The sequence below is a fragment of the Silene latifolia genome, chromosome 9, assembly GCF_048544455.1.
Source record: "Silene latifolia isolate original U9 population chromosome 9, ASM4854445v1, whole genome shotgun sequence".
NCBI classification, from domain to species: domain Eukaryota; kingdom Viridiplantae; phylum Streptophyta; class Magnoliopsida; order Caryophyllales; family Caryophyllaceae; genus Silene; species Silene latifolia.
The window spans coordinates 123,373,737-123,445,825 of NC_133534.1; the positions used below are offsets into that span (position 1 = coordinate 123,373,737).

General features: G+C 39.7%; 2 protein-coding genes across 5 annotated transcripts; one reads left to right on the plus strand and one right to left on the minus strand.

The window, feature by feature from the left end:
• The first annotated feature begins 11,931 nt into the window (after positions 1-11,931).
• LOC141601542 (uncharacterized) lies at positions 11,932-28,637 on the plus strand. The gene is made up of 6 exons (XM_074421836.1): positions 11,932-12,887; positions 12,978-13,033; positions 13,165-13,401; positions 13,461-14,139; positions 28,257-28,410; positions 28,500-28,637. The coding sequence occupies exons 1-6, from the start codon at positions 11,932-11,934 to the stop codon at positions 28,635-28,637; spliced, it is 2,220 nt and encodes a 739-aa protein (XP_074277937.1).
• Positions 28,638-29,126: 489 nt separating this feature from the next.
• LOC141600036 (protein FAR1-RELATED SEQUENCE 5-like) lies at positions 29,127-40,575 on the minus strand. Of its 4 annotated transcripts, XM_074420211.1 has the most exons (5): positions 32,856-40,575; positions 32,683-32,732; positions 32,228-32,581; positions 30,433-31,582; positions 29,127-30,119 (listed from the first exon to the last, which is right to left on the minus strand). In XM_074420211.1, the coding sequence occupies exons 3-4, from the start codon at positions 32,366-32,368 to the stop codon at positions 30,866-30,868; spliced, it is 858 nt and encodes a 285-aa protein (XP_074276312.1). In that variant the 5' UTR covers positions 32,369-32,581; positions 32,683-32,732; positions 32,856-40,575; the 3' UTR covers positions 29,127-30,119; positions 30,433-30,865. The 4 variants fall into 4 exon arrangements, with proteins under 4 accessions (XP_074276312.1, XP_074276311.1, XP_074276309.1 ...); XM_074420210.1 differs by lacking the exon at positions 32,683-32,732 and having other exon boundaries at positions 32,228-32,661; XM_074420208.1 differs by having other exon boundaries at positions 32,228-32,732.
• Between the last annotated feature and the right edge of the window lie 31,514 nt (positions 40,576-72,089).

Sequence of the window (72,089 nt, forward strand, 5' to 3'; positions counted from 1 at the left end):
AGCTGCGCAGGAGCCCAGCTTATTTATGCTTAGGAGAGATCCTTTTGGGCTTGGGTAATAGGAAAGCCAACCGCGACCTACCGTACTTGGGAAGTCCCGTTATTATGCAGGTAAAAGAACATTTTTCTCTTCTCTTTTTTCTTTTTCGTTTTTTTTACTCTTTTCGTTTTTTGCTTTTTCGTTTCGTTTCGCTTTTTTTTTTTTTTTTCTTTTTTTTTTTTATACCTAATGCCCGCTTTTGGTAGGTTTGGCTTATGGAGCGCCTTCGATTGATCGAGCCCCCCCGTTCATGTTCCTTCTTATCATGCTCGTTCGATTGCAATGAGGACTAGGCTGTACATGGTGGACTTTACCCGAGTCTGCAATTATTGGGAGAATAAACTGAAGAGTGATGATGGCCCCTTGATTAGGTGGATTGTACCATGGTGGCACCTCAAATCTGTCACTGGAGTATCATCCTTGGATCCTACTTGATCTGTGCGCATTCCTGGTTTGGAATTCATGGTATGCATCTTCCCGGAGAGGTTGATGAGGCAGGTTGGAATGAAGCAGATGATCTCGAAGCTTGACACCGTCCCGCAGACAGCCGTGGCGCTTACTACTGAGAGCCGAAGGGAATGGGCCATGAAATGGGCTCAAACAAATGTATGGTTCTTGAACTCTTCTGTTAGTGCCTTATGGGTGTCAGATTCCTATATGCGATGGAGGAAAGCTACTACTCCGGAAGAGCGTGAGAGATTGAGGAAGCGCGAACCTGTTGACTACAAGGTGCGCGAGGTGGAAAAGGAGAAGGAGAAGCATCTGACTGAGGGAGAGGAGGAAGCCGGGTTTCGAGTTGTTCATCCTTCGAAGAAACCGAAGACCTCTCCTGTCGTGGACAAAGTGGTTGACAAGAATGGAAAGGCTAGGCCTCGAGAAAGACCGTTGGTTATTAGGTCCGGAGTGGCGCAAGAGCGTCCGGCTCGAGGTCGTGACAAGAAATATGACAAGGGCAAAGGGAATATGGAGGAATAGCCCAAGTCTTTATTATTATTTATTATTATTATTATTATTGTAATAAGAAGGTGGGGTTTTTAGAATCCTAGCCTATTTTTATTTTTAATATGATTTTATTAGGTGACGTATTATTATTATTAGAAAATGAATGGAAATAAAAAAGGTTAATTAGTTATGAAACCGTTGTGATTTTCTTATTTATTATTCTTGTCGAATTCCAAATGCAATGCAGATGTCCTTCTATTTACATTTTAAAATTAATGAGTTGTATCCCGTGAAGGATTGCCTACGTATTCATTAAGAAAATGAAATCAAACCCTTGCGCGTAGTTCGAGTAAATGTAAAAGAATAATTGTTCTAAGCAAGAGCTTGTAATGAACTTTAGAAAATAAGCATGAGCTTTTTACTTACTCTTAAGGTGCAAATTTAGTTTATTTGATGATATGAGGATGACAAATTTGTAAAAATGCAAGAGCAGAGTGACATTAGCTTATTTTAGCTTGGCCAGGGGCCGTTTATTTAGTGCCACAAGAGCGACACGTGAGGTTACCCGAGGCGCGTTTTTGTTCCTATTCTAGGCATAATACCGCTTTAGTTGGTCGAGGTTTGTTGGGTTGGAAAATTCATTCCCATCTAGGTCTGTGATCCTAACTGCACCCCCTGGAAGTATGGCCTTGACTAGAAATGGCCCGGCCCAATTAGGTTTCAACTTTCCCCGTGGATCGACAGGTAAAAGAGCTCTAACCGATTTGAGTACTAAGTCTCCTTCCTTGATGTTCCTTGGCTTAACCCTTTTGTTGAAAGCTCGTTTGATACGTGCTTGATATATTTGGACATTGTGCAAGGCGCGTAGCCTACGTTCATCCAGGAGGATGAGTTCTTCATATCTATCCCTCTTCCAGTCGGCTTCCGGGATTTGACTTTCGAGTAAGATACGCAATGATGGTATTTCTAACTCGGCTGGTTGTACAACTTCCATGCCGTAAGTCAAATAGAAAGGGGTGGCCCTAGTGGGCATCCTAACTGATGTGCGATATCCCCACAAAGCAAAGGGTATCTTGCTTGGCCAATCTCGATAGTTGTCAATCATTTTCTTGAGAATTGTGACAACGTTTTTGTTTGCTGCCTCTACCGCACCATTAGTCTGTGGTCTATATGGCGAAGAGTGGTGATGCCTAATTTTGTACTTGGCTAGCAATTGCTCAGTCTCAACTTGGAAATGTGATCCATTATCACTAATGATCTCATGTGGGCAACCGTATCGACAGATGATGTTGTTCTGTATGAACTTTGCCACGTTTTTAGCCGTGAGACTAGTGTAGGAAGCCGCTTCTACCCATTTGGTGAAATGGTCGATTGCCACTAGGATGAAACAATGACCTCCTGTTCCGGCTGGGGTTATCTTCCCGATTATATCAATTCCCCAGGCAGAAAATGGCCAAGGAGATGTCATCGTATAGAGCAATGAAGGAGGGACATGTTGTACGTTTCCGAAGATTTGGCAGTTGTGGCAATGTCTTACATATTTGATGCAATCGGATTCCATTGTGGTCCAATAGTACCCCAAACGTGTGATTTTCTTTGCCATCATGGGCCCACTCATGTGAGGACCGCATTCTCCATCATGAACTTCTTCCATCACTTTCCGTGCCTGTGAATGATCAAGGCAACGAAGGATTACACCAAGAGGTGATCTTTTGTATAGCTCTCCTTGCATGAGAACGTATTGGGAAGCCAGTAGGCGTATAGCACGTTGTCCCCTTTTGTCCATATAGGGTGGATATGTACCATTGAGCTTGAAATTTAGGATTGCTTGGAACCAGGGTTCCTGTGTGATTTCCTCTTCATCGGTGATTTGATGGACATAAGCCGGTTCTGACCGTCGTTCGATACATAAAGGCATTTCCACCATGTCATCTGGCATATTAATCAAGGATGCAAGTTTTGCAAGAGCATCTGCAAATTGATTTTCTTCCCGAGGTAGGTGTAGATATGTCACATGATTAAAGAATTGGGCAACTTGGTCTATTCTGGCTCGATAAGGTGCTAAGCTTTCGCTTCGGATTTTCCAAGATCCCGTAACTTGATTGATGATAGGGATGAATCCCCATGTACTTGGAGGTTTTTAATGCCTAAGCTCACTGCCGCTTGTAGTCCAATGAGACAAGCTTCGTATTCTGCAGCATTGTTTGTCACCTCGAAGTCGAGTTTGACAGAGATTGGCGTATGCTCACCTTCAGGAGAAATGAGCAACACTCCTATTCCAAATCCTCTTAAGTTTGATGCTCCATCAAAGTAAAGGTCCCAGGAGTCTACGTCGGTTTGGAGTATATCCTCGTCTGGAAATGACCAAGTGTCTATTGTTTGTGCATCATTGATGGGATTTTCTGCGAAGAATTCGGCAACGGCGCGCCCTTTTATAACTTTCTGCGGCACGTATTTGAGGTCGAACTCAGAGAGCATCAAAGTCCATCTCGCTAGACGTCCGTTGAGGACGGGTTTTTCGAAGAGGTATTTGACTGGATCCATTTTGGAGTATATTTTGACGGAGTAGCTAAGCATGTAATGGCGTAGCTTCTTCGTCGCCCACACAAGAGAGAGGCATGTCTTTTCGAGTTGTGAGTATTTGCACTCGTACTCCAAGAATTTCTTACTAAGGTAGTAGATAGCCCTTTCTTCTCTTCCTATGGTTTGAGCTAGCATGGCACCCATGGCTGTTTCAGTCACTGTGAGATACAGACCAAGAGGTTGATCTCGTTGAGGTGGCATGAGCACTGGTGGTTTAGCCAATATCTCCTTGATTCGGTCAAATGCCTTCTGACAGTCATCGTCCCACATGGTGTGATCCGTTTTCTTGAGCTTCTTGAAGATAGGTTCACAAATCATGGTAAGCTTTGATATGAATCGACTTATGTATTGTACTTTACCCAGGAATCCTCTGACTTCTTTTTCTGTTTGAGGTTGTGGCATTTCGATCAAGGCTTTGATTTTGGAAGGGTCTATTTCTATACCTCGTTAGCTAACAACATATCCCAGGAGTTTGCCAGATGTTACTCGGAATGCCACTTCTGAGGATTGAGTCTCATGTTGTACTTTCGTAGCCTTGCGAAAAATTTGCGAAGGTTCGCAATATGCCCTTCTCTATCCTTGGACTTGACAATCATGTCGTCTACATATACCTCAACTTCTTTATGCATCATGTCATGTAAGAGTGTGGTCGCGGTGCGTTGATATGTAGCTCCGGCATTGATTAACCCAAACGGCATAACCGTATAGCAATAGGTTCCCCATTGAGTGACAAAGGCGGTCTTATGCATGTCTTCTATGGCCATCTTGATTTGGTTGTAACCCGCATACCCATCCATGAAGGATAGTAACGCGTGGTCTGCGGTATTGTCCACCAATATGTCGATATGTGGTAGAGGAAAGTCATCTTTAGGACTTGCTTTGTTTAAGTCCCTAAAATCAACACAAACACGGATTCTCCCATCCTTTTTGGGTACAGGTACTATGTTAGCTACCCAGTCAGAATACTCGGAAACTTTGATGAACCCGGCTTTGAATTGCTTATCGACTTCTTCCTTAATCTTGAGAGCCCATTCTGTTCTCATTCGACGAAGCTTCTGTTTCACAGGCTTGAAAGCTGGCTTAATTGGGATTCTATGTTCGGCGATATCCCTGTCGATCCCTGGCATGTCTTTGTAGGACCAAGCAAAGACGTCTTTGAACTCGTTTAGGAGGTCTATGAAATCGGCCCTTTCGGTAGAGCTCAAGATAGTCCCTATCCTAAGTTCTTGGGGTTCTAGTTCGGTTCCTACATTGATGGGTTCGGTATTCTCTATTACTGGTCCCCCTTCCCCTTCTTGTAGTATTTCTTTGGCTACGTAGGGAGGTATCTCAATTGAGTCTGGGTCTTGGTCATCCTCAGTATCATCGTAAACAGAATTGCACTCAAGATAACACAAAGAGTAATCAAAACCTGATTTATTCATATTAAAGTTTGAGAAAAGTTGAAACAAAGAAGCCATCTAATCTATGGTCAGTGGCGGTAAAGGGACAGTTGTTGGGACATTTCCCGAACTACTGTTACTATTTGAGGGTAAGCTAGGAGAAACAAAGGGAATGGGGATGATGACAGTAGGAGAGTCCTTAGTGACTTCTCTAGACTCCGACTCTGACTCCGACTCTGACTCTGACTCGAATTCATCGTCTTCTGGTTCTCCTTTGAACATCTCTCCTTTTCTAGTGGTAAGCTTGAAGAGTATTCCTTGATTGTTGGTCCACTTGATTGATTTTATCCATCCTTTCTGTTGATTCGCGTTTGTTTCTGTGATTAACGCGGTAGGGTTGAAGTGATCGTCTTGAAGTATCATGGTAATGATCTCATCCTGTGCGGCTCTAACAAATCGATCTTCCCTAAACAATAGACTAACAGCTTATTCGTCTAAGCAATGTGCTTGACGAGCTTTGATGGTAGGAACCGTTTATGGAGGAATAAAGTAGCAATCGTGAAAGATCTCGATTCCGGCTAGCTTCCTTTCGAGATAGTGCCAAGGTTCGGGAAATCCGTGAAAGAGTTCTAGACTTCCTTCCTTAACGAAGTATCCGTTTAGGGTAGGGAGGTAGGGTCTCATTTGGACTCCTACGTACTTACGGTTTTGAACTTGAGCAAGCATCTCGAGAACTTCCTCTTTAGTGGGTTTGTACCCTAGTCCAAGTGGTATTCTTTTTTAGTTGCCTTCCTTGTAGGGTGCGAAGGTGTTTCTTCGGATCGGGTTCAAAGGCATTCCAGGGAAGTATCCCTGGGATTTGAGTATGTGGTTGACCACCAAGTTGGAGTAGGGATCGTAGTATAAGGGTGCCAATTCACTTTCTATGACGCTTATGCCTTGGAAGCCCCCAAGCTCATATACTGGATCCGCAAGGACTTGATTGTTTGACTTCTTTTCGATTATTGCCTTGATGGGTGACGAAGTGATCGTCACCATTTTGCCATTTAGTGGGATCTTGATCTTTTGATGAGGGGTGGATGTCACCGCTTTGGAAGCGTGAATCCAAGGTCTTCCTAGAAGTATGTTGAAGGAAGCTTCAATGTCCACTATTTGGAAGTTAACCTTTCGTTCAATTGGCCCTGTGGCTATGGTTAGGTTAACGAGTCCTACTACCTTTCGTCGTGTACCATCATATTCGCGAACACCTTGATTGGTAGGAGTCCAATCCGACTCTTTCATGCCCAATTTGTATGCCGTTTTGAGGGGTATGACGTTGACCGCGGAGCCATCATCAACCAAGGTCATTGGCATATTCTTCTTTAGACAAATGACGGTGATGTAAAGAGCCAAGTTATCTTCGTTATCATCTTTAGACAAATGATTCTTGGAAGACCAAGTTGACTACATCGTCGGGTGTGGAGTTATGTGCTACACTTAGTTTGGCCAAAGCTTGCAGTAAAGCTTGGCGATGGGGGAATGAACTTGCTACTAGTTGCCAGACTGAAAGATCAGCCTTTGTCTTCTGTAATTGCTTGAGCAAATGATTAGTGGAGTCATCTTCGTTATCATTTGGTGTGACAACGTTTGTTGGACCGTTTTGAGTAGTATTTTGATATGGACGCCCCGAACGAGTTAGGTGATCCACATCTTGGTCTTTACCATTTTGGACTATTTATTTGACTAGGGAGTTTTCAATGAGATACTCGTCCTCGTCATCATCGGCCCATACTCCATTGATTGTAGCTAGTTCCCTCATTCTCATGATTTCGTCTTCTAGTTGTGTGATTTGGTCTACTAGTTTGTCAACCACGGCGACTATTTCTTGCATAGTGATATTTTGAGAAAAGACTAGCGGCGCATGTTCTTTGGGTGCCGCATTGGGGTCATGTAAAGTTGTCACTACATTTTCTAATTCCCAAACTTGCCTATCCACACTCCTTGCCCATGTGATGAAGTCGGCAATGGTAGGGGAAATGGTAGAGTAGGACCCTTCATTTTCGATCGCGCAGATCTCACCTTCAATTGGAGAAATGAGGTGTGAACAATCTAAGGTAGATTCTTCACTTGTGATCACTAGAATCCCAAGAGGGTTTTGAGTGTTGTTGGGTTTGCCTCCCGGCGGTATTGGTAGTCGACCATCCTCTACCATGTCTTGAAGCACATTTTTCAATTTGTAGCATTTTTCTGTGTCATGTCCCTTACCCCTATGGTATTCACAGTATGAGTTCTCGTCCCAGAACTTGGACTTCTTTTCAGGTTCGGGAGTAGGTCCTATGGGTTGGAGTTTGCCTTGCTTCATTAACCTCTTTGGAGCATTGAAGTAAGTGTCCCTAAGATTCGTGAATTTCCTTGGTGGGGTACTCTTCTTGGATGGCTCAAGAAGGTTAACTTCATCAGTCTTGCTAGTGGAGCCGTAAGAACGACTTGTTGAGCCTTGATGTCCTCGACCTACCGTTTTGGACAAGAGCCCTTTACGTATGTCATCTTCAATCCTTGTTCCTAGTACGGTTAAATCCTTGAAAGTTTTGATGTTTTGGTACCTTAAATGATTGGCATAGATAGGTTTGAGATTATCGACGAACTTCTCCACAAGGGTAGCCTCATCCGGACGTTCAACTAGTTTGGTACTAGTCTTCCTTCTCCTACTTAGGAAGTCGGTGAATCCTTCTTTGTCATTTTGGGTAAGAACCTCTAAAGTGCGCATGTTAACTTGGATCTCGGCATTATCCGCATATTGCTTAGAAAACTCGATTGCGGCATCTTCCCAAGTGGCGATCTTCTTGTGTTCTAAAGAGTAGAACCATTGCTTTGGGATGGTGTCAAGAGATGAAGGAAAGATCCTTAAGAACATCTCGGGTTTGATGCCTTTGATAGACATGTAATCCTTGAAGGCACGGATGTGGTTTAAAGGGTTCTCATGCCCCTTGAATTTAGGGATATCCGTCATGTTGAAGTTGGTTGGCAATTTAGAATTGACGGCCTCATATTTGCGATTATTCTCCCTATAAATGTCATTCCCTTTAAGGTACATCAATTGCTCCTCTAAGTATTGGAGTCTTTTCTCAGCTGCAGTCACACCCATGGGAGAGCTTTCTTCCCTGAAGTCATTCACGAAGTCATCAACAACTTCACTTTCCCGAGGAGGAATCCTCATTTCTACGGCGTAGATCCGGCCTTCGATGGTGTCAAGGCGATCATACACTTGGTCTTGGGTAACTTGGATTTGAGCTAGTGCGGTTAGGATTCGATCATTACCATCTTGAGGTTGATTGAAGTTCGCGTCACTTATTTCAGGCATCTTGGAAACTGAATAAGAGATCGACGACGAATCAAAACACGATCGACCATCCTAACACACTTACTAAAAGAAGAAATGTTTTGACTCGTGAAGTGGGTGTGTGCCACTTGTGTCGAGTGAGTTTTGAAGAAAAGACAAAGGTTTGAAAATGTGTATCCTAGTCAACTATAGTGTAGTTGTAGGAGTGGACTCGAAGTGAGGTTTTGAAATGGGCTTGGGCCCGAATTTTGACTCGACAAACAGACAGAGTTTCGACTCGGTTTTGCGCTAATCATGGGCCTCTTCGAAATTTTCATTTAAAAAGGGATTTTGATTTTTTTACAAAAATCGTCATGGTTTTGTTTTAAAATGGTGATCACGTAAGGTACAAACATTTATACAAGCATTATAACGGGATGCTGAGTGCATTTAAAATGGTTTTGGTTTAAAGGGTGGGTTGCCATACCGAACAATCAAACCCGAAGTCTGTGGAGAGGCTCGTACCTAATAAGAGTAAGGCCGATTCCTAGTCCATTTCCTCAAGTAGTGAAGGTCCTTGATACAAACAAGAGTAAGCATCATGGAATGGATGACGTCAATCGCTATCCATCCTTTGGCCCAAATAAGAATTAGGACCGTTTAGACGGGACGATTGGTCGAATGGGATGGGTTGGGCCTAGGAAGGCCGAATGAAATGATCTTGGAAGACCGAGTTATGAAAACCGACAATTGTCTTGTACAAACTATTCCCTAACCTTGTTCAAGTTTCACCCTTTTAGCTACACGTAAGTGTATTATTCCCCAGTGGAGTCGCCAAACTGTGGACAATGGGCCACGGGGGGCGCTTGGGAAACAAGCGTTTGCATTTGTGGAGTCACCACCAATTTTTATGGGAAATTGGAACCGTTCGAATACCTCGTGTCATGTCAAGACACAAAGTAGTGACATGAACACTAAGCAATCGTTACCCTTAGCATTCTATGTCTAGAATGACTCTCGTGGATGCCAATGAACACGGATGTTCACAGAGATCTGAAGTAAGGGGTGAGGGTACGTATTAGGAAGCTCTTTTGATCGAACACCTAATACCGCCCGCCTCGATAGCGGCCTCTACTAATGAGTAGGGAAATCGTCTATACTTGATATATCGGCGATTATATGCATGCAATGCAACATCCAAGTTTTAATCCTAGCATGTGAAGATTTAACTAAGTCGGTGAACAATTAATTAGCAAACAATTGGGTCGAAGTAGAAATTTATGTTCAATTACATGTGAAAACATACAAATGATACAAAATACAATGATAGATACAATAGGAAAATTACGATAATAAAAATTACAATAATTACAATGGATTTAGCGATTTATGTCGAAAATACCTTTAAAACGGATAAATTGAGAAAAAGAATAAAAGAATGAATAAGCGAACAGGAATTAGGCGATAATACGGTTAATAGTTAATTATACGTAAACTAATTAAACAGGTCAAGGCAGAACGGAAGTTCAGAGACAAAATTCAACCTGGAACAGGCGCAGCAGGACTGCGCCCTTTGGAAGAGGCGCAGCAGCTGCTGCGTCTGTTCCAAGGGTGAGTTCTGGCTGTGAAGCCGGAACTGCAAATCGTTAATATAAATTGGTGAATTTAATGGTTAATTACGATATTCAACTCGGATGAAAGTGATTTAATGGATTAATTACAAACAAATAAGTCATAAAAGTGATAAAACATGGATGAGACGGAATTAAGATGAATTATTTACATGAATGAAAGATTGATTAGTGACATAGGTGAATTAATTAGGTTAAACATGATGAATTAATGACGAACTAATGACGAATATGCGATGAATATGACGATAGACAGATGAAAATATATCAAAGGTCGAATTCCAGAAATTCAATATGAACGAATTGAATTCCTACAACCCGGATTGAGTTTAATGACGAAAACCCGCAAATATGAGATTATAAGGGATTTAAGTCGGATTTAACGATGAATTAAACACTAATGAACGATAAATAATATACATGTGAGACGATTATGTTATTGTATGTCAAAGAATTAGCAAAAACAAACGAAGCAAATAAAACAAACGAATTACAGAGGACAAAGGAAGAAGAAAGGAAGCAGGAACTGCAGCAGCCTCACGAAGAGGCGCAGCAGGCACTGCGCTCCTTCGAAGAGGCGCAGCAGTTGCTGCGTCCTTTCTCGACGGTTATGTTATGGTAATCCGAAAAAAGGGTTTTAAACGAGGTTTTATAAATCGGTTTTAAGAGATGTTTTGGACATAAACCTTACATTAATGATACAAAAAGTAAAGAACAATAATAAAAGAGAGATTATAAACCCTCAGACTTACATGTTTGACGAAACGAGATGAACTAAGTTATCGATTAGTGATGCTCGACTCAAATGTAACGAAAGTGCCTTCGTAGGAGGAAAACAATTAAGATTAATTAAGTTGATTGATGTGGAGTTGGTCAAATTGGTCGGTCATGCAAACGAGGCTGGTACTCAGAAGGATCCGAGCTTACGTGGTCGAATGTTCAAGCACGTAGACGCCAAAAAGTAAGAACGTGGACTAGAATGCAAAGGGAGAAGAGAAGGGCAGACACTCGCGTGAGAAATATGAGGAGCGAAGGCTCCTATTTATACTAATCACGTGAAGGAATAGGATTTTCGGAGAGAATTTGGAAGTGAATCTCGAAAAGATATGAAAAAAATACGAAAAATACGCAGAAAAGGACCTGGGAAGAGGCGCAGCAGTCACTGCGTCTCTTGGAAGAGGCGCAGCACCTGCTGCGTCTGTTCCCAAGTGGTTCCTCCTGCGGAAGAAAGATTTCCGTGTTTAAGTTATGGAATAACGGATTAATTTGGTTTTCCTTAAGAAGAATTGCTAGTTAGGTCAGTGGTCCTTGGGCTGTTGCTGGTGATTTTAATTGTGTGTTATCAGCTGCTGAGAGGGTAGGTGGCAACACACCTTCAGGTGAGATGGAGCTATTTAGGCAATGTGTGGCAGATTGTGGAGTTATTGATATAGATGCTACAGGTTCTCTCTTTACATGGAACAATAAACAAAAACCTGAGGAGAGGATTTATAGTAGGATTGATAGGTTCTTGATCAATAAGGACTGGTGTGATCACTTGCCTGATCTTTATGCCCACTTTTTGCCCGAGGGGTTAATGGATCACACTCCATGTATTATTAGTAGCTCTAAAAACTCCCAGAGGAAACGTTGCTTCAAGTATTTCAACATGTGGGGAGAGGCAAAGGAGTTCCTGCACACTGTTAGAAGTAATTGGGATAAGGGTTTGATGGGTACTAGCATGTTCAGGCTAGTTAAAAACCTGAAACACCTGAAACCAGCTTTGAAGAGTTTGAATAAAGAGGGGTACAATGATATTGATCATTCAACAAGCAGACTTCAGAAACAGGTTCATGATCTGCAGGAACAGCTTGGAAGGAATCCCACTGATACTCAGTTGCTTAATGCAGAATATGAGGCCTCTTAGGAATTAAAAAAATTAAGCACTGCTAGGGATAGCTTCTTGGCACAAAAGACAAAGCAGTTCTGGATGAAAGAGGGGGACACAAATAGTGCCTATTTCCATGGCATTCTCAAAAAAAGAAGGAATGGGAATAGGGTGATCTTGATAGAGGATATGAATGGAAAGTTGTGTGACAGTCCAGAGCAGGTTCAGACAGCATTCCTGGAATATTATATGTATCTTCTTGGGACTAAACAAGTTACCACTAAAATACACAGGAAAATCATTGATCAAGAACAAAGATGCAGAGAGGAGCACAGGTCTATCTTACTGAGACCTGTTACTGGGGAGGAGATTAGAGCAGCTGTGTTCAGTATCCCTGATAACAAATCACCAGGTCCTGATGGATACACAAGCAAGTTCTTTAAGGATGCTTGGAATGAGATAGGAGGGGAGGTGATTACTACTGTCCAATATTTTATCAGAACCAGGCAGTTGCTGAAGCAAGTGAATGCAACAAATGTGACTCTGATCCCTAAATGTTACAGGCCCCAAACTGTGTACCAATTTCAACCTATAGCCTGCTGCAATGTAGTATATAAGGTAATATCCAAGCTGCTATGTGCAAGACTAGCTGAAGTGTTGCCTCTTATCATTGATCCTAATCAAGGAGCATTTATACAAAATAAGAGCATTCAGGAGAATATCCTTATATGTCAAGATCTAATTAGATGCTATGAAAAGCCAAATGCATCTCCTAGATGCCTATTCAAAATAGATCTCCAAAAGGCATATGATACAGTGGAGTGGATCTTTGTTGAAAAACTCCTGGAAGAGCTAAGATTCCCTGTGGAGTTTTGGGAAATGGTGATGCAATGTATAACTACAGCATCCTTTTCTTTATCCCTCAATGGGGAAATGTTTGGATATTTCCAAGGCAGGAGAGGTCTCAGGCAGGGAGACCCACTCTCCCTTCTTGTTTTCACTTTATGTATGAAATACCTGACAAGAACTATTAAGTATGCTGCTGCTAAATTTAAGTTCAAGTACCATCCTATGTGCAAGCAGGTGCAATTGGCCAACTTGATGTTTGCAGATGATGTGCTCCTTTTCTGCCATGGGGATGCCAAGTCTATTATGCTGCTACTCTAGTCTTATTCTACTTTCTCTAAAGCATATGGTCTAAAAATAAGTGCTGCAAAATCTAATGCTTATTTCAGAGGGGTGCCTGATCATCTCAAGCATGACATCCTGAGTGTTTCTGGTTTTGTAGAGGGTAAGTTACCTTTTAAATATCTTGGCATGCCAATTCAAACTACTAGATTGCAAAAACAAGATTGTAAATGCTTAGTTGAGAAGATCTGTAGTAGAATTCATGGGTATGGAGCAAAAAATTCTCATATGCAGGGAGACTTGTGTTGGTGAAAGCAGTTTGGACTACTTTACATTCCTATTGGGCTTCCTTGTTTGTCCTACCAAAGAGAATTCTTGCAAAAGTGGAAGCTGCCTGCAGAAACTTCCTTTGGGATAGCTGTGCTGATTATCATAGGGTTCCACTGGTGGCTTGGGACACTGTGTGCATGCCTAAAGCAGAGGGTTTTTTAGGGATTAAAAACTTGGAAATGATGAATAAGGCTCTGATAGGTAAGCTGGTAAATTGGATTGCTGAGGATAAAGACACTATATGGGTCAAATGGGTGAAGGACAACCATCTGAAAGGGCAGAATTGGTGGGAGTATCAAAAAACACAAGCTGGGTGTGGAGGAGAGTTTGTAGGGTAAAGCAGGATCTGGCTGTTGCCTACACAAATGGGACATGGGATATACAAGGGGTAGGTTTCTCTACTGCCAGCTGTTATCAATGGCTCATGGGGGCTCGTCCTAAGGTTAGCTGGGATGGGGTGATATGGAATGAATGGGCGGTCCCAAAGCATCAATTCATGGGATGGCTTCTTGCTCATGGAGCTTTCAAAACCAAAGATAAGTTGATCAGATATGAGGTGGACATTGATGATAGCTGCTGGTTATGTGGACAGGCATCAGAAGACTTGGAACACCTCTTCTTTGGGTATGATTACAGCTTCAGGATAGTCCAACATCTGCAGCTGAAAACTGGCCTAAATCTACCTGTTGGCAATGTTCTGGACTGGTGTATTCAGGCTAGTGGCACTAAGATGCAGAGAGGAGTGCAGGCAGGACTGATCTTGGGAGCTATATATCATGTATGGCATCATAGAAATAAGTGCAGGATTGATGGTGTTCTTCTAAGGCCACAGAAGGTTGCTACAAACATTGTTGATGACATGAAGCTGAGAGCTCAAGGTAGGGACAGAAACAAACTTACTTTCTTAGAACTTGAATGGCTTAAGGGAGTTGGAATTATGTAATTGGCATTAGTTGATATGTACCCCATGAACTTTATTTTTTGATATATATATATATATATATATATATACATATACATACATCTCACATTTCACCAAAAAAAGAAATTGTTTACCAAAGATTAAAACATTGTGAAATATTTATAAAATATGGCATAGAAATATCCAGAACATTCCAGAACATTCTGACTCGGGATTTAGCGGTTATCAGAAAATGAAGACGGTTTTAGGCCCGGACTCCAAATATACTCTAATTACTGTCAAAACGACCGTATCGGCGCGTAGATGACAACTAAGAGGTAGACATCAGTGTTTGAGCGATCACTTGATGATAAACTTACGAACTGTCATAAATCGTTCCGCGTACCAAACACGCGGCCCAATCATCACCGGGTGGTTTGCGGGAGGTGCAAAAATGAGGTATCTACACCTGTTCACTCGATCGAGTAGAAAATCCACTCGATCGAGTACTTTCATCATCAAATCTACTCGATCGACCTCCAGAAACTAGTCGATCGAGCACTTTCTTAACCGTCAGCTCATTTCCTTCGACAGAACACTGTTCATCAGCTATTATTTCCTTCCTCGGGTCTGATTTCAACACTTCTGGTCCCTCATATGAACGACCGCTTTTCAAATTGATTCAATTTACCATCTCATGTGGATTTTTGTCAGTTTGTGATGGTAAATGACACGGTTTCCTTGTAGATTGGTTCGCGGCTAATTTGGCAACTTAAGTTTCAAGTGCCTTGATGGATGCATCTTTCTGTTAATCACTCAATTGCCACTGCTTTGTAAAAGATTGCAGCATAGTCTTTAGCTCACCAATCTCACTCACCCTTCCAGAAGATGATGCTCCGTGACTTGGAGGAGGGAAGGAAGGAGGCTTCTGAAAGACTTGTTGATTTTTATGTGGAGGAACATACGGCTGCTGCTGGTGCGGAGGAGGGGTAGGATTGAGCACATTTTGACTAGTCCACCTCAAATTAGGATAGACTGCTGTAACACTACGGATTTTCTTTGGTGACTACTCGACCGAGTAGAGCCTACTCGGCAGAGTAGTGCTGCTGTTGTGAGTTGTTTTGGTTCTGCCGATGAATACTCGGCCGAGTATAGTGAATACTCGACCGATTAGAGGATACTCGGCCGAGTATAACTTTACTCGACCGAGTATTCGGTCTGGCGAGTATTATTTTGACGGTTTGATTAGGGAGTGTTTAAAATTATTTTATATCGCGCGTCAGTTTTCAAAACATCATTTCAACTTCATCATTTCTACGTTAACCCTAATCTGTACCTAATCACTCCCTAATCATCCCATAGCCTTGTTGTTTGTGAAAGCTTCGGAGTCCTTGCGTATAATTCCTCATCCTACTGTTGGTAAGTTCTAATTATATGTTGTTTGTATTCGTTGGGGTTACTGTACAATTACGGAATTGGGAATATGGGGTTGTGCAATGTGTAATTGTGTGATATGATTATGGTATAGGAGAAGACTTCGTAGAGGAGCCTTTCTAATTGTTCGAGTTCATTCCACTGTTGATTGCTAAGGTAGGGTTTCCTTACTCAGTTTACTGTTCTTTATAAGACATGTTTGATGTGATTATTGTTATCTGTTGATCATCGGAGTATGGAGATTGTTGTGACGATGTTGGTGTGAGGGGATTGAGATGGATGTGATGTCATGTGATTGTGATTGTGGTGGAGTCACTTGCGGGAGTGGCTTCACACCCTAGTTCGCCCTCCGTGGAACCCGCCACGGGAGGGGATGTGCACATTAAGGGACATGGATTGTTTTCGCTCGTTGAGGAGCTGGACTAGGTGGGATCGGCTGCGGTCACCCACTGGCGGCGAGGGTTACCTGTTGCGATGGGTAACCTGGCAGGGCTACACACTTTGGTGTGTAGTCGGTTACTGTGGGAGATTGGATGATTGGGCATTGGTGATGATCAGTTGATTTCTCTGTTTGTTTGTCTTAATATTGAGTAATACTGACCCCGTTGTTGTTTGTGGAATCTGCGGTGATCCATTCGGGGATGGTGAGCAGGCTTGACAGGTATTGCTAGTGTGAGCTTGGGGACTGTCTTGGGAGATTTGCCATCACGAGTCATAGCATCACCGTCTGAGTCTTAGTTGGATTTCTTTTATTGTCAGACTATGATGTTGTATTTTGTTAAAACAGTATTTGAGTTTGGATGTTGTAAACTTTATACTTTACAGTACTTTAATAAACGTGCTCAGTTCAGACGCTTTTGATATGTACTAACCTCGGGCAACCGAGATGGTAACACACTTTCATGGTAGGGTGGTCCTGGTAAGGCACCTTGGTATGAGGGGGTGTTACAAAGTGGTATCAGAGCCAAAGATTCCGGCACCTAAACAAATGAATTTAATGAACCTAGGGAGTCTAAATAAAATGAACCCGGGGAGAGTTGTTTGGAGCTACCGCAAAGACTCGGGAGACGTCCCAGAGTCGCAAATTGGCCCTCACTAACTTGAGCCGGTAACATGGGGAAGTGTGATGAGAGTTAGGTTTTGTATGCATATGTATGTGAAGATGGATGTTGGTAATAGATGATAGTTGAAAGTGTGTGTTGAGAGAGTTGTAAATGTGGTGATGGAAAAAATGGAGGATGTGACGGGTGTATGAATGTTTGTCATGTTGGAGTTAGCATATGCATGATTTGTAGGCTCATATGATTATAACGTGGCATTAAAGTTCTTGATATTTGAATTGTAGGCTGATGTGATTTTTTTTAATTAGCATTAAAGTCCTTGATGTTATATGTTTGTTGCGGGAATAGTGAGCATGATAGAGAACTTTATACTGTATACCCGTCTACTCTGTGGCTCGGCCGAGCAGGGCAGGTACTCGACCGAGTAGGGAGCACTCGACCGAGTAACCAAGCACTCGACCGAGTATTGTTTGGCAGTGATTATCAGTAGCTACTGTATGTGATAACTCAACCGAGTAAGAAGTATACTCGACCGAGTAGTGGCTACTCGGCCGAGTGTTGTTTTACTCGACCGAGTGTTGTTTTTGAGTTTTTGACGTTCGCTTCTGGAGTCGAATACTCGACCGAGTATCTAGGATACTCGACCGAGTAGTCGTTACTCGACCGAGTATGGTTGTATACTCGGCCGAGTGTTCTTTTGGCGGAAAGTTATTACGATTTGAGTTGTAGGCTTTTGTGTTTACGTTTCCGTGTTTCTTGTCAGTTCAGTATGCCGCCCAAAAGAACTCCCGCGCAGATCCAAGCTTCGGAGATGACTCTTGATGAGGTTGCTCGTATGATTGAGCAACAAGAGGCTCTCCTTGAAGCGCTCACAAATGTGGGAAAGGGGAACGAGAACTCGATGGATGCAACTCAGCTCAGCATCATCATTGCTCGCTTCAACCCTCCCACATATGACGGGGTAGGTGAACCAAAGCTACTCGAGAAGTGGCACCGTGAGATTGAAGCTCTCATGGAAATGGTTAAGTGTCCCGAGGACATGATTGTTGAGCAGGTAGTGTACTACCTAAGAGGTGAGGCTGCAGTTTGGTGGCAAAATGTAAAGGAAGATGCTAGAGCTTATTACCAGGCGGAAGGAGCTATTCCTTGGTGCAGGTTGAAGAGTGCTATGAGAGAGCGGTTTGTCCGGAACATATCCGACACAAGATGAGATCGACTTTGATTCCTTCACCATGACCGAGGAGATGACGGTCCGACTACTATCATCGGGTTTTGGAGCTATCTCGTTATGTTGAAGACATGCAGCTAGGACAGAGAGGTTTGGCTCTCCGTTTTGAGAGGGGTTTATCTGCTAAGATAGTGAGTCGTATGCCAGTGGGATTGCTACGACCCCAAGGAAGTGTACCGAGAGCGGGTCAAGTGAGAGAATGGTAGATCTCTCAAGAGAGATCGATGAGAGGATCACATCGAAAAGAGGAAGGTGATGGTGGAAACAACGACCAGGTCGGCCAACAAGAAAGGGAACTTTAACCATGCTAAAGCTTTTTCGGAGGAGTGGTTTTTCGGGAGGATCTCGTGGTGGGGAAAGAATGGAGGTCGGAGTGTGTAGTGACAACTCTAACCTTACATGCTTCAATTTGTGGTGGGATAGGCCACAAAAGACGGGAATGCACGAGCTACAAGCCCTAAGACTTTGGTTCGGGGGCTCGGTCGGGGAATTTTTCCCGGGGCCGACTCGAGTTTTGCTAGTAACCGACCGGGAGGTTCATGGGGCAACAGAGGTGGACAGGGCAACCAGGGCGGTTACAACCGCGGTGGTGGTGGATCTTATCGGCGCGAGAACAATAGTACCACTCGGGATTCGGCGGCCAAGCCAAGTACCTCCAATGCTTGATTCGGTGGTGGAGGACAGAAAAACAAAGTGGAAAGCTTTTCATGATGGACAAGCGGGAAGCACAGGATGATGCTCATGTAGTTCTGGGGTACCTTTCTTGTTCATAATGTACCGTCCTTTATTTTGTTTGATTCCGGGGCTACACATTCTTTTGTGTCTAAGAGTCATCTTTGTGTCTATGGGTTTGGGGAAGTTTGAGGTTGTAAAAGATGATGTATTCATACCTTCAGGGGAGTCTGTGTCGTGTCTCAAGCTGTATAAGGGAGTATCCATGGTAGTTGGAGGGGTAGATTTACCAGTAGACCTGTTAGAGTTTCCTATGGATGCGAGGTGATTGTCGGGATGGATTGGCTGGGTAAGTATGATGCCAGGATAGATTGTCGGCAAAAGAGGGTGTCCTTAAAGGGTCCCAAGGGTGTTAGGGTGTCCTATAGAGGGTTTGTGGTAAAGCCTAAGTGTAGGTTCAAAGCTGTGATGACTTTAAAGTTGTGTTTGAGGAAGAAGTGTCCCTTGATTCTTTGTCATGTGAGAGATCACCGAGTAGAGCCACCGACAGCTTCGGAGATATCTGTGGTGAGAGAGTTTGAAGATGTTTTTCCTGAAGAGATACCGAGTTTGCCTCCCAAGAGGGATGTTGATTTCAGTGTGGAGCTTAAGCCGGGAACGGTCCTATATCTAAAGCACCATACCGTATGGCACCTAAAGAGTTGGCAGAGTTGAAAAAGCAGATACATGAGTTGCTAGGCAAAGGTTACATCAGGCCTAGTGTGTCACCGTGGGGAGCTCCAGTTCTTTTTGTAAAGAAGAAAGATGGGAGTATGCGACTGTGCATTGATTACAGAGAGCTCAATCGTGTCACAGTGAAGAACAAGTATCCGTTGCCGAGGATTGATGACTTGTTTGATCAGCTAAGTGGAGCAGGTGTGTATTCCAAGATTGATCTGAGGTCGGGATACCACCAGCTGAGGATAGCAGATGAGGATATTCCTAAAACAGCGTTTCGATCTCGATATGGTCATTACGAGTACGTGGTGATGCCTTTTGGGTTGACCAATGCGCCAGCAGCTTTTATGGATTTGATGAATCGGATCTTTACACCGTTTTTGGATAGGTTTGTGGTTGTTTTCATTGACGATATCTTAGTCTATTCTAAGACTAAGGAAGAGCGTGAGGAGCACTTGAGGATAGTCCTGCAAACCTTGAGAGAAAATCAGCTTTATGCCAAGCTATCCAAATGCGAGTTCTGGTTAGAGGAAGTGGCTTTTCTGGGCCATGTGATATCTAAGAAGGGGGTCTCTGTGGATCCTAGTAAGATTGAGGCCGTTACCAAGTGGGAATCGCCGAAGAATGTTGCTGAGATTCGGAGTTTCTTAGGCCTTGCCGGCTACTACAGGAGATTTGTGAAAGATTTCTCTACCATAGCGCGGCCTATGACATCCTTGATGAGGAAGGAAGTCAGATTTGTCTGGGATGATAGTTGTGAGACGGCGTTTCAGACCTTAAAGGAACGCTTGACCACAGCTCCTATCCTAGCTTTTCCAGAGGGTTGTGAGAACTTTGAGGTATATACCGACGCTTCAAAGAATGGTCTTGGTTGTGTTTTGATGCAGGGAGGGAAAGTCATAGCGTATGCTTCGAGACAGCTGAAGCAATATGAGGAGAACTACCCTACTCATGATCTGGAGCTGGGTGCAGTTGTGTTCGCTCTTAAGATTTGGAGACACTACCTCTATGGAGAAACTTTTAAGGTGTTCTCTGATCATAAGAGTCTAAAGTACATCTACACTCAGAAGGAGCTTAACATGCGACAGAGACGGTGGATGGAGCTGATTGGGGATTATGATATGGAGATCATCTATCACGAGGGTAAGGCTAATGTTGTTGCAGATGCACTAAGTAGGAAGAGCGTTCATTCGCTATGTACAGCTATGTCCTTGCTGAAGTTGAGGGATGAGATGTCTAGGTTGGGGATCTTTATGATTCGAGAGGGGGATACCGTCGGGGATTTGACGATCGAGCCAGAGTTGTATGCGAACATCAAGAGTAAGAAGGAGCTTGATCCTAAGATTCAGGAGTGGAAGTCAAGGGTAGAGAGTGGAACGGTTCCCAGGTTTTCTATCCATCCAGATGGGAGTGTTCGTTTTGATGGGAGATGGTGTGTTCCTGAGGATACAGAGTTGCGGAGAGTGATCTTGACGGAGGCTCATTGCACTCCCTATTTAGTTCACCCGGGTGGTGACAAGCTGTATAGAGACCTTAAGAAGACTTTTTGGTGGCCAAATATGAAGAGAGATATAGCTGAGTTTGTAGCCAGATGTTTGACCTGTCAAAAGGTCAAGGGTGAACAAAGGAGACCACAAGGTAAGATCCAGCCTTTGGATGTACCAGAGTGGAAGTGGGAGTCGATCTCCATGGACTTCATTGTGGGGTTACCTAGGTCACAACAAGGTAACAACATGATTTGGGTGATTGTTGATCGGTTAACCAAGTCAGCCCATTTCGTTCCCATGAAAGATACTTGGTCTAAGATGCAGCTGGCATTGGGTTACAGGAGGCATGTGGTTCGGTTACATGGTATACCTAAGGATATCATTTCTGATCGTGATGCGAGGTTCATATCCAAGTTTTGGCAAGAGCTGCAAGAGTTGATGGGTACAACTTTAAAGATGAGTACAGCCTTTAATCCGGCAACCGATGGTCAGACGGAACGGACCATCAAGACCTTAGAGGACATGTTGAGGGCATGTGTTATGGAGTTTGGGGGCAGTTGGGAAGACAGGCTTGATCTGATTGAGTTTTCATACAATAACAGTTATCATACAAGCGTGGGGATGGCACCATTTGAAGCTTTGTATGGCCGGAAATGCCGAAGCCCAGTTTGTTGGGATGATAGTTCCGAGGCGGTGGTTTTAGGGCCACAACTGGTTCAAGATATGGTTGAGCAAGTCCAATTAATTCGGCAAAAGATGAGAGCAGCTCAAGATCGTCAGAAGAGCTACGCCGACTTGCACCGCAAGGACATTGAGTTTACGGTAGGTGACAAGGTTCTTTTAAAAGTGTCACCTATGCGAGGTGTTATGAGGTTTGGGAAAAAGGGTAAGCTAAGCCAAAAGTTTATAGGTCCTTATGAGATTTTGGACCGTGTTGGCGAGGTAGCCTACAGGTTAGCGTTACCACCAGCTTTAGATAGAGTGCACAATGTTTTTCAAGTATCCCAACTTCAGAAGTATGTGAGCGACCCATCGCATATCCTTGAAATGGAGAACATCGAGCTTGATGAGTCCTTGTCCTACGCCGAGATTCCTAAGGAGATTCTTGATCGCAAGATTCGTAAGACCCAGAATGGTGAGACGTTCTTACTCAAGGTCCTTTGGTCTAATCATAATGTGGAGGAAGCCACATGGGAACCCGAGGAAGCTATGCGAAAACGTTTTCCTAACCTTTTTGATCAGGTATGTTTGGTTACGGAGACGTAACCGTTGTCTTTTTAGGGGGGTAGGAGATGGTCGCGGTCGTGTTTTGTTTTGTTTGTTATTTTTCTTTGAGTCGGGGTAATGATTTTTGTGGTGACTCGTATAGTTTCTTGGTGTTGATATATCATGTGGTTAGTATAGTCTTGTGGCGTAGTGTAGTGCTTTGTTTTATAGTAAAGTGTGAACTCCGGGACGAAGTTCTTTTTAGGGGGAATGATTGTAACACTACGGATTTTCTTTGGTGACTACTCGACCGAGTAGAGCCTACTCGCCGAGAGTAGTCTTCTTTGTTGTGAGTTGTTTTAGTTTAGATGAATACTCGACCGAGTATAGTGAATACTCGACCGAGTAGAGGATACTCGGCCGAGTATAACTTTACTCGACCGAGTATTCGGTCTGGCGAGTATTATTTTGACGGTTTGATTAGGGAGTGTTTAAAATTATTTTATATCGCGCGTCAGTTTTCAAAACATCATTTCAACTTCATCATTTCTACGTTAACCCTAATCTGTACCTAATCACTCCCTAATCATCCCATAGCCTTGTTGTTTGTGAAAGCTTCGGAGTCCTTGCGTATAATTCCTCATCCTACTGTTGGTAAGTTCTAATTATATGTTGTTTGTATTCGTTGGGGTTACTGTACAATTACGGAATTGGGAATATGGGGTTGTGCAATGTGTAATTGTGTGATATGATTATGGTATAGGAGAAGACTTCGTAGAGGAGCCTTTCTGATTGTTCGAGTTCATTCCACTGTTGATTGCTACGGTAGGGTTTCCCTACTCGGTTCTTATTCTTTATAAGAAATGTTTGATGTGATTATTGTTATCTGTTGATCATCGGAGTATGGAGATTGTTGTGACGATGTTGGTGTGAGGGGATTGAGATGGCTGTGATGTCATGTGATTGTGATTGTGGTGGAGTCACTTGCGGGAGTGGCTTCACACCCTACTTCGCCCTCCGTGGAAACCGCCACGGGAGGGGATGTGCACATTAAGGGACATGGATTGTTGTCGCTCGTTGAGGAGCTGGACTAGGTGGGATCGGCTGCGGTCACCCACTGGCGGCGAGGGTTACCTGTTACGATGGGTAACCTGGCAGGGCTACACACTTTGGTGTGTAGTCGGTTACTGTGGGAGATTGGATGATTGGGCATTGGTGATGATCAGTTGATTTCTCTGTTTGTTTGTCTTAATATTGAGTAATACTGACCCCGTTATTGTTTGTGGAATCTGCGGTGATCCATTCGGGGATGGTGAGCAGGCTTGACAGGTATTGCTAGTGTGAGCTTGGGGACTGTCTTGGGAGATTTGCCATCACGAGTCATAGCATCACCGTCTGAGTCTTAGTTGGATTTCTTTTATTGTCAGACTATGAAGTTGTATTTTGTTAAAACAGTATTTGAGTTTGGATGTTGTAAACTTTATACTTTACAGTACTTTAATAAACGTGCTCAGTTCAGACGCTTTTGATATGTACTAACCTCGGGCAACCGAGATGGTAACACACTTTCATGGTAGGGTGGTCCTGGTAAGGCACCTTGGTATGAGGGGGTGTTACAACTGCCCCTTGGTTGTTGTAATAGGAACCCCCTCTTTGCCTATATTGTTGAAAGGTAAGGACTTGTTCCTTCTCCATAAGACAGCCAACAGCAGTGTGGCCATCATTGCTAACACACCTCTCACATGTGACGGTCTCCCCTCTAGTAAGCACATGGACCGTCTGAGGCTCCCCAGCAGAATGTAACTCCAACTTGTCAAATCTAGCATTCATGGCGTCCAGCTGAGCCAGAACCTGCTTATCAACTGCATGAACTGTTCTAATACCATCCCTCGGGTTTCCATACTCAGCACTATGATTTGCCATCTCTTCAATAAGGGCCCATCCCTTATCATCATCTGTATTTTCCTGTCATCTCCCATTAGATGACGCATCAAGTATGGCTCTGTGGTCATCATACAGCCCATTGTAGAACTGGTTAGATATAAACCATGGGTCAAAACCATGGTGAGGAATAGACCTCACCAATTTCTTGAATCGGGACCATGCCTCATATAGAGTCTCATCAGGAGCCCGCCTGATACTGGTAATCTTGGCCCTCAGTTGATTGGTGCGCCGTGGAGGGAAATATCTCTTGTAAAAGGCAAGAGCAAGGGACTCCCAATCTGTCAGCCACTCCCTGGCTGAATCAGTCAAAGAGAAAGGAAACAGAACTTCCTTAATCTTGTCTTGAGTTACCCCCTTTGTGGCGGGGATAGTAGAACAGTAGTCTGTAAAGACCTCCATGTGCTTCCTCGGGTCTTCACATGCCACACCTCTGTACAGATTTCTTTCTACCAGATTGATGTAGGAAGGACGGATGTCAAATGTATTCCCATCCTCAGTCTGGAGATTGAAACCCTTTGGAATTGAGGATGCTTTAGGTACCGAATGACTGAAAAGTTTTGGCATCTTTACTTGTTGATCGAAAAAAATAGGAATGTCTTCTGCGAAAAGAGAATGATGTAGCTCTAGCTCGAAAGTACTCAAGTCTTCCTTTCGTGATTTCCTCTGCAGACGGAGTCTATGCCTGAATAGTCTCTCTGGCTCGAATCAAATTTGAAACTAACTCAAACACGTCGACACGGGTATAAACAATACTGAAAGAAAATGAATAAGAACTGCCTCAAGGAATAAAAAAAATCCCTGAGACGGATAAAATAAACGAAACAAAGACAGATAGGGCAATTGCCTCCCCGCCAACGGCGCCAAAATTTGATACGTCTGTCGTATACCTATCAAAAATAAACCAACTAAACTAACTATATAGCTAGGGAAGTCAGGTCGATCTCCTCAGGGAGGCAAGATATCTGTAAAAGTCCGTCTATTTGGTCACAAATGAGGGGGTTGTTTGAATTGTTTTCTAAACTAAAGGTTTAAAGGAAGAAAAGTAGAGAAAAGAGCAGTAAAAGCAGGAGATTAGATTTAAACTATCAAATAGAGAGAAGTCATGTCAGGATTTCGGTTCACTACGGCAGTCCAGTGACTCAACTGTAAACAACTTAGACAAACTAATGCGAGACGGATATGGAAAGGTCCTTTCGATGCACTTTCTATCCTAAATTACCATTAACTTAACTTTCATCCTCGTCAGGGTAGTCTACTGTTCATAGCAGGCCTATTTAGTTCAATCTTTCGATCTAGGATTAATTTTAGCCAGATTAAAGGGATGACTCAGAAGCGTGCACTCAACTAAGTCGGTAAAATACAATTAAATTTCTATGGTGACAGAATCTCACAACTATTTCATCTAAACTATTTACTACATCGTCACATTCCTACCGTAGATCCCCTAATCCCAACATGAATTAGATTTAGCTACTCATATCACTATTAATATCAAAACTAATGACAAATGATGAACTAACAATAAACATAACGAAATAATGAATAAAATGCATAAAAGTAAATTAGGGCAGAAAGTAAATGAAGCAAGGCAAGAAATTAAAGCAAGCAAAAGAGAGATTATTATTAGAAAAGAGAAAGGGATTACAATCGTGCAAATCCGGCGTAAAGAACACAAAATCCGAGCAAAACAATCCCGAGAACAAAGTTACAGAGAAAGGGAAAATGTAACGTAATAAGTTTTCTGTCAAAGCTAAACTGAATGATTGATAAAATAAAAGATGATCCTAATGACCTAGTTAACATAAGTTTAAATAGGAAAATAACTAAGTTTATCGAAATAAAACAACTCACAGGCTAATTAAAGCCCATGAAAACAGAAACCACTCGATCGAGTGAAACAAAACCGCTCGATCGAGCAAAACTCAGCATAATCTACTCGATCGAGTAGAATAGTTACTCGATCGAGTAACCCCTCTTTATAACACTTCTGGATCGAGTAGAAAAGCACTCGATCGACCAACTGGGGCCATGAAAACCACTCGATCGAGTGGTAAAACTACTCGATCGAGTCTTTTGTCTTCTATTCAGCTCAAATCCATGCCCGATTGCCTCGTAGTCTGTGCCTTCACGCTTCCCAATGCAGTATCTCACTCTGGAAAATCCCGTCTCCTCTAAATGCTTGAAAAAAGAACAAAAAAGGGTACGATTCCACTACTTTTGCGTTCATTTCTACAAAATGGACAAAACGAACCAAAGTAGCCAATTCGGGGCATAATACTATATAAACAGTACAAAAATGTATAGAAATACGTGCTGAAATAGGCTAAAAAGACTATACAATATGCACGTATCAATAATCTCATTTATCGTTTGAGTTTTATTAAACTCACCTGTTACCTTGTTAAATCCAAATGGGTTGTAGAGACAAGTTGAACCCCATTAAAGTGAACTGGATTGACATGGTATTCGCCCCAAGTTACTTATATGAGGTGACGTCTTGAAATGACTAGAGTGTGATGCGATTGATGGCAAGTTCAAGTGTCATAGAGTCATATGGGATGACTAGTCGATCACATAGGCAGACTGTATGGGACACTCTGTCGAGCAGTGACCGCTTATAGAGTTCTGGTAATTCATAAAGCCTGGTCGTGGCAAGAGGTACTATAGTATTCTTATGAGTCAATTATTTTGACTAGAGACTATTCGCCCAAGTTGGCAAAGATTTCTGATTGGCTTTGATTTATGCTCTACGACTGTCATAAATGAGGTCAAATGGGTATATTTTGGGTTATGATGAACTGTGGCTGAACGAAGGGAATAGTGCGATAGGAATTGTCCACCCCTTGTCAGGGTTGTTTGAAATCTCAAGGCCACTCGAGGAGTAGTGAACTGGAAATGTGCGGCCACGCTCGGAAGGTATCTATGGTAGATAATTCCTGTCAGACAGTTACACTCCAGATCAAGGAAACCGCTCAAGATATGATCAAATGCAAGTATGACCTGAGAGACACCTTGCATTGAGTGGGAGATTATAATAGGACAAGAGAATTGGTGACGCACACTTGTCTCGGACAAGTGGGAGATTGTTGGAATATGTGTCCTCAACAATAGTGCGATCACATGATTTAATATCACAATTAAATCTCATATTAAGAATACGTAAGGGATGATTTATTATATAATCAACTGATCATGATTAATCGGTAATGATTGGCTGAATAGAGTTTGACATTACTGTCGTATGATGGTGGTGGTCAGTTGATCCCTTAAGGTCACACCTAAAGGACAACTCCCTTAATAGATAAATTGATTAATTGTATGACGATACAAGGTGATCAATTCCTTACAATTGAACAATTCATTTGTGAGAGAGAATATTGATATCTTATTGTAATGGGATTAAATAAGATTTATTTTAGTAATAAAAATGCTTTATTGTTTGAGAAACAATAGAGATAAGAATGAATGGTTAATTATAATTACAAGATGTTGTGAATTATAATTATATGACCCATTTTATTTATGTGATCAAGTATCACTAGTCAACTTGTTGTATATAATTTAATTAATTTGTAAAATGATATTTATGTGATAAATATGCATTAAATTAATTAATAACATGTAACATACTACATGTGACATATTGTGTGACAATTGACAAAATAAAATGGTAGTCTATTTTATAGAGGTTGGATCGAAATGGAGGGAGTGTTAGTGGGTTTTGGTTGTTTTATTTTATTTGATAAAATGGCATGATGATGCCTACCTACAACTAGCCTTACACCTACTCTTACACATCTTACACATCCAATTTCTGTGAAGACAAAAAGAGGAAAGTAAGATGCCCTCTTTGGACACACCCTACCCGGCCTCACCTCCTTTTTATGAGAACTTTTGTTCTCATTTTTCATTCACTTATTCATTCACATTTTCCTACATGCAAAATATTCTTATATTCTCTCAATCTCTCTAAAACAAGGTTTTAGAAATACAAGCATTTGTTCATTCATTCTAATATCAAAGTAAGATTACTAGTGTAGTAATAGTGATAATATTAGGATTAATTTTAAGGATACTAGTTTATTAATCTAGTTAATTAGTATACTAGTTTAAGGGATAAGTCTTGGGTGCAATCTAAGGAGGATCTATACTTTGGAATTTTTGGAGGATCATCCAACATATTAAGCTCAAGAACAAGTGAAGGAAGGTGACCTTACTTGTGCCCATATTTTCGAACCAACCAACAATGTAAGGGACATTATTTTTCTTATAAATCTCTTATTTTGTTATACATGCACTAGATCTAAAGAACAAATAATTAAGAAGTTAATTAGTTCACTATTAGAGGAGTCTAATAAGAGGTAAATAAACCTAACATTTAGACAAGACAGTGAATCTGATTTCAGCTTGAAGGCAGATTTAATCTTCGTACCCACTAAGATTGAAGCCCATTATGCTTGTGCGTGTATCGACTTTAATTCACATACGATTGATCTTCTTGACAATAAGTACTACCCTAATGCGGAGAGGTCGGAGATATGCAAAGCGTTTCATATAATTGTAAGTGGAGGTGAAATGTTATTACGTTCAACTTAACAGTTTTGTTTCTGCTTTACAATTTCTCTGATAACTTTTGTTGTTTGTGTCAGGCGAGCCACATGAGCGACTATTTGGAATCTAGAGACGAGGACAGAGGGAAATTCATATCGGAGTTCCAATTTCGTCAGGTTCAGTTTGCTTGGCAGAAGCAACGATCAACGACACAGAGTCTGGCTCGTTCACAATGATGAACATGTTAATGTACGAGGATGATACTTTTCGTCATGTGGATCTTGAGAGGAAGGTGAACCGTCGATATTTGGTAATCCAGCTGGCAGCGACCCTTGTCCTAGCTGACATGAACGTCATAGGGAAAGGAATTTTGAACAGGGTCAACAGTTTCATAGGTGAGAAAGATCAAATCCTGAAGCAAGTAGAAGCCAGACGAAAAATTAACAAGTTATTGGGCAAAAATCCTGTCCAAAAATAGAATGTTTTTCTATTCATTTTGTAGTCTCTCTTTTGTAACTCTAGTCTATTGTCAAGAAACTCCTTAACAACCTAGGCAACTTATTGTGAATAGATTGTTATTATTTCATCTTGGTGTGTTTTAATTAAAATAAGAGTTATACAAAATCGTGTTAAAGTTACACATAATTTGAATAGAAGTTGTGCATAGTGGCCAAAGAGTTATACATAATAGGCACTGGAAAAATTATGAGGGAAGTTAGGTGAAGTTATACAAAAAATGCTACGAGTTATACATAATAGGCACTGGAGTTTTGCAAGATATCCTAATAATCATACAAATGGCCATTCCAACATGAACTTGAAGTTGCACATAATATGACTGAAGTCATACAATCTGTAAGTTGAAGTTACCAAATTAATACACCTTAACTAACTAACTCCAGTGCATATTACATCATTTCAGTGCAGCTTCCATTCAAAATAGACAAAAGCTAGCTAATTAATACCACTTCCATCTCACCAGATTCTTTACCTTTTTAAGAAAAAGAGTGTAAATAATTTGTTGAGACGGAGGTATTTCTCTATTGCCAACTACTACATTCCGTTATGTTTCCCTTCTTCTTCTTCTTCTTCTTCTTCTTCTTCTTCTTCTTCTTCTTCTTCTTCTTCTTCTTCTTCAGATGCTGGTGGATGCTCTGAAACTGGGTTAGGGCAGTTCCGTTTATCGTAGTGTGCCATTTCTTTACAGTTATTACACATGCGCTTTGGTTTACTAGCTAAGGCAATGACTTTAGTCTTAGCTGACACCATTCTTTTACCGCTGCCTTTGTTTTTGGATTGTTTTGGTAGAAGTATTGTTAACCCTTCACCGGTGGGGCAACCAAGAATTAGCTCCAATTCCTATTGCTTAGTTAAACCTTTCTTGGACGGTAAATGTTTCTCCTTGAATTCTCTAATTAAGGAGCTTAAGTTCACAACTTCAGTCACACTCATGCCACAAAGTAAACAATTGGTCACATGAACTTCTGACCTCAACTTCACCATCTCAACTTCTTTTCCATCAACGCTACTATTTACATCTGTTAGTTCACCATTACAGGCTGATAATCTGAATTGAAGTGCATCCTTTGTCCATCTTGCAGCAACGTAATCATCTGGTATTGTCTTCTTACCGTTAGCCGACAAAATCCATACTATATGTCGGCATAGAATTCCCTTCCTTTCAAACATTCTATAGGTGCACCGTGCCGCAAGTGTCCCTGAAATAAAATTAAATTAACAAGTTTCTGACAACTAAATAACTTCTTTATCCATAGAGTATAACTCTAGAACAATATCATACAACTTCTGTCATTTACTACATATTTCATTAGATGACAAATGTATAACTTCTCTGTTCAGACAGTGTAACTTTAGAACGATATCAAGCAACTTCAGTCAACTACTACATAGATAAAGATTATGCCAAATGTATAACCTCTTTGTTCGAACAATGTAACTCTAGCAATATATCGTGTAACTTCAGTTATCTACTGCATATTTCATAACTTTTAACAAAAGCTTTATTATTACCTGGGTTGTACTCAACGTTGAAACTTCTCTCTCTATAGGAATCCTTGACGATAGTCACCTCAAGTCCATCGACTTCAGCATAACCCCCGGTCCTTCATGTATCGATCGAGCAAATGACCTCTTGTTGAAATTCCTTGAAAACCTCACGGATATACACTTTTGATGCGTATTCCTCAATGGCTAAATGCGTTCCAATTTTTGGTGTTGAGTGTTGGTTTTCATGGTCAAGCCTCTTCTGCATATGCGGTTGATGGTCCATAGCGCTTTCAAAACGCATCCAAAACTCAGCTAACGTACTTGACTTCTGCTCAAACATCTTAAAAAAACTATTAATGCTCTCTTATCTCTTTGTAGTCCTCATTACACCACCCATGTTCAAGTCCCTGCAATGCACCATCACCCACTGGCTCCTTTTGTCGTATGCTTCCGTAAACTACTCTTCGTTCACAAGACCATGCGCTTCCATTATTTCCGTCAACCTAGCGTCAAAGTCGACTGCTTCTAGGTTGTCATCCCATATAATGTCGTTCATTTTCTGAAAGAACTCCTTATAATCCTCCCTTGTCACCCCGAACTTCGCTGGCACCTTGTTCATTATATGCCACTTGCAAAACTGGTGGCATGCAGTCTTGAAGGCAATGGGTACGGCCTTAATAATCCCCACATCGTGATCTGTTATAATGTACTGGGGCTCCTTTCCCCCCATAGCATTCAAAAACCTGGTGAAAACCCACTGGAATGATTCATGGTCTTCATGGGCAATCAACGCCCCACAAAATGTTACTGATCGCTTATGGTGATCTACACCAGTGAATGGCATAAAAATCATATCATACTTGTTTGTCGAGTATGTTGGGTCGTACGATACTGCATCTCCAAATACAGAGTAGTTCCTCTTAGCCGTTCTGTCAGGCCAGATTGCCCTACGAAGGCTATCATCCTTGTCAAATTCATAATCAAAATAAAACCTCGGCCTATTTTTTGCCATATTCTTGAACCGATCTATGAACAATTGACCGTCCCATTCATGGATGAAGTATTTCACATCTCTGTGGAAGTTCTTAAAATCAGTTAACGTAGCACCAACGTTCTCGAATCCATTTACGTGTTCCTTACACATGTTGTACGTTCTTGTTGCTCCTATCCTTAACTGCAATGGAAAATATATCCTGATTAGTGCTGACAAATAATCAAAACTTCAGTGAATGCTCGAAAAACATTTATTATCTATAACTCTTAGACCTTTCTATATAACTTCATAAAACAGTATGCATAATTCCATTCATGTGTTGTGAACTTCTTCTTATTTATTACTCTTAAATCTTAATGTATAACTTCACCTGCGATTATGTATAACTCTTAAATCTTAATGTATAACAACAGTAAGTATAACTTGAGCCAACAATATGTACAACTCCAGTATTTATTTATGTATAACTCAAAGATTTTGATCTATAACTCTTACAACTTTCTATATAACTCTAGATTGTTATAAATAATTAGAAGTTTCACAATCCATTAATGGAGTTTTACATAAATTTGGCTGAAGTTATACATACTGTTGTACAGAAGGATCTAAGAGTTATACTAATTATTAGTAGAAGTTGTACAGACAGTTGCAATATTTATGTAAAACTCCGGTAATGGATTGTGAACCTTCTAATTATTAATAACTCTAAGATCTTGCTGTACAAATTTAGAGTACACTATGTATAACTCTTCCACATTTATGTATAACATCAACTAATCCTGTTTGCCATTCAATTACTGGAGTTTTGATTAATAGTTAACTAACCCTTGAGTTGTAGATTATCAGGTACTTGTGAAAATCTTCTATGTTCCGCGACATCTTTTGAAACTGACGATCCTCAGTAGATACAAGCTCGTGATTATGCCCCATGTGGAATCGGTCAATTACCAATACGTTATCCTTCATAAATAGCCTGATATGTGCTTTACATCCTACCCTCTTGATTGTATATTTCCTCTACTTCGCATGTGTTAATCCCCATTGCATTTCCTGTTCCCTTCTTCTGGTCTCAATATTTTTTATTATTATCTCGCCTTTTGGGACATATGTGAATCCCTCTCTGTTGCAAATCAATAACTTTGACTTGATTTCACCGTCACGCCATTTTTTCGTCGTATACTTCCGAACATCAAACCCACATGCCAGTGCATAAATTTTATAAAATGTCACTGCCTCGTCGATTTCAAAAAATTGTTGTCCTACAAAAGGAGTAAACTCACTTGCTAAATGCTTGCAATACTCAATTTCCGCTTCCGTTTCCCAGCCCTTACTGAAAGATCCGTAGTCCTCTTAATAAACTTTTTATTAACAATATTAATTAAGTTTACTCATAAACTATATGGACCTTAGCATGCATAACAAAATACTAGAGAAAAGATTCGGATTATCTTACATTGAGAATGTCGAAATGTACTACTAATTTGGACTCCTTCCAAATTAGTCTTCTTAAAATATTCCAAGTGCTCCTTGTGCTTTCAAGTCTTCAAGTGTTTAAAGTAGAACACTTCCTCAAGGATTGTATTAAGGAATCAACCTTAAATCATATCCTAATTGTAGGCTAGAACTAGTAAATGATACCCTAAAAATACACTATTATTTAGATTACTACTACTAGTAATATTGTTGTAATATTAGTAATTTGAATATGTTTTCCTTAAGTTTTCTCAAAACAATTTTAGAGAGAATGATGATAAGAATATTGTGCAAATTAGAATGAATAAAAAAATGAGAAAAACTTATCCCATATGGAAGAGAGGAGCCGTGTAAGGGGACAACAAGGGGGCAAGCATGCTCATGCTTTTAATATTTTTATTCCCAAAAACATAGGTTTTGCATGCCTATGTTGGTAGGTCATGATTATGTTAATTTTACAATAAAATAACAAATCCACTAACTCCTTTCTCTTCACAATTTTCGGCTATACCATGTAACATGGTATCCATTTTAACTTTGTGATTTTGTCAATTGTATACATATGTGTGATATGTGACACATCCTAAATAATGTGTCTTATGATGCAATTTTAACATATTAAAAATCATCATTTATAAATAAATCACATACAATATAAAATCCAGTAATTCATAATTACTTATGCTTAAAATGGACCGTCTCATTATAATTTACAACAATTTGTAATTATAATAAACTATTCATTCTAATTTTAATGTTTCGTAAACAATAATAAAATTTTTTAATCACTAAAATGAATCTTATTTAATCATATTACAATAAGATACAAATTCTTACTCGTAAAACATATCAATCAATTTTTAGTGAATTAATTAACTCGTATCGATATACGATTAATTAATTAGTCAATTAAGGTAGCATTCCATGGAGATATGACCTTAAGGGGGATCAACTGATCACCACCGTCATATGCCAGTAATGTCAAACTCTAGACAGCCAATCATTACCGATTATGTGGACCAGTTGACCAAATAAATGAATTATCCCTTTTGTATTCTTATTATGAGATTTAAACATGTGATCGCATTATTGTCGAGGACACATACTGCAACAATCTCCCACTTGTCCGCGACAAGTGTGTGTCACCAAATCTCTTGTCCTATTACTATCTCCCACTCAATGTAAGGTGTCTTGCAAGTCGTACTTGCATTTGATCATATCATGAGTGGTTTCCTCGATCTGGAGAATAACTGTCTGACCGGAATTATCTACCATAGATACCTTCCGAGCGTGGCCACACATTTCCAGTTCATTACTCCTCGAGTGGCCTTGATATATAAGATAACCCTGACGGGGATGGACAATTCCTATTGCACTCTTCCCTTCGATTAGCCACAACTCATCATGACCCAAAATACGCCCATTAGACCCCAATTACGAAGGTCGCAGAACATAAATAAAAGTCACTCTGAAACTGTGCCATCTTAGGCGGACAGTCATTAGTCAAATAATCGACTCATAAGAATACCATAGTAGCTCTCGCCACGACCAGGCTATAAAAAATTACCAGAACTCTATAAGCGGTCATAAGCCCGACAGAGTGTCCCTCACAGTCTGCCTATGTGATCGACTAGTCATATCTCATGACTGTATGGCACTTGAACTTGCCATCAATTGCATCACACTCTAGTTACTTCGAGACTTCACCTCATATAAGCAACTAGGGGCGAATACTATGTTAATCCAGTTCACTTTAATAGGGTTCAACATTGTCCTTACAACTTATTTGGATATAACAAAGTAATAGAAGAGTTTTTAATAAAAACTCAAACGATGAATGCATTATCACATATGTAAAATTGATACCATATCAATTACTACATACTCTATAATCCATATTCCATTTAGTATATAATTGCACATTTCAACTATGAGTAAAAAGACATGACTTATCATGTTAAGCCTGTGAAAAGGCTTTTGGTTAGTAAGTCTCAGCAACACATTGCACTTTTCCTAACCTTACTATATACTATTTCCCATTCTTGTGAATAATCTTGTATTATAAGAACTTCTTTGAGTATGTGTCTAGATCCAATCTGGACATAGGCTCTCCTACCTTTGAATAACTCCCACTGTTCTCACAGTGTGTAGCGATAGGACCTTCGGTTATTGGAACGAACTACCATGGTTCTTCCAATTCATGAAACCGAATTCTAATCTCATCCCTTCCTTCTTGCATATCTCATTATTGCAAGTGTACTCAACTTCCGTTGTTAATGCCCTCATTGTTCTACTGCCTAGAACGTTTCTAGCAAATTTGCTCCTTAAATAATATAGCCAAGATGGTTCTCTAACCATCCTTATGTGTGATTAGAATATAGTTATCGCGTAACTCCTTGCACATAAATCCATATCTATTCTAATCACTTAGCTTCATTTCTTTAGTGCTCCAAGAGAACTAACCAATGAACTATATGGCTATATTGAGACTTTTTTCCAAAAATTCGATTTGTAACTTTTCGTCATACTCCAAGTATACGAAATTTAAGAATGGTGATACATCTAAGCGTAATGAATTAATCCTGATGCGGAAGCAAGTGGATTCAATTTCTACATGTTCAATACATTGAACTTGACTAGACTCTTATCAATATAAGAATATTCATTTAACGCCAATATTCTCCTAGAACTATCTTTATAGGTCTGGATACCTTAGAGATGTATTATTCCTCTCCTAAGTCTTTCATTATTCACAATGATCAATATGTCCCTTACATATAAGACTAATAACACTACATTACTCCCACTAAACTACATGTATAAACAGAACTACTCGACAATTCGAGAAATGTTTATCACATGATCAAAACATACAATTCAACTCCTTGACATCTACTTAAGACTTCCTCTTAAGTTCGCATCCTACTTTAGGATAGTTGCGATTTACAAAACTCATGCAAGATGATTTTAAAATCCAACTATATCAAATCATATCCGAATACAATGAAGCATTGTTGTTGCGTGCAAAACCTTTTGCCACCAACCAACCAAGTCAAATAAACATTTTCATGTTTATGCTTGCTTCGGACTTTTGCGGAGTTGAAACTAGATAGAGCATCATAATAAGTTACAGGTTTGTTATATTTAAAATAACATGACTCATGTCCACTTAGATTTCGAAGAAATATTTACTGATTTTGACCAGGAAGGAATGTCTTCCTACGTCTTATTCTCAGTTTGTGGCTCTTGAACATTTTCTCCCACTCTGTCTATAAAAAATAATCCTCATTTCTCTAATAGACAGTATCACGAGCCACAAACCCTTTGTTCTCGTGATCATGTAGGAAGAGAGACAATATGTTTTCTTTCAAAACAAACTACAACTTAGGTACCATGCCTAATCATATCATATATGAATTGTACTTGATTGCTTTAACTATGTTTTGTTTTAGTGGAATAAATAAATACTAGACAAATTGTGATAGAAACAAGTTCCAATTTTATAGTAAAGATACAATCATATCCTATAGGATTCTTTGTCACCTTTAAATATTATGAAGGTGAACTTGTGATACCATATCACACTCCTTTGGTGCATATGAATCTATTTACTTTATTGTTCCAAATATTAACAAAGTACTAATACTTTGGTCATAATCTCTAGGTTATGATACTTTTAAACATTCATTGAACTGATTTAAAGAATTTCTCTTCTTACCTCATTAAGTGGATACCAAGTATCTACCTAGTTCGTTGGTAAAAGAGATTGAGAAGTAAAAACCTCTTTTGATTCAAATTGTATTCGACCATACACTTCAAAGTGTAAATATGGCGAATATCTTGTTCTATTCATAATTCTTTTCTAGAAAGAAGTAATGAATTAATCTTGCTTTGAATACAAGATTTGCACACATACCAAGAGATTCCCAATCAGATGGTTGAGACACTAGTCAAAACTTGTCTCTAAATGCAATTTCAATCGAGAAGCGAGAAATAATTGGGTCACCAATTTGAGTTTTATACAATGAATACACTATAATACACTTATATGTCTACTCATGAAATGGCAACTACCCTAATTTCATTCAAGTAAATTTCTGAATTTATTCTTGCTAGTCGTCGTACGATTATTGAACGTTAGGATTCTAAGGATTTAAAAACCCTCGGATTGTGTTATAAACACATCCTCCTCTAAATACCCATTTAGAAAGGTGGTTTTGAAATCTATTGCCATATTTCATAATCATGAAATGTGGGATTTTCTAACATTGTTCACAAGTTTGTATCAAATACTCATGACGTGATAATTCGCAAGAAGGCTATGTCAATGTCATACATATTCAAGAAGGAATATGTTGGTGTCACACGACCAACTTCCTTGATCTTTACTTATTAGGGATTTGTTTCTATTTTAGTGTCTAACACCTTCTCTTTCGAGCCTAGTTCTATCCTTAACAATTAATATAGATACTTTACTTCTTATTGCTCCCACTCACTTTAAGAATTTCCATTTGATGAAGACTTATCTTCATATAAATTCCTAGTTAGTCCTTCACAAGGATGAACTTTAATGTGGTATTTGGTCAATTAAAATTTCTAACAAATTAATGTACCAATTTTACATTGTCATGTTCTTAACTACTTAAGTGCTTGATGACAAGTGTTTAGGTTGAGCAATAAGACTTTTGAACCGTGGATGCATAGAAGATATTATCAAAACATATTTTGATCAAGAACTACTTCTATTCATATTCTTCACAAGAGAATATATGTATGTAAGGAATTTAAGATGTTAATCTATTAGTTGCATAGGACGATTCCTATCGAGTTCTATGGAATAGAACGATTCCTATGGATCTAGTCCACAACCTATGATACGGTTTCTTTTAGAAAGAGATTCTATTTGTCGTAAGTAGTAGTGGTTTAGTGGAGACTCATGTTACAATCGAGTTGATATAATATATGAGTAGGAGCGATAATAAAGAACAACATAAAACAACAAAATAGTGGAAAAAACAAACATTCATCTTTATAAATAAAAACATTCAAGAATGTTTTAACATTTATATAGTGACATCTACCCAGCTATTATAAATGATCCCGAGATCCAAATTCATATCAACTCGGGCACGGTGAGCCGATTCATCCCTAATCAATATAACTCGGTGGATTAACTCTTTAATTGTATCTACTTCTAGAACTCTCGGTCGATAAAATTACTTTAATATTTATCTTTAGCCCGGAACACATGCGACTACGGTCACGAATACTTCCGTTGAGCTCAATCCAAATTTCGATGTAGTAACAATTTACCACTCACTTACCCAACGTAACAAGTTTAGCACCCCGGTGAGCCGAGCCTACTTCCTTATGAAATTGGGGATCATGGTTCTACTATTTGGTAAGGCTAATCCTCAATTATTATTTAGTGAGAGGTCATGTCAATGTATTATCTATCACGTTTTAAGTGAACTAAAGCGTTGAACTACGATAATTATAATTGACACGGTCGATGATTCGATAAAAAAAATATGCATGTGAAGTTATGACGATTTGGCTATGCATGCAAACATATAAAACAAATGCAAAGCAAAAACAATAAAATCCTAGTATGGCCTTCCTAAAATAGTAAATCATATAAACTATTTACAAATTCAGAAACCAACTCCTTTGGTCCCTTGAACTTCACTTGGCACGCACTCCAAGGTAACACCGTCTTTGTCGGACCACCTTCTCGAAGTGCACCGTCTTCAAGGAACTCCGAATTAAATAAATTACATAGCTTTTCTACTTTATACATTATAAAAGGAAAAACAAAACTAAATAAAATAAAAGTGATACGAGATCACATTAATTACAACCAAATCGATATCCCCATTCATTTCGGGAAATACCAATTAAAAACTAAGGCCATACTAAGTACAAATTACATAATTCAAAATTATATAAAATAAAATATGACAATCATACTAAAAATGCAGCATTAATATATGTATGAAACATGCCATGTTATGTGCCAAATCGCCCTATTTAAGCTAATATCGTATATATGATCCGGTTTTATGGATTATTGTGACAATTAACCTATTAAAATCACAAAATATTACATAAATCACATCTATTTCCAAGTTAATTACCCCAACCTCTTAGGACTCAAAATTTAGTCTTCACTAAACATTTGACAATAATTCAACTTGATATTATATAATTGCTCTTTAAACACTTATTCATAATAATGAGGAGTAATTCCCAAAAAGTCATAAATATTCAAAAAAATCAAAATCATAATTTTGTGTATTCTGGAAAATTCCCAACATCCCAAAATTCTAATAAAAAAAGCCTTTAGATTATATTAATTTATTTCACAAATAAATCAATTAAACATAAAATTATGCAATAAATCAAAATTAAAATTTTGAATATTCTTAACAAGTTTATAGAACTTTGAAATGACAAATTTTAAGCCAAAATCGAATTTTTATATTCTTGACTATTAAAGTTGCTATTTATCAATTTATATCCCATAAAAATTAATAACCATTAAAATCATACGAAAATTAACATGCCACTTTAGATCTGATGTTCATATCATATGTACAACATTCGGAAAAATTTTCATGCCATAAAATTTATTTTAGCTATTTTTTGCCAAAATTAGTCACTATTTATTCGATTTTTACATCTAAAAATCATTAATCATGCAAAATTAAACCATTTGATCTAAAAATTTACATACAGTGTGTAAATATTGCATGTGACAACATACTAAATTTTCATGGGCAGGAACAAAGTCTAACCATTTTTAACATAAATACCTCTATTTAATCGACTTTTAACATGTAAAAATCATAAATCATGCTATATAAACCCATTTTATATGAAATTTTACATACTATTTGTAAAATATGCATGTGAGGTCGTGTAGAAAATTCCATGGTCAGATTCATAGTCTTACTATTTTTAGCATTTTAATTGTCATTTTACTCAATAAAATGTAATAAAAATACTAAAAATCATATTAAAGAGCAATAAAATACCATAAATTATCAAACTGACCTAAAATCAATTTAGGACCAGAATGTTATTCATGCAAAAAATTTCGTGGCCTTTATCATCATAAATCACAAAATACAAGTTTTATATGTTAACATTTTAACTCGGAAAAACTAAACCGATTATGCATGCAACAACTCTTGCTCTGATACCAATTGAAAGATCCGTAGTCCTCTTAATAAACTTTTTATTAACTATATTAATTAAGTTTACTCATAAACTATGTGGATCTTAGCATGCATAACAAAATATTAGAGAAAAGATTCGGATTATCTTACATTGAGAATGCGAAATGGACTACTAATTTGGACTCCTTTCAAATTAGTCTTCGTAAAATATTCCAAGTGCTCCTTGTGCTTTCAAGTCTTCAATATTCAAAGTAGAACACCTCCTCAAGGATTGTATCAAGGAATCAACCTTAAATCATATACTAATTGTAGGCTAGAACTAGTAAATGATACCCTAAAAATACACTAATATTTAGATTACTACTACTAGTAATATTGTTGTAATATTAGTAATTTGAATATGTTTTCCTTAAGTTTTCTCAAAATAATTTTAGAGAGAATGATGATAAGAATATTGTGCAAATTAGAATGAATAAAAAAATGAGAAAAACTTATCCCATATGGAAGAGGGGAGCCGTGTAATAGAGGAAAGGAGGGGACAACAAGGGGACAAGCATGCTCATGCTTTTAATATTTTTCTTCCCAAAAACATAGGTTTTGCATGCCTATGTTGGTAGGTCAAGATTATGTTAATTTTACAATAAAATAACAAATCCACTAACTCCATTCTCTTCACAATTTTCGGCTATACCATGTAACATGGTATCCATTTTAACTTTGTGATTTTGTCAATTGTATACATATGTGTGATATGTGACACATCCTAAATAATGTGTCTTATGATGCAATTTTAACATATTAAAAATCATCATTTTTAAATAAATCACATACAATATAAAATCCAGTAATTCATAATTAGTTATGCTTAAAATGGACCGTCTCATTATAATTTACAACAATTTGTAATTATAATAAACTCTTCATTCTAATTTTAATGTTTCGTAAACAATAATAAAATTTTAGTAATAAAACATTTTAATCACTAAAATGAATCTTATTTAATCATATTACAATAAGATACAAATTCTCACTCGTAAAATATATCAATCAATTAGGGAATTTATTAACTCGTATCGATATACGATTAATTAATTAGTCAATTAAGGTTGCATTCCATGGAGATATGACCTTAAGGCGATCAACTGATCACCACCGTCATACGCCAGTATTGTCAAACTCTAGCCAGCCAATCATTACCGATTAATATGGACCAGTTGACCAAATAAATGAATTATCCCTTTTGTATTCTTATTATGAGATTTAAACATGTGATCGCATTATTGTCGAGGACACATACTCCAACACTTACGACCCACTGATTCTGAACAGAACCACACATCCATGAAATTGTAAGTACCATTATATGTAGTTAATTAAAACGACATGAGATAATTAAAACCACACATCCTTGAAATTGTAACCAAGAAATATACAACTTTAACTTATTGTACGTGTAACTTCTAACAGGATATATATAACTTCAAATCAATGTAAGTATAACTTCAATTAAGGAATGTAAAACTTCTGTCAGAACATGAATAACTCTAAGCATATAATGTATAACTCCAACTCCAAAACAAGATAACTTCAACCTCGATTAGTATAACTGTAACTCTACAAACTGTGTAATTTTAACCTTGCTAGTTATATGAAGGTCTAAGAGTTATATAAAAGAAAACCTGACAGTAAAAGTCACCTCTCTGAAGCTACAATTATCATGACTGAAGTTATACATTACATGCAACTTCAAAGCAATGTAAGTATAACTTGAATTAAGGAATGTATAACTCCAGTCAGAACATGAATAACTCTATCAAATTAGGTTGTTTAACAATTTTTTAAATTCAAAATTAAGGGTAAGAATTAAAGGAGTTATATAGTCGGTTACCCGAAGCTATAAAAAATAGTGTAAGAGTTATAAAAAACCCACTGAAGTTATATCACGTTCTATGTAAAATTTTATTAATATTTACATTTTTTTTAAAAAGTACAATTTGCATGACGTTGTATACACAGTTTGTATAATTGAAGTTATACATATATGGTTTAAAGTTTTACATAAACCCACTGAAGTTAAGTCCACACATCCATGTAATTGTAACCAAGAAATATATAACTTCAACTCATTGTACGTGTAACTTCTAACAGGATATATATAACTTCAAAGCAATGTAAGTATAACTTCAATTAAGGAATGTATAACTTTAGTAAGAACATGAATAACTCTAACCATATAATGTATAACTCCAACTCCAAAACAAGATAACTTCAACCTCGATTAGTATAACTGTAACTCTACAAACTGTGTAATTTTAACCTTGCTAGTTATATGAAGGTCTAAGAGTTATATAAAAGAAAACCTGACGTTAAAAGTCACCTCTCTGAAGCTACAATTATCCTGACTGAAGTTATACATTACATGCAATTTCAAAGCAATGTAAGTATAACTTGAATTAAGGAATGTATAACTTCAGTTAGAACATGAATAACTCTATCAAATTAGGTTGTTTAATAATGTTTTAAATTCAAAATTAAGGGTAAGAATTACAGGAGTTATATAGCCTGTTACCTGAAGCTATACAAAATAGTGTAAGAGTTATAAAAATGCCCACTGAAGTTATAACACGTTGTATGTAAAATTTTATTAATATTTACATTTTTTAAAAAAGTACAATCTGCATGACGTTGTATACATAGTCTATATAATTGAAGTTATACATATATATATGGTTTAGAGTTTTACATAAACCCACTGAAGTTATAATACGTTCTTTTTTAATATTTTAAATTTCCGTACATTTTGCCATCTACATGAATATATGATTATCTCAAATTTAATGAACACTATGAAACAACAATGATACCAAAAAAAAAAAGAAGTGCTTTGATGAATACGATGAACCTACCTAAATGATATTCATGAACAACAAGCTAAAACAATAATCAAGAATGCTTAGATAAAGAAAGCAAATAAACAACCAAGATTTCGAACTCACCATCGACGACAACTTCAATCTGCATATCATCCATTTCGTGAACACTTACTGCCATTTTGATCGTGTTTTTGTGATGAACAATGACAATTTTTCAATCTTCAACTAAATTTTCTGCGGAATGATGTTGATAAGCACTGGGAAAGAAATTTATCTTCTTTTTTTGATAAATTATAATGGGTTTGCAGAATTATTAGGGTTTTTTGGATGATTTTTATGGGTTTTCCTTGTTGAGAGGTTTTGAATGGTGAAAAGAAGATGGAAGCATACAAAATGAATAAGTTGGCTTTGTTTATTGCTTTGTCCGATGGATAGTACCGACACAAGTACACAAACAGTAACCTTTGTCTACCCTTTCTCATACAATCAGGATTTTCCTCTTTTTCTTTTACGCCAAAACAGCCATTTTCTCTCTTTATCTCATCCATTGAATTGACTCATCCAAGAGCCCTTATAAAGACTTAAGGCCTTATATGATATAAAAGACTTATGAGAACCCTTCTCTCTCTCTCTCTCTCTCTCTCTCTCTCTCTCTCTCTCTCTCTCTCTATATATATATATATATATATATATATATATATATATATATATATATAGAATCAACAATAATTAGTTTGTTCTATATAATTGAATATTACCGTTTTTTATGCATGTAAATTTGTCAGAATAAAAGATTGAGAAAGACGGTCTTCACTATGTTAGAGAAAGACTAATCTTACCCTTTTATGTGTTTTTGATGACTTTTTTTTTAAATTTTGATCATTGCTTGAATTGAATCTTAACCTTATATATATTTCTATAATAAGTGTATCTAATTTACCTTCAAACCTCATTCAAATCTATTTTATTACTCGTGGTACCATTTTTAATTTAAATTGTAAAACAATCGCACAATAAAATTTTTCAAAACATTTACTCATTTGTCATAATATGATATTTATATTCGCAAATTAGCGGCAACTTTCTTTATCGTTTAATACTCCTTAAAAAATAGATATCAAACTTTGTACTTATTAATAATTTGTGAATATCTTATTTAAATTTTGATTAATATACTTTTATATAATGACAAATGAATGTAAATAATATAATAATAAATTATCAACAGAAGTTGAAGTTTATTGTGACGGAAATAACTTTAAAATTTAGTAGGAGAAATACATATGATATTTGAAAAATAAACTTCATATTATGTATAATTAAATATGACATTAGCAATAACAAAAGACGTAGGGGCATATTTCAGCGTTCATTTTACTCTTTACATGAGTGTTTTGGTATTTTTCTACCGAATTAGGTTAATTAAGGTCAATGCGGTCTTATTCATTGTATGTTGATTGTATCGTTTATGTTAATGCTAAGTATGGAAATTAAGGATGTAAATAAAGATTGACACAAGAGATTTGGTGAAGCGGAAAACCCAATGTGGGAAATGACCGCGGGAAGGGACGATAACCTTCCAATGATTGTACTAGCTTTTAATATGAGATTGAGTACAAGGGAGGTGGCGCGATAATACAACTATCACAATGTATTGTGTTTGTATGGTGGTTCTTGAATGATCTTCCTTCGCCATCTTCTTGGCTATTTATAGGGCGAAAACCCTAGCCGAGTCCAATTCCTTGTATGGTAAGGAATCTTGGTCCCACCGTGCTTCTTTCCATAATCCGCTGCCTTGTATTCTATTCTCCCTGATCTCCCTAAAATCTCCCTGAGATCTCCCTGGCTTCTATTGTTCGTGGGCCTTTTGTGGCTACTATATTGCTCGGCCCAATTTACTAAATAAGTTTTGATGGGCTTACTTTTCCACTAGGCCAATATGCAGAATTTGGCCCAAACAGTTTGCCCTTAATTCTTTGTGAGACACGCCTTGGGACGTCAAATAAGGAATTACCAATTTTCAAAACTCGCGCCGTCTTTGCACAGCTTCCCAAACACTCATCATTGCCCCTACTCCTCCCCCTCATTTCCCGGACTCTATATCTCCCTCTCCCTTTATAACCCCAACTACTTCACCTACTTCTCCTATTAACTTCAAAATTTAAAACCTTTACTCTCTCTTAAACCCTTCCTCTTCTCCTTGCTCTCTCGCCGGACTTCCGTCATTTCCACAGTAGCTTTACTTCATCAGGTACTTCTTTCTTTCTTTAATCTTCCTTCATTTCCTTCTTTAATTATGGACAAAACTCGCCACACCGCCTCAACCTCTACTCCGGCCGACCTAAACCCAGACCCAACCTTTCCGTCCCGCAATCTCTTTATTCACCCTCACAATTGTGACTCTTCCCTGATCATCGCTGATATCCCTGTAATCAAAGAAATGTTGGGGCTTGGTGACGGGGTGGATATTGCCATCCCTGAGCCCGACCAGGCCAAAAGGTGGATGCCATCCGTTCGGGATGGGTTTGTCTTTACCTTTACCCCTTCAGATACGGTCTTCGCTTCCCCTTCCCTAAACTTATGCAAGATTTCCTTCGAACCAACAACTTTGCTATAGCCCAAATTGCTGCCAATATTTGGAGGGTTCTCCTTAACTCTTTGTCGGCCAGTCAGAATACGAGCAGCACCATTAGCCTTGGTGAGCTGGCTCACATGTATGAGATCCGGTCTCTGGGGAGGGGCCAGTTTTCCTTCCGCGGCCATGACGAGACTCCTTTCAGACATGTGTCGAAGTCGAGGGATGAAAAATGGTTCGAGTAATTCTTCTATCTGAGGAAGGCCTCCATTCAGCCACCTGCCGATTATATTTTTGAAGACTGGGTTATAACCTCGAGTAAGTAGCTCTCCTGGTGCCTTTTCTTGTTTTTTCAATGCTCACCGGCTTACTTTTTATTTCTGTGCAGGCCCCCGCAACCTAACTCGTCTGGGTGACCCAGCGTCTGCCCGCAACAAACTGTTTTGCATCTCTCTTCCTGACAGGAAGTTTCCTAATCTGCTACCTGGTTTCTCGCCTGCCTCCTCCTCCAACCCCCAACAGTCAGCTCACAGCATGTCTTCTGGTATGTCATCTTACATTGGCATGCTAACTGTTTTATTTGACACTTCCGGCGCCTGACGTCTTGCTGATTGCAGGTGCCAAAGTTGATTCTTTGGAGGCTATTCTTCAGAGCGCTAAGAGAAAGAGAGCTGCTGGGAGCCCTGACGTGCCTTCTGCATCCAATAGGAGTGCCCCTGCTGCTTCCTTCCAGTCTCCTCCTACGCGTTCTAGACTTCCAGCACTGCTCGCCCTGAGCCTCTGGAGGTTAGCCCTATATCCCGCCATCCTCCTACTCCTCCAGTGAGTCCTGCTGCTGCTGCTAGTGGCGGTATTATTGCCCATTTTCCTGATGGTTTTGGGAATATAGATGTAATACCCCAATTAATTTAATCTTTTATTTGAGTAATTTGTATTATACTCTAATATTATATTTTTAAAAAAAACAATATATCTCAAAGTCGGTTTATTCTTATCAATCCATTCTTCTGAATTCCACCTCTTTACAATCAGATTTTCTCATTTCTCACTGGGAGGAGATCAACTTAATTTTTATCAGACTGAATCTCCTAAAGCGTCCTTATTTTCAACTTATTAAGTTTTCATCTCAACTACTCATTTTTCTCCATTAATTCTCTTTGACTGTACTGCTCCCAATATTGTGCTTTATATGTTGGCCTCGTTTCTTTTACTAGTTCGTTTGGCCCAGATCTGTCCTTACATCAGTACATCGGCTTTTGAGGGTATCCTATCATCGATCTTAATTCATTTTAAGGTAACCCGACTTTATCGCCCTACTATTCTTCCTATTGCTCGAGGTTATATGAATATTTTTGTATTGGTAGCGATGTGTTGTAAATTGATGTTGAATCTTGTTAAGTTGAAATATTGCAATTCTTGTAATTATTAATACCATTAGCTACATATTTTATATTTTCAGTAATTTTGAGTGGTGAAGTGGGTGGTTATGAATTCCCTGTTATTGAAACTCAAGTGTGGAGACGTTTGAGTAGAGTAGAATTAGTGGGCAATGGATCCTCCATTATCGAAAGGTAAGGTTTTGATGGGTATGGAAATTACTGCCAATAGTTTAATACGGATGAATGGTTGAAGGAGTTGGTATCATGCGTATCTAGTGGTACATCTGTACAAACCGAGAAGTAGCTTTATCATTTAGAAATATGTTCATAGTAATGATACTTTCTGGGCTTTAATAATATATAGTATGATAGTGTGATAGATGTTTATTATTGTGAGTAGAACAACATTGAAACGTGGTTTAGTAATTGTTCATAGTCTTATTATCATTATCTTTTTACTTCGACTTGTGGGTGAGTAGCTTAGAATTCGTATCCTAAATTGAGAGTGGTTACTGGTATTGAGTTATTAGGCCCGTGTGCTTATGGTCCAGAGTGACCTTGATTATTAAATTATTTATGTTTATATTCTTTGGATCGATATTGAGATGGAAATTATTGGGTGAAATGTTGACACATCCAATCCCGTGAGTGGCTGTGCTTCTTTGAAGGCACTAGAATGATTACGATGGGTGATATACTGGGTGTTTCAAGTTAGTATTTGTGACCATTAGGCTCCAATATGTTAAAATGATCATGCTTTAGTTAAAATATACGAGCTTGAATATCTTGTGGTCCCTTTTATGTATGATCTACTTATCAAACTTATCAAGAAGAGGTGAAATTGAGTGAGGTTATTGATAGAATGTTGATTAGGCATGATATATACTTGGATATCATGTTCTTATTACTCTATCAGCTACTCACACTATATCGGGAAAGTATTGAACAAGCTAAAGTAGTTAAAATGAAGTGTAATGAAAATTGGTAAGTAAGAATCAATAAATTAAGTGGAAATGGGAACTTGCTACTCCGCATTCCATTTTTTTTAAAAGGTGCAATTATCAGATGTCGTAGATGTACGGTTGTGGACTAGAGATTATTATACTGACTTCAGTCGTAAGTATTTGTTGTTGTCTATCTCCTTCTCTATTGAGTTTTAGTTGTTTGGTCATTTGATCACCTGTAACAGGAAGTATATGTAAGTACTTAGAGTTATATTATTTCTCAAGTAATTATACTATTTTCTTTGTAATATGACAATTCAGATTTGTTTCCGAATTTTACAAATTATTTAGTGTATTTGCTAAAATTCAAAGTCATAAGATTAGAGGATTAAAGTTTAGCTCATATCCCGCAGTGGCGAGCCATGCCTTTAGAGTATTATAGTTTGGCTCATAACCAGCAATGGCGAGCTATGCCTTTAGAAGATTATAGTTTGGGTCATAACCTGCAGTGGCGAGCCGTGCTTTTAGAGGATTATAGTTAGGCTCATAACCCGCAGTGGCGAGCTAGGCATACAAAAAAATGCTTTTAGTAGTCATATTAGGTAGGGTGAATCCTTCCTCAGCCATTGGATACTATTGTTAGGCCCCATTGGATACTATTGTTAAGCACTGACCTGACATAGAAGTGTGCACGTAAAGTCCATGGCCCGTTGATGTGACTCATATTTGAGCACATTTAGTCCCCTAATTGAACCTATTTTGCATACTATTATAACATTTCATAGCCATTTTATCCGTCAAATGCTTTCTATTTTGCCTTCCTAGTGCATTTCGTATGTTTTGTAGGAAGGAAGATAATTGTAATACTCCGTATTTATGAGTCTTGGGGTACTCTATCGAGTAGGCCTTACTCTGTCGAGTAAGGGAGTTTTGCGAAATAAAATAGTTTCTGACCTGTTGGGTACTCGATCGAGTAACTACGATACTCGATCGAGTAGGGGGGTACTCGATCGAGTACCATGGCTACTCGATCGAGTAGCCGGTTTACGGGGGTTGTTTTCTCGGGTTTTGTTAATTATGCGATTAAGGTATATAATCTTTTCGTCATTCATTCTAATTACTTTTCTAAAACCTAAATCACTGTGAGAAGAGAAAGCAAACTACGTTCATCACCTTAATCGCATTGTTAACAAATCCCGGAGCTTGGAAGGTCGGATTTCACTTGTCTTTACATCGTTGTAATCCTTGCGTCGAGGGTAAGACCTTTATACCGTTTTTATTATATTTCGTCAAAGTTAGTTAAACCCTAATATTGGGAATTGGGGATTTTGTTGTGTTATGTGCATAGTAGTAATTATGTGCTTGTATAATTAGGAGGAGGATTCGTAGAGGAAGCTTTTTGACTTTCAAATTTGTGAGATCGTCGACAATTGTGCTTTCCGGGTAGGGTTTCCTACTCGTATTACTTACATGTGGTGTGGTGTTGTCTTGTAATTAGTATAATTGGTTGATTCAGACGATGTTGTGATTGTGATTGTGATTGTTTGTCCGTGGTTCTCGAGATGCGTTCTCGGCTGAGTGGAGTCACTTGCGGGAGTGGCTCCACGCCCTAGTTTCGCCCTCCGTGGAACCCGCCACGGGAGGGGATGTGCACATTAATGGGACAGGGTTATCGCTCGGTATGATGAGCGGGGCTTAGGTGGGAACGGCTGCGGTCCCCCACTGGCAGGGCTGGTCCAGTGGACAGTCGGTGACGGAGATGGGGTGGAGTGCTTGATCGTGTATGATTGTTTGAGTTGTGTTGGTTAATGTATTGTTGATTATACCTCTTGTGTAAATAGTACTGACCCCGGTTAATGTTTTAAAACCTGCGGTGATCCATTCGGGGATGGTGAGCAGATATTGAGCGGGTATGACATGAGTCTTTGGGATAGCCGGGATTGCCACGATCGGATGATAGAAGTCTTCCGCCGTAGCCTATTAGTTTTATAGACATTTCGATTAGTTCGAAGATGTACCGTTTTGAGAACATGTATTAGTATTTGGTTTGGTTTTTGGATTGTAACCTTTCGCTAAAGTATTACTATTTAAATATCGTTTCATTATTGTTTATTTGATTATCATTGCCTCGGGTAACCGAGATGGTAACGTCCTTATACCTGAGTGGTCCTGGTAAGGCACTTGGAGTATGGGGGTGTTACAAAATGGTGTCGAGCGACGATCCCGAAACTCGTAACCAATGAACCCAATGAATATAGGGAGTCAATTAAAATGAACCCGGGGTAAAGGTTGTAGGAGCTAATTCAAAGGCTTGGGAGACGTCCTAAAGTCGCGAACTCGCCCTACAATTTTGAACCTGTCACATGGGGGGAATATCTGTTAAGTCGTATGTGTTGTTTGTTCGCTGGTGTGTGGATGTGATGAGGTGTGTTGTAAATGTTGGATCTTTGAAGTAGAAGTTGAGAATATGAATGAAATTGAAGAGATATATATATATAGAACTGTGTTGGAATGAGAAGCATGTTGAGTGATTACTATGTGGCATTAATAACATGATATAATTGTTTGTTAATCGCATGAGCAGTTGAGTAGCTTGGTATGCATAACTAGGACATGATATCGTGTTTATAAGCTATTTTACATGTTAGAATATGTCATAGTATGCGGGTAGCATATTCGAGTTAGCAAGACTCGATCGAGTGGGACTGACTTGATCGGGTGGGTTTTTGACGTTTTTACGACCAGAATCGAGTTTTAGGGTACTCGATCGAGTAACTAGGGGTACTCGATCGAGTAGGGGGTCACTCGATCGAGTAGCCTGGCTACTCGGTCGAGTATGTTAGAGGTCAGAAGGTTTGTTTGTGTTCTGGAGTCGAGGTACTCGATCGAGTGTGGGAGGCACTCGATCGAGTAGCCTCTTACTCGATCGAGTAGGTTGGGACACTCGATCGAGTAGCACCGGGTAGCTGTTGTTTTCGTGTTTTGAGGTTTAGTACATGTGTTTATGTCTACCCTTTCTTATATATAGCTTCAAGATGCCGCCTAAGAGAAACGCTTACTATGCGAGAGCTGAGGCCATGAATACGGATGATATTGTTAAGATGTTGGAGCACCAGGATGCTCTTACTGAGGCCTTAAAGAAAGTGAATAAGGATAAGGAGGTTGATCTCTCTAAGATCAGCCTTTACATAGCTAGGTTCAATCCAAAGGAGTACAAAGGGACCGGAGAACCAAACCTTCTTGACAACTGGCATCGTGAGATGGAGAATATACTGGACCTGGTTCATTGTCCTGATGAGATGAGAGTAGAGCAAGCTACGTTCTATCTGAGAGAGGCAGCTGGTGAGTGGTGGGATAAGGTGAAAGTGAGTGCCAGAGAGATGTATGCTAACCAAGGCTTACCTGCTATACCTTGGGATGAGTTCCGTAGGGCCATGAGAAAAGAGTTTGTGCCAGAGCATGTGAGAAGCAAGCTGAGGGAGGAGTTCGATGGGTTCAAGATGACATCTGACATGTTTGTGGATGAGTACTATAAGCAGTTTAATGAGAAGTCTAGGTATGCTGAGGACATGGGATTGAGTGATGAGAATATGGCGCTGAGGTTTGAGAGGGGGTTGACCCCTAGGATCATAGATAAGCTCCCTGTAGGAGTCCTTACTGATGTTAAGGACGCTTATGAGAGAGCTGGGAGGGCTGAGAGGTTAGTGGAGATGGCTCAGGAGAGGTCTGGTGTTGAGAAAAGAAAGGCTGAGAGTGAGGGTGGTGGCCAATCTAATCATTAGAAAGGCAACCACAATCAAGCTAAGGGGTTTTCTGCTGGGTCAGGGTTTAGTGCTGGGGCTTCCTTCGGGCGTGGCCGTGGGGGTAGCAGTAACAGTTGGGGTATGACTTGCTTTGGCTGTGGCGGTGTCGGCCACAAGAGACATGAGTGCACGAGTATGCCCGGAGCTTTTCAGGGGACGGGTCGGGGAAGTTATTCTCAGGGACCGGCACAGAGTTATGCGAGCAACAGACCAAGTGGGTCATGGTCTAACCGGGGGAGCCAGAGCTATCAGAGTGGAGGTAACTGTAACACCCCCATATCCAGAGGAGCCTTAACTAGGCCTTCCTTAGCATATAAGGGCGTTACCATCTCGGTTGCCCGAGGACAGTAATTATCAAACGTCAATAAAAGAACTATTAAGTTATATTACAAGTGATTTAAACCAAAATACGATGCAAAGGTACAACTCAAAGACTACTCGCTATGACCATCATATCTCGTGAAGACTCATCCCCGCCCGGACTTGCCTATCACCAACATCAACACCTGCTAAGACCGACTGCTCACCATAAGGGATCACGGCAGACACATAACAAACAAACAACCACACAAGGTCAGTACTGAGACAAGATAAGACAATGGCAACTACAATCAACAATACAAACAATGATATCAGTCCCAACCGCAATCACAACAATCCAACCAAACCTGTCACTGACTGTCCACTGGACTAGTCCTGCCAGTGGGGGACCGCAGCCATTCCCACCTAAGCCCCGCTCATCATACCGAGCGATAACCCTGTACATTAATGTGCACATCCCCTTCCGTGGCGGGTTCCACGAAGGGCGAAACTAGGGCGTGAAGTCACTCCCGCAAGTGACCCCACTCAGCCGAGAACGCATCTCGAGAACCATCAGCAGCAATCACAACCACAAACACAGTACAATCATTATATCAAACAACCAAATACAACACAGCCACAATATCCGACACACTAGACCATCTACAGAAACTGAGTAGGCGAACCTACCTTTAAGCAACCGCAACCAATCCACGCCGACAGACAACATATCCAGCGACCAAGCAAAGCCTATAACCACCATACAAACATCTATTACTAACAAGCAAACCCTAACTATAGGGACAAAGGCACGGATGATGACTATGACATACCTATTAGGGAGAAACTCAGCAAAAGACCGCTACCCGACTCAAGAGACGCTCTCCTAAGGCACAAGAATCTTCACAAAGGTTTCCATGGAGGTTTTGAGGTGAAGGGAAGGGAAAGAGGTGACTGAAGGATAGGAGGAAAGTGGCGGAAGTGATTTGCGGACTTAACAAAACGCGATATAAAACCCTCGCTGAAAACCCGGCACTCGATCGAGTACCCAACATACTCGATCGAGTAACCCCCTACTCGATCGAGTAACCTAGATACTCGATCGAGTAGCCTCTACTCTATCGCGTACCACTCTTAACACGCACCCCAAGATGGTTTTGGCATACTTTCCTAAGATTACTCCCGCTCCCAAGGACAGTCAATGATGGTCAAAGGGCCCCTAAAAGGGCGGGTATTACAGTCTTCCCCCCTTAAAAAGAACTTCGTCCCCGAAGTTCAACTCACCTCTCCCGCTCACGACACGGAACCAACACAATCTCACCAACCTTCCCAGTCAAACCATTATCTCTTGGCAACACCATTCCCCCCCCCCCCCCCCATGCCATCGTCATCACCGTCTATACCTTATACCTAAAGACTCTTACCACTATCACGCAAGCATTATCACCGTTAACTGTCACTCTACATGTGTGCATCAATTATTACTAATGATTAAGTATCAAACATCGACTTTGCCATATGAGCCAACGCAAACAACCTTCGGTCATCGTGTGACAACAATTTATCAACCCGAAACGTATCTCATATTGACCTCATGCTGTACAATTAACACCGCCGAGTTACTTAACTTATTCTTTTACGGCGCAGCGTGCCGGAACAAAACTCTTTATGACATACCTTCTATTACTTCTACTACAACGCACTACTCACTCCACAAACCGAGGTAACCAATTACGCTTCATACAAGTAAGTTTCGAAAATTTTGCAATTAAACAACAAAACCTTCTAAGTAAACAAACCTTCTAAGTAAACAAAGCATAATTTCGAAATCACCCTTTTATTTCGCGATAATTTTCGCGACATTACTCTTCCCCCCTTAAAAGGAAATTCGTCCCCGAAGTTCACTACTAAAATTATAGCACATACTACCTATTATTTGCATCAAAACATTAACGAAACCATATTAGTTGTTATGGACATTACTCACTAACTATACACTTGTTAAAGTAAAAATCATACACTCGCCACCGAAATGACTAGTCACCATTGATAACACATATTAATATGGTATGCACAACTGTACGAGAGGTTACAACTCCGATAAATAGGTCGTAATGGGGCGTATGCAATATTAAAGTAACAAGAAATTATTACCGCCTTACTAATTGTGACAAACACGCTTATAAAACTTCAAACACGACTTCCAACACACGAAATTAACAGTTCAAAGGTGTTACTACGCACTAATAACCACATTAAATATTAAACTTGCCGTTATAAAACAATTGATCATTTCTAATTTTCAAAACCTCCTGTAACAGTGCTACTCGATCGAGTATGTAGCGGTACTCGATCGAGTGCCATGCTACTCGATCGAGTGTCTTGGCTACTCGATCGAGTAGCCTACATGTCAGAAACTTTTTCTCATTTCATCCTGTAGCTACTCGATAGAGTACGGGGTACTCTGTCGAGTACCTACAGGCCAATTCCTCATAAAACCTGTCACGAGTTAACACCCATGCGCATATTTATCATATAAGACCGAGTCGGGACGACTCCCCGACTTCTAATATCCTGCAACCAGTTAGAATATCAAATCCGGCCTTATGGCCAAACATACAAATCCAACTAAGTCTCAATAATAAAAGGAAACGACTACCAAAGTCTAACAGCAATATCACCATCTAACATCAACTACTATCAACAAAGATAAGAACGAGGAGTATCACTCCTCCTGCTGCTGCTCGAACATCACCTCATCATTACCACCACCACCTCCGGCCATGCCCGCACCTGATGAACCCACTCCCGCATCACCTCCTGCTCCTGCTCCCGGGCCCACGTACCATGGAAACAAGCCCACCGTAAGGGAAGGACTGAGGTGCCCCCCACGTCGACTGATCCACCCCGTAGGAATGGAAAACCCCTGTGTAGTCCCCGACTCCACTCCACCAAACCGGGTGGGGTCCCTCGGTCCCTATCCCCTGAGTGTACGCCATCTCGTGCATGTTCCTGAGTGTCAAGGTAGATGACACTCTCTCCGCCAGGTAACTGGATCGCGTCTCCGGGGTGTCGAGGTAAGGGTAGCATGGAAAAGACTGCTGCTGCTGTGGTGCTACTGGCTGTGGCCTAGTCTCCGAGGCCCTCTCCCTCACTCGACGGGGTCCCCTCACCACTCTGGGTCTCTCCACCACCTGAACTCCCGCATTCTCACCCTTTGTCGGCTCCGGCATCTCCTCAAGGATGGTACCGTCGATGAGATAGGTCTGTAGCTGGCGGGGTCCGTCATCATCCTCCTCCTCCTCGTCACCGGAGTCCACCGTCACTACTGTCAGCTCCAAGGGCTCCGTGGGTGGGAGGTGCTCAGGAGCTGGAACCTTCATCCAACTCATCCCATACACCCTCCATGCTAGGCTACCGTCAGCCAAGGTCCTCAACCATTTCAGGTCGAGATAGTATTCACGATCCATGGTAGGCACTTGAGTAGCTAGAGGCACGTACGCCGAAGAAGCCTCAAAGGAGGTTAGCTTTTCAGCTAACCGAGTGGCAATGGCACCACAACTCAGGTACCGGGAAGAGGAAGAAGCCATCAAGGCAAGGGCAGCACAAACTATAGAAGGAGCATTAAAGACCACTTTCCTGGCCCTCTCCGGGTTGAGGTAAGACATCAGAAGTAAGACCTCATGATTGTTCAATTTACTGATATCCTTTCGGTCATAGAGGAGGTTCGAAAGAGAACGGAGAAAGATCCTCAAGGTAATATGCTGAACATCATTAATCAGCATGTTGCTCGAGGTGGGAGCTTGCTTCCCAGTCAAGCAAGGCATTAGGCGGCAGACGCCGCACTCAGCTGGAATGTCGGTGATGGAGTCCTTGGGAGGCTTGGCCAACCCAAGGTGAGAGGCAAAAAATTCCATGCTCAACAGAAAACTGGTATTCATCAATCTAAACTCGACAGTCTGACCCGTTGGGTCATAGTTAAAAGAGCTCATGAACTCCAAGGTAAGAAAAGGGTAAGTATGCTTCCTCAGCCTATACAAACCCGTAAAACCCAATGTCTCGAATATGTGACGGACATCCGTCTCTATCTCCAACTCCTCTAACACGCTGGTGTCTATACACTTTGTAGGTCTCATTTTGCGTTTTTGTAAGGCTACAAAACGCTCCCTTTGCTTGAAGTCAACAAAAACAACTGTAGGGTATTCGGGGACCGCGGGTACCACAGGTCCACTTCCTTCCCCTAGCTCAGGTGGGTTACCCCTCCCCCGTTTACTTTGGCGGGTTCTAAGGTTCAGTCTCGGCATCTGCTTTAGGTATAAGTTCAAACGATTTGTATAAAACATGTAGGCATATACTTCATACAATTTGAGTTCTATATACTTAGCAAGTTCACTAACTCATCAACCAGTTCAATATTTGAAGCTCATAAATCATGCCATTAAACTTAGATGCTCCGCTAGGTACACACATTTCATCAATAGTTTCCTCAATTTTAACATATAGTCTCAGTTTGTAGCCACTTATAAACCGCAATTATGAAAATTTGGCATGTGAACACATATACTCAGCAATTCGAATATTCTAGCATGCTTCTAAAGGTCGTTCCATTTACATTGCTAATTACATGTTACTAATTCAAGAGAAAGAATAATTTATGGCATATCATCATCACTTTCATATTATGTTCAACAACTCAACTAAAATTTTCAGACGGTCTTTACAGCTGAGACAAATTTGGCATATTTTCATCAAGCATCGTTTCTATTACTATATTGAAGTTCAGCTCGTGCTTGTACTATCAATTACCACATCGATTTTTCAGTTATAAATCACGAATTTCCATTTAAGGCACTTTTAAGACGGAGTTCTAAGGCAACTTTCTAAGGGTAAAACCATCAAAATCTATCCTCCAACATGATATAAACAATACTTAAGGCTCAATTCTACCATCTAACCATTGTAAAACAACCAAAAATCGATTTCAATTTTGGAAACCCTAGAAATTTCGGGTTCATCTTTGCAATTTCTAATCTAATTTACAGCAATTAACTACCAACAAACATGGAAAGAAGGCATGTGAATCATGTTTCAACAATTAAAAGCACGAAATTGGTCATTATAATCAAAAATTTCAGATTGTTTTACTTTCCTAGCACATTCAAAGCAATAAACCATGCACATTGGGAAGAATAGCATACCTTGATTGATGAACAAAGTAGAGAAACGAAATTAAACTAAGAAATCAACCCCAAGAATCACTACTAACCCAAGAGAAAGAGAGGATTTGAGAGGAAATAAGGAATTGAGAGTGATTAGGTGTAGGTGTGTCGAAATATAGAGGAATAAGAAGAAGAAATAGAAAGATTAGGGGTTTCAAGAAAACCCGTAGGATTCGCTACACAGTAACCTACTCGATCGAGTGCCTTGGGTACTCGATCGAGTACCACCCTACTCGATCGAGTAGGAGCTAAATCATCGAGTAACTGCAGGAATTTTCCCACATTCCGACATCATAGCTTCCTAATTAGATCGAGTGAGGTCTACTCGGTCAAGTAAGCACTCGCACTCGGTCAAGTATAGTTAAGTACTCGGTCATAAGTACGAAGTAACTTGAAGATTCCTGCAAAAACAACACCGCGTGTCGATTCCAACTAAGTTCGGAATTCGGCACTCATTATCAAGTTCATTCACGCATTACTATTATTAACAAAGCCTACTATATTGTCAAACAAATGAAGTTTATTCCACTTACACTACACCCATTACCCTACTCGGTTTACCTGCTACCGAATCTTCCGTAAACATAATCACGTCATCGTATTACATTTAAGCTTACTTTATATATTACTACTAAATTGAAACATTTAAATTAACATTAGTTCATTCTTTCATTTGACATGTAATTGCATAATTTTCATAATAAATGAATCTATCACTTCTCGCATAAATGCATACTTTTAAACAACTTATTCGATCATGTCTTACTTTCTATCATAAGCAATTCACCTTGCACGAATCAAATATTACGCAGCGGAAAAATTTCGACCATCCTATAAGGCAATAACGCATTACCATATGCTATGTCTCGAATTATAACTCACTATACTATAATTGTCATCATAGCAGCTACATAAACTTTCGTCACATATCTCATAACCATCATATAAGCTCACTAATCATCCAACGAGCTTCAATAATCTCATCAACAATTACCATACACGGTCTAATATATCACTAATACACCCCTATCAATTCTAACAAAGACTTAACCGGAGGTAGCTCCGGCACAATTAACATACATAGCACACATAGACACACGGACTCCACATTCCCATCCTATGTGACTGGTTAAAGTGTCATGGGGCCAAGATTTTGAAATGAGGGCGCCTACTCACCCAAAATCTAGCATCAGCCGGGGCTCCCATTACACATACACAAGGTTCATTTTATTAGACTCCCTACGTTCATTATGTTCATTTGTTACAGGTTCCAAAATCGTCGCTCTGATACCACTTTGTAACACCCCCATATCCAGAGGAGCCTTAACTAGGCCTTCCTTAGCATATAAGGGCGTTACCATCTCGGTTGCCCGAGGAAAGTAATTATCAAACGTCAATAAAAGAACTATTAAGTTATATTACAAGTGATTTAAACCAAAATACGATGCAAAGGTACAACTCAAAGACTACTCGCTATGACCATCATATCTCGTGAAGACTCATCCCTGCCCGGACTTCAGCTATCACCAACGTCAACACCTGCTAAGACCGACTGCTCACCATAAGGGATCACGGCAGACACATAACAAACAAACAACCACACAAGGTCAGTACTGAGACAAGATAAGATAATGGCAACTACAATCAACAATACAAACAATGATATCAGTCCCAACCGCAATCACAACAATCCAACCAAACCTGTCACTGACTGTCCACTGGACCAGTCCTGCCAGTGGGGGACCGCAGCCGTTCCCACCTAAGCCCCGCTCATCATACCGAGCGATAACCCTGTCCATTAATGTGCACATCCCCTTCCATGGCGGGTTCCACGAAGGGCAAAACTAGGGCATGAAGTCACTCCCGCAAGTGACCCCACTCAGCCGAGAACGCATCTCGAGAACCATCAGCAGCAATCACAACCACAAACACAGTACAATCATTATATCAAACAACCAAATACAACACAGCCACAATATCCGACACACTAGACCATCTACAGAAACTGAGTAGGCGAACCTACCTTTAAGCAACCGCAACCAATCCACGCCGATAGGCAACATATCCAGCGACCAAGCAAAGCCTATAACCACCATACAAATATCTATTACTAACAAGCAAACCCTAACTATAGGGACAAAGGCACGGATGATGACTATGACATACCTATTAGGGAGAAACTCAGCAAAAGACCGCTACCCGACTCAAGAGACGCTCTCCTAAGGCACAAGAATCTTCACAAAGGTTTCCATGGAGGTTTTGAGGTGAAGGGAAGGGAAAGAGGCGACTGAAGGATAGGAGGAAAGTGGCGGAAGTGATTTGCGGACTTAACAAAACGCGATATAAAACCCTCGCTGAAAACCCGGCACTCGATCGAGTACCCAACATACTCGATCGAGTAACCCCCTACTCGATCGAGTAACCTAGATACTCGATCGAGTAGCCTCTACTCTATCGAGTACCACTCTTAACACGCACCCCAAGATGGTTTTGGCATACTTTCCTAAGATTACTCCCGCTCCCAAGGACAGTCAATGATGGTCAAAGGGCCCCTAAAAGGGCGGGTATTACGGTAACCGCAACGGCGGTAATTCTTATCAGAAACCAGCTACGAACAACAACAACAACAATCAGGGGTCGGGTGCTAAGATGGCCACATCAGCCAGTACTGTCCAGGGAGGTGAACAGAAGACCAGTGGAAAGTTGTTCATGATGGACAAGAAAGCAGCTGAGGAGGATGCACATGTTATCACTGGTACCTTTCTTGTTAACGGTATTCATACCTTTGTTTTGTTTGATTCGGGGGCTTCCCAGTCGTTTGTATCGTTGAGTCATGTTAAAAGATTGGGTTTGAGAGTATATGAGTCTGTGAGTGAGAAAGTTTTCATACCTTCGGGAGAGTCTGTATCTTGTGGGAGGTTGTTTAGAGATGTGTCTATGATAGTTGGGCAAGTTGATCTACCTGTAGACTTGCTAGAGTTTCCTTTTAACGGTTTTGAGATGATAGTCGGGATGGATTGGCTGGAAAAGTATAAAGCTAAGATAGACTGTCATCAAAAGAAAGTGTCTTTGAGAGGGCCTAAGGGTGTTAGTGTGTCTTATCGTGGGTTTTTAGTCAAACCCAAAGTTCAGTTGATTGCAGCTATCACGTTGAAGTCTTATTTGAGGAAGGGATGTCCTTTGATCTTGTGCCATGTGAGAGATGACCGGATAGAGAGTCCGACAGTTGACGAGATACCAGTGGTGGGAGAGTTTGCTGATGTTTTTCCTGACGAGATTCTGAGGTTGCCACCGAAGAGGGAGATAGATTTCACCGTTGAGTTGAAACCGGGGAAGGGGCCAATCTCTAAGGCACCGTACCGGATGGGTCCTAGAGAGATGGAGGAGCTAAGGAAGCAGTTAGATGATCTGATAGAGAAGGGATACACTAGACCTAGTGTATCGCCGTGGGGAGCACCAGTTCTTTTCGTGAAGAAGAAGGATGGGAGTTTGAGGTTATGCATAGATTACAGAGAGCTGAACCGAGTGACGGTGAAGAACAAGTATCCTTTGCCAAGGATAGATGACCTGTTTGATCAGTTGAGTGGTGCATCAGTCTTTTCCAAGATTGATTTGAGGTCGGGGTACCATCAGGTGAAGATTAGAGAGGTGGACATACCAAAGACAGCTTTCACGTCGAGGTATGGTCACTATGAGTATGTGGTGATGCCGTTTGGGTTATCTAACGCACCGGCCTTGTTTATGGATTTGATGAACAGAATCTTCAAACAGTTTTTGGACAAGTTCGTGGTGGTGTTCATCGATGACATCTTAGTCTACTCTAAGACTAAGGAAGAGCATGAGGAGCATCTGAGGATCGTGTTGCAGACGTTGAGGGACCATGAGTTGTATGCTAAACTGTCCAAGTGTGAGTTCTGGTTGGAGAAAGTTGCTTTTCTGGGGCATGTGATCTCTAAAGAGGGAGTAGCTGTGGATCCGTCAAAGATTGAGGCAGTGACAAAGTGGGAAGCACCAAAGAATGTCGCCGAGATTAGGAGTTTCTTGGGTTTAGCTGGATACTACAGACGGTTCGTGAAGGATTTCTCCAAGATAGCTAGACCCATGACAGCTTTGATGAGGAAAGAGAACAGGTTTCGTTGGGATGAGAGTTGTGAAAAGGCGTTCCAAACATTAAAGGAGCGTTTGACCACAGCTCCTATCTTAGCATTGCCTGAAGGGATCGAGAACTTTGAGGTTTATACAGATGCCTCAAAGAATGGGTTGGGATGTGTGTTGATGCAGAACGGTAAGGTGATTGCCTATGCTTCTAGGCAATTGAAGCCGTATGAGGAGAACTACCCTACACATGATCTAGAGTTGGGTGCGGTGGTGTTTGCTCTCAAGATTTGGAGACATTACCTTTATGGGGCGACCTTTAAGGTATTTTCTGATCACAAGAGTCTCAAGTACATCTTCACTCAAAAGGAGTTGAACATGAGACAGAGGAGGTGGATGGAGCTGATTAGCGATTATGACATGGATATTATCTACCATGAAGGGACAGCCAATGTCGTTGCAGATGCTTTGAGTAGGAAGAGTGTACACTCCCTGTGTACAACTCTATCTTTGATGAGGTTGAGAGATGAGGTGGGGAAGTTTGGGATACATATGATTCAGAGAGGAGATCTTTGTGGGAGATTTTGACGGTGCGGTACCGATCTTTATGATGATATTCGAGGTAAACAAGCTTTGGATCCTAAGATGGTTGAGTGGAGAGCTGGAGTAGAGAAAGGGACAGTGTCCCGATTTTCTATTCACACAGATGGTAGTTTGAGGTTTGATGGTAGGTGGTGTGTCCCTATTGATGAGGAGCTGAAAAAGACAATCATGACAGAGGCACATTGTCCACCATATTCAGTACATCCAGGTGGAGACAAGCTATACAAGGATTTGAAGAACACGTTTTGGTGGCCTGGGATGAAGAAGGAAACAGCTGAGTTTGTGGCCCGTTGTTTGACATGCCAGAGAGTTAAAGGGGAACAGCGACGACCACAAGGTAAGATTCAGTCTTTGGAGGTACCTGAGTGGAAGTGGGAATCCATTTCTATGGATTTTATCGTGGGTTTACCGAAGAGTCAACAGGGTAATAACATGATATGGGTGATAGTGGATCGACTGACCAAGTCAGCTCACTTTGTTCCAATGAAAGATACATGGACTAAAGCACAATTGGCTATGGCTTATCGAAAGAATGTGCTTAAGTTACATGGAGTCCCTAAGGACATAGTGTCTGACAGAGATGCGAGGTTTATATCACGGTTCTGGAAAGAGTTGCAGGAATCTTTGGGTACAACTTTAAAGATGAGTACAGCTTTTCATCCTGCGACAGACGGTCAGACTGAGAGAACAATCAAAACTCTTGAGGATATGTTACGAGCTTGTGTGATGGACTTTGGTGGTAGCTGGGAACAGAGGTTGGATTTGATAGAGTTTTCTTACAACAACAGCTACCACACTAGTATTGGCATTGCACCGTTTGAGGCGTTATATGGGAGGAGATGCAAGAGTCCGATTTGTTGGGACGACAGTGCTGAGGCAGGGGTTCTAGGACCAGAGATGGTACATGAGATGGTTGAACATATTAAGATGATCAGGGAACGCATGAGAGCAGCTCAGGATCGACAAAAGAGTTATGCAGATCTACATCGCCGGGATATAGAGTTTCAGGTTGGGGATAAGGTTCTTCTGAAAGTGTCTCCTATGCGTGGTGTTATGAGATTTGGGAAGAAAGGCAAGCTGAGTCAGAAGTTCATCGGTCCTTATGAGATCTTAGAGCGAGTTGGGGAGGTTGCTTACCGTCCGGCTTTACTCGCCGCTTTAGAGAGAGTGCATAATGTGTTTCATGTGTCGCAGCTGCGGAAGTATGTGAGTGACCCGTCACATGTGTTAGAGGCAGAGAGCATAGAACTAGATGAGTCTTTATCATATCTTGAGGTACCTAAGCAGATCCTTGACCGGAAGGTTAGGAAGACTAGGAGTGGTGAGACAGTGTTGCTTAAGATCCTTTGGTCTAACCACGAGACAGAGGAAGCTACATGGGAGGCAGAGGAGATCATGAGAGAGCGATACCCTTTCCTTTTTGATCAGGTATGTTTGGTTACGAGGACGTAACCTTGTTTCTTTTAGGGGGGTAGGAGATGATCGCAAAGAGTTTTTAAGAGTTTTTATACCCTCTTTATGTTGTGTCGATATAGTTGTTGTCGTTGAGTCGGGTTGAGTTTGAGTTAGTAACAAGTTTTTTATGTTGGGTTTGTTTCGATTGTTGAGTCGGGAGTGTTGTAGTGTGAGTCTTTGCTTTGTGTTGGTTTGAACTACGGGGACGAAGTTCTTTTTAAGGAGGGAAGACTGTAATACTCCGTATTTATGAGTCTTGGGGTACTCTATCCAGTAGGCCTTACTCTGTCGAGTAAGGGAGTTTTGTGAAATAAAATAGTTTCTGACCTGTTGGGTACTCGATCGAGTAACTACGATACTCGATCGAGTAGGGGGGTACTCGATCGATTACCATGGCTACTCGATCGAGTAGCCGGTTTACGGGGGTTGTTTTCTCGGGTTTTGTTAATTATGCGATTAAGGTATATAATCTTTTCGTCATTCATTCTAATTACTTTTCTAAAACCTAAATCACTGTGAGAAGAGAAAGCAAACTACGTTCATCACCTTAATCGCATTGTTAACAAATCCCGGAGCTTGGAAGGTCGGATTTCACTTGTCTTTACATCGTTGTAATCCTTGCGTCGAGGGTAAGACCTTTATACCGTTTTTATTATGTTTCGTCAAAGTTAGTTAAACCCTAATATTGGGAATTGGGGGATTTTGTTGTGTTATGTGCATAGTAGTAATTATGTGCTTGTATAATTAGGAGGAGGATTCGTAGAGGAAGCTTTTTGACTTCAAATTGTGAGATCGTCGACAATTGTGCTTTCCGGGTAGGGTTTCCTACTCGTATTACTTACATGTGGTGTGGTGTTGTGCTGTAATTAGTATAATTGGTTGATTCAGACGATGTTGTGATTGTGACTGTGATTGTTTGTCTGTGGTTCTCGAGATGCGTTCTCGGCTGAGTGGAGTCACTTGCGGGAGTGGCTTCACGCCCTAGTTTCGCCCTCCGTGGAACCCGCCACGGGAGGGGATGTGCACATTAATGGGACAGGGTTATCGCTCGGTATGATGAGCGGGGCTTAGGTGGGAACGGTTGCGGTCCCCCACTGGCAGGGCTGGTCCAGTGGAAAGTCGGTGACAGAGATGGGGTGGAGTGCTTGATCGTGTATGATTGTTTGAGTTGTGTTGGTTACTGTATTGTTGATTATACTTCTTGTGTAAATAGTACTGACCCCGGTTAATGTTTTCAAACCTGCGGTGATCCATTCGGGGATGGTGAGCAGATATTGAGCAGGTATGACATGAGTACTGGGATAGCTGGGATTGCCACGATCAGATGATAGAAGTCTTCCGTTGTAGCCTATTAGTTTTATAGACATTTCGATTAGTTCAAAGAGACAGTAGTTTTGAGAACATGTATTAGTATTTGGTTTGGTTTTTGGATTGTAACCTTTCGCTAAAGTATTACTATTTAAATATCGTTTCATTATTGTTTATTTGATTATCATTGCCTCGGGTAACCGATATGGTAACGTCCTTATACCTGAGTGGTCCTGGTAAGGCACTTGGAGTATGGGGGTGTTACAATAATTAGGCGGAATTCCAATCTCCCGTGCATATTTAGAAGCTTTTTGACGATATTGGATGGACTAGTATGAAGAGGAGGCAAGAATGATGACCAAGGATGTAGGAATAAAGAGTATATAGAAGGATCATAGGCTTAAAAGCAAGGATGACGAGAAGGAAGCCATTGCAAGAAGAAATTGCTCGGAACCCAAACCAAGAGTTGATTTTTGGCTCTGAAAGTATGCTAGATGAAACGGCGTCGAACAATCAAGTGGTCTAGGCTTTTGAATCACTCCAATAGGAGTCCGGATGAGGAAATGACGTCCGTTTTACAATCCGAGCTCAAATAGACAAGCTGTCCCAGGATCCGCGCGTCCCGAGACCAATCCGCTCGTCCCAAATTTCTGCGCCAGTTTCAGAATAGTCTGTTTGTGGATCCGCGTATCCCGAGCTCAGGATGAGCATCCCAGTCCTAGGATATGCACATCTCCTTCGAGAGGAGCATTTCCCTACTCAGCACTTAGCAATGTTATTTACTAATATACCCTTGCTTAACCTAATGATGTACCACTATATATACTCCATTTGTAATAATGAAAGGATCAAGCTTTCTTAGATTAAATTAAGCTTTCATTAGGAGTAGATGAAAATAGATTACTCTTTAATCTTTCCACAAATCACACATTAATCTTTCCTTAATTATTGTTCAACTTTATTATTGAGTAATTCAAGTTTATTATTGGGTAATTGAAGATTATTGGGTTATTATTGGAGAATTGACAACTCTTCATCAATCAATCAAGTTCTCTTCTTTTATTATTTGAATTATTATTTGGAGTCATCTTCATAGGTATAATCTCTTTTACTCTTGCTTTAATTATTGTTAATCTTTCTTACTTGTTCATCATGTTTGGCTTTGTTAGTATGATTGACAACCTTATTAACATGTTAAACTTGATCATGAGTGAGTAGTTTCTTTAGCTAGGATTAATAGGTAATTAAGGGAAATCAACATGGGAGAAGATTCATGCTTAATCTAATATGTTCACATAATTTATTTGGTTGTTTGTTATGATTTCAACTTATGCACATGTTATGTTTGATGAAATGCTAAGCCTATGAATCCTTGCATTTCTTACCCATCACTTATATTTTCAATGAGACTTGTAAGACATAAACCAACCCGAGTCTCATTAGACCATGCATATAGTTGAATAGGAAGGACTAAGTCGACTTGTAGGTGTTGTACAATCTAATCGATTTGGCTCCGGGACCCAAACCTTCTTAGGGATTGTAAGACATACACTAACTCTATCCCATCACAATGATAATTGCTTGCATATAATTGAGAACATGTTTGTATGATCAACTCCCATGAATCCCCTATGAACCCATGATATCCTAGCACTTTTAGTCATTTTTTTACATCCTTCCTTTTTGTTACTTGTTTATTGCCTTTATTAGATTAGAATCATCAACCCATTACAATTGTGACAACCCCAAGCACAACCATAATTAGATTGAACAATTTGAGTACCCCCCGTCCCATGGATCGACCTCGACTTAACCACTAACTAGTTGTTTGTTGAGAATATAAATGTGTTTGATTGAGAGCCCCAACGACACTCTCATCAAAATGGCGCCGTTGTCGGGGACGGTGTTGTGTATTTGAATCCTTCTTTTGTCTAGTTTTAGTTGTGCTTCTTTTCTTGAGTTTTATTGTACTTGTTTTATTTCATTTGATCAACATGTCTACATTCACTTTTGGCAATATGAAGATGAGTCATTTGATAAATATGTTGCAAGATTTGAAGATTATATGACTCATGCTTGGCATGATGGTTTTACTCTTTCAAATTATGAAGCATGTTGTGTTGTTTATAATGGCATGAACCTTGAAACCCGCAACTTGGCATTTCACTTGAGTGGTGGTAGGATATGTGAGATGAGTTGTAAGGAATTTTGGGAATTTGTTGAGTTCATGACCATCCAATGTCTCAAGCAAACTATACATGACATATTTGAAAGTGCCAAGGAAGGTATGGAAGCGATAAAAACCACATTTCAAAAATTCATTGAGGAAAAATATGATGAAAATGAGATTTGTGAGAATTAGAAACCTTCCTATAACCTTGAGCCAACCCACTATGTTCACAAATTTGCCCCTCCTTGGGAAGATGGTGTGATAGATGAAGAGAGTGATGATGAGGAGGAGTACATTCTTGATTTTGAAACCAATGCTTGGATACCGTCACCTTACTCTTCTTGTGTACCAATGAACCCAACTTCCATGGAATTTGATGTTAATGGGCAAAGTGAGAGTGATATGGATGTGAGCTTGAGTGAAAACTCACCCTTTGAGGATGACATATTAGAGGGAGACAATTGTGTTGAACTTGGTGAGCTTTGTTATGACAAGCCCTTTGATAATGGTCCTTGTTGGGATGAGGAATATGAGGACATTTGGGAACCCCAAATAGACACCCTTAAAATCACCTTAGATGATAATGAGAGTACTTGCATTAAATGTGGTGATTTTGACTATTTGGAGAAAGAGTTGAGTGAATTGCCAACCAACTACCCATTTCATGTTCCTACCATCCATCACATCTCTTATGATTTTTGTCATAACATTCTTCACATGCTTGTTCTGTCTTTTACTTGGGCATTTTTCAATTGTATAATCTTGTGTTGCTATGCATGCCTATTTATATCTCACTCCCAAGAATTTGACCGACTACTACGTGCTTTGAGTGCTAGTGATAATTTTCTATGAAATTGTCAAATGAAAATCTTTGGTTTGATGGAGTTCCCGAATAACCATTAATTTGTATGTATGCATTTAGTGTAATTTTGCATTCATTCATTCCTTTAATAAATTTCATGAGAGATGAAAGGGAGGGATCTCATATTTTAATTGAGCGTTTTGAAGGAAATTAATGAAATTGAGAAGATGGAAAATGTAAAGAAATGAAGAAAATTTCTCGAAATATGCTCATCCCGAGTCTAATCCACGCGGATTGAAAGACAAGAAAAAAAAGAAAAGCTCCCTGCCTGAGAATCCGAGCGGATTCTGAAGAAAACGAGCGTCCTAGCTCCCATCCCGAGCGGGACGAAACCAACTCGAGCGGGTTCAGGCTAAAATTCATCTTTTCTCTCATTTGGCTCGTGTCATGGTCATATATGCTTCTTATCTACCATCTTCATCTCCTACAATGATTGTAAGAACCCTTTTCTTTCCCTATCTCTCATGTATTGTTGTATTTATGTAGTTGCCTCATGATTAAACCCCTTTCTTCCTACATTAGCAATAGTGTTTAAAATCGGTTTGGGGAGGTTAAACCATGAAGCGACATACATATATCATATAGTTTAGGCTTGCATTTGTATTATATTTCATATTGCATTTACATTAGTTAGTTCATATAATATAGTTGCATTGTATTATATCTCACATGATTCATGTAGATAGTTGCATATAGATTAGAATTCATGCATAGTCACTAATGACCAATCCTCTTCTTTTCTACACTAGAGATAGTTTTTAAATCGGTTTGGGGAGGTTTGATCATAGGTGACCTTAGTTTACTAGAAATCATGCATCATATAATATAGTTTAGATTGCATTCATTTGTTATATATGTCATATAGAATTGCATTTAGTTAGAGCATGCATTCATTCATATCATATTGCATTTGTACTTCAGTTAAAAAAAATCAAAAATACAAAAACATGTCTTTTTATTTCATAAATCATAAAAATCATAAAAATTTGAAAAATTCAAAAACCCCAAAACATGTTCGTTTCCTTTATAGTGTAGTCTTGTATATATTGTGTTTGTTCATCCTTTTTCACATTGATCGACTACGCCACATCCGAGACATGAGGTTATTGAAGACCGCATGGTATGATCTTTCCAATCTCCTTTTTCCTCTTTATGTTAATGACTATGTGGCTTTATTTTGATTGATGCGGTATAAACAATGTTATTATAGGATTGCATTTAGATTATTTGGCATACTAGTTGGTAGAAGCATTTGCATTAGGTTGTATAAATGATAGTTGCATCATGGCATATAGTTACATTTAGGAAAATTTTGTGAAACCGTCTATTTGGGAAACTTGACAAGTGTATATAGGCCCTTGTTGATACTTTTTCTTCTTGAGACTTTCCTTGTTAGAATACTTGTAAAACACCCTATGATGTGTCATGCTAGTATCCTTTGACCCATGGATTAAGGCCTAGTCAAGAGTACCTTGTGATGTGATAACTCCTTGGCTACCATTTATTCCAAGGTGACCCTTGAAACCATGCAACCATCATCCATGTTCTACCACATTTTGTCATCAAAAAAGGGAATGGGCACAAAAATTGTTCAAAATTTGAGTTCAAGTATTGAAATGAAAAATGAAAAAGTTTGCAATTGCATCAAAAGAAAAGAGGAGTAACAAAAATGAAAACTCCTATGCTTCAAAAATAAGCACCCTCACTACAAATGGGGTAGCTTTGAAAATGTTCAAAAGAAAATGCAAAAAGTTGAAAGTTTTCAAGTAAAATGTCAAACATCAAAAGAAATGGCAAAGAAATGTTCTCAAAATGTCAAATGCCACAAGAAATTGGGGGGGGAAAACAACAACAAAAGTAAACTCTCACAAGAAACTCAAAACATATTGATCCCTTTTTCCATCGAATTCACTTTTGTGCAAGGAAGAGAGGGGACGACCCTTCTTCTTGTCTAGGCAAGAAGGGGAATTCCGCAATCCTCCAGTGTTTCTAACACCATAGGGAGTCTACTCTTGACAAAAGCATTTAACGATTGAGGACAAAGGTACCCTAGCTTGACACAAATTGGAGGTGATTTATTAGTATCCTCCTAGGCTTAGTAACTTGAAAATTTTGTATCTATAATAGAGTGTGTACCCTTAGATTTCTTCCGTTATAGATAATTTCCGCCACTTAGATGAGGAAAGTGGCTATTCGTTTTTGTAGAAGCATCCATTACTTGTTTTGTGTGCTTTAATGGTTGGATGTACCGCCATTTTGACAAGCCCCACCTTGCCTTGCAAGAACGCATCCTACCTCATGGTTGTCTTGTTGTGAGTTGAAGGGGCAGAGTGAGACCCGCTAATTGTCTCACATCGGTTATATTATTAGGATAGTTTAAATAAAGGTCTAGTTCTAGTCACCTCAATACTCGGGACGAGTAAAGGTTCGGTTTGGGGATATTTGATGTGACTCATATTTGAGCACATTTAGTCCTCTAATTGAACCTATTTTGCATACTATTATAACATTCCATAGCCATTTTATCCGTCAAATGCTTTTTATTTTGCCTTCCTAGTGCATTTCGTATGTTTTGTAGGAAGGAAGATAATTAAGCAGAATTCCCATCTCCCGTGCATATTTAGAAGCTTTTTGACGATATTGGATGGACTAGTATGAATAGGAGGCAAGAATGATGACCAAGGATGTAGGAATAAAGAGTATATAGAAGGATCATAGGCTTAAAAGCAAGGATGACGAGAAGGAAGCCATTGCAAGAAGAAATTGCTTGGAACCCAAAACAAGATTTGATTTTTGGCTCTGAAAGTATGCTAGATGAAATGGAGTTGAAAAATCAAGGGGTCTGGGCTTTTGAATCACTTCAATAGGAGTCCGGATGAGAAAATGACGTCCGTTTTACAATCCGAGCTCAAATAGACAAGTTGTCCCGGGATCCGCGCGTCCCGAGACCAATCCGTTCGTCCCAAGCTGCTGCGCCATTTTCAGAATAGTCTATTTGTGGATCCACGCATCCTGAGCTCAGGATGAGCATCCCAGTTCTAGGGTATGCACATCTCCTTCAAGAGAAGCATTTCCCTACTCAACACTTAGCAATGTTATTTACTAATCTACCCTTGCTTAACCTAATGATGTACCCCTATATATATTCCATTTGTAATAATGAAAGGATTAGAATAGATTACTCTTTAATCTTTCCACAAATCACACATTAATCTTTCCTTAATTATTGTTCAACTTTATTATTGAGTAATTCAAGTTTATTATTGGGTAATTGAAGATTATTGGGTTATTATTGGAGAATTGACAACTCTTCATTAATCAATCAAGTTCTCTTCTTTTATTCTTTGCTTAATTATTTGGAATCATATTCATAGTTATAATCTCTTTTACTCTTGCTTTAATTATTGTTAATCTTTCTTACTTGTTCATCATGTTTGGCTTTGTTAGTATGATTGACAACCTTATTAACATGTTAAACTTGATCATGAGTGAGTAGTTTCTTTAGCTAGGATTAATGGGTATTAAAGGAAATCAACATGGGGGAGGATGATTCATGCTTAATCTAATATGTTCTCATAATTTTTTGCTTGCTTGTTATGATTTCAACTTATGCACATGTTATGTTTGATGAAATGCTAAGCCTATGAATCCTTGCATTTCTTACCCATCACTTATCTTTTCAATGAGACTTGTAAGATATAAACCAACCCGAGTCTCATTAGACCATGCATATAGTTGAATAGGAAGGACTAAGTCGACTTGTAGGTGTTGTACAATCTAATCGATTCGGCTCCGGGACCCAAACCTTCTTAGGGATTGTAAGACATACACTAACTCGATCCCATCACAATGATAATTGCTTGCATATAATTGAGAATATGTTTGTATGATCAACTCACATGAATCCCCTATGAAACCATGATATCCTAGCACTTTTAGTCATTTGTTTACATCCTTTCTTTTTGTTGCTTGTTTATTGCCTTTATTAGATTAGAATCATCAACCCATTACAATTGTGATAATCCCAAGCACAACCATAATTAGATTGAACAATTTGAGTACCCCCCGTCCCATGGATCGACCTCGACTTAAGCACTAACTAGTTGTTTGTTGAGAATATAAATGTGTTTGATTGAGAGCCCCAACGACACTCTCATAACCCGTCGATTCTGGTTAACCTCTTAATCTCGAGGAAGTGAAGTTTATTACTTGCTAGCACTTGAATTGTCTTCTCGCCAAACCATTTTATAGAGACAAAGTTAGTTCATTTATTTTATTATTGGAAATACTAAATTAAAGAATTATCGTTTTCCTTCCTCTAGTTTTAATATTTAAATTGGTTTTAATATTTAAATTGTAAGAGGCTCCGATCTTACATGTTTGTCTCATTTGGTTACCTGTCATGTTGACGGTTTATTTTCAAGTGACTTCCACTACGGTTCAAAAG

Excerpts from the sequence above, each read along its gene's own strand:
- LOC141601542 (XM_074421836.1), top strand. The coding sequence starts at position 11,932 with ATGAATGGAAAGTTGTGTGACAGTCCAGAGCAGGTTCAGACAGCATTC. Across the intron at positions 12,888-12,977 it reads TTCTGCCATGGGGATGCCAA|AGGGGTGCCTGATCATCTCA; the intron begins GTCTATTATGCT and ends TGCTTATTTCAG. Across the intron at positions 14,140-28,256 it reads CTTAAGGGAGTTGGAATTAT|CTTGAAGGCAGATTTAATCT; the intron begins GTAATTGGCATT and ends ATCTGATTTCAG.
- LOC141600036 (XM_074420210.1), bottom strand. The coding sequence starts at position 32,368 with ATGAAGGATAACGTATTGGTAATTGACCGATTCCACATGGGGCATAAT. Across the intron at positions 31,583-32,227 it reads TGATAATCTACAACTCAAGG|TTAAGGATAGGAGCAACAAG; the intron begins GTTAGTTAACTA and ends TTTCCATTGCAG.